This window comes from Tachypleus tridentatus, chromosome 1, assembly GCF_004210375.1.
Source record: "Tachypleus tridentatus isolate NWPU-2018 chromosome 1, ASM421037v1, whole genome shotgun sequence".
Classification (NCBI taxonomy): domain Eukaryota; kingdom Metazoa; phylum Arthropoda; class Merostomata; order Xiphosura; family Limulidae; genus Tachypleus; species Tachypleus tridentatus.
Genome location: NC_134825.1, coordinates 64,993,050 through 65,065,138, shown reverse-complemented (window position 1 = coordinate 65,065,138; position 72,089 = coordinate 64,993,050). Strand labels below are relative to the sequence as shown.

The 72,089-nt window shown below is 32.5% G+C and overlaps 2 protein-coding genes across 8 annotated transcripts; both read left to right on the top strand.

The window, feature by feature from the left end:
- Positions 1-36,407: 36,407 nt before the first annotated feature.
- On the top strand, positions 36,408-41,516 carry LOC143250612 (uncharacterized). Its single transcript, XM_076501436.1, has one exon. It carries the CDS (start codon positions 36,623-36,625, stop codon positions 40,373-40,375), a length of 3,753 nt encoding a protein of 1,250 aa, XP_076357551.1. The 5' UTR covers positions 36,408-36,622; the 3' UTR covers positions 40,376-41,516.
- A 7,661-nt stretch (positions 41,517-49,177) lies between these two features.
- On the top strand, positions 49,178-66,377 carry LOC143250582 (protein YIPF4-like). Of its 7 annotated transcripts, none has more exons than XM_076501370.1 (7): positions 49,178-49,407; positions 54,935-55,258; positions 56,135-56,297; positions 58,983-59,154; positions 59,859-59,936; positions 61,275-61,388; positions 61,808-66,377. In XM_076501370.1, exons 2-7 carry the CDS (start codon positions 55,006-55,008, stop codon positions 61,943-61,945), a joined length of 918 nt encoding a protein of 305 aa, XP_076357485.1. In that variant the 5' UTR covers positions 49,178-49,407; positions 54,935-55,005; the 3' UTR covers positions 61,946-66,377. The 7 variants fall into 7 exon arrangements, with proteins under 7 accessions (XP_076357485.1, XP_076357502.1, XP_076357511.1 ...); XM_076501387.1 differs by having other exon boundaries at positions 49,208-49,473; XM_076501396.1 differs by lacking the exon at positions 49,178-49,407 and adding an exon at positions 49,511-49,574.
- The last annotated feature ends 5,712 nt before the right edge of the window (positions 66,378-72,089 follow it).

Genomic DNA, 72,089 nt, shown 5'->3' with positions numbered 1-72,089 from the left:
CATTTTACTTGTAACGTTTTACTAAATTTGGTTTTGTTCTCTTATATTTGTTATGCAATGCAATCATTTTAACGCACATTTTGATAGATTTAAGACGTCTGCTGATCTCTTCTTGAGATGAACCTTCATTATCAGTATTACAATAAAACCAACAACGCCGCTTAAGATAATATTTATCAAGCCGCGTACACTGATGCAAGAAGATATACAGATTCAAAATTACACTAATGAATTTTGCAGACATCAAGTGATAAAATTTCGCGGCTTGATATCCATGCCGAGCGCTTCAGACGCAAAGAAACAGGGCCAGATTAGTGTTTACCACGAAAACTGAACGAGATAATGTTACAATAATTAGCGATCGTAATTGTGCATAGAGTCATATATACGTATAAGTTCCATACTAACCACAAGTAATAAAAACTTTACCTTTAAAAGGAGTACTTTCTCGGATAACAATGATTATACAAATCTATTAAGTTAGTGCTTCAAAACAAATTTGTAATATCTGCTTTCTACCTATTTCCACATCTTATTAAAATTATTCCGTCCAGAGGTAATACTGTAGCTCAGCTATTCAAGTATTTTATTTTATTTGTTAAAAACACATTTTTTATTTTAAATATACTAGTTTATTACGTTTTCTTGTGAATGAACAGCTTTTGATGACATATACACAAAAAACTAAATTGAAATTCATCGAACTGTTTGTTTTGAATTTCGCGCAAAGCTACACGAGGGCTACCTGCGCTAGCCTTCCCTAATTTAGCAGTGTAAGACTAGAGGGAAGGCAGCTAGTCATCACCACCCACCGCCAACTCTTGAGTTACTCTTTTACCAACGAATAGTGGGATTGAGCGTCACATTATAACGCGCTCACGGCTGAAAGGGCGAGGATGTTTGGTGCGACGGGGATTCGAACCCGTGACCCTTGGGTTACGATTAGAGTATCTTAACCACTTGGCCATGCCGGACACAAAACTCATCGAACTGTTTGTTTTGATTTTCGTTATTCGAAGACTACCTGTGCTAGCCGTTCCTATTTTTCAAACAATAAACTAGGGGGAATGTAGTTAATTCACACCACTCACCGCCAAATCTTGGACTATTCTATATGAACAAATAGAAGGATTGACCATTTCATTATAACGACCTCACGGCTGAAACGACATATTTGGTGATAAGGTTCGAACCCGTGATTCGAAGATTGCGAAACCAGTACCCTACCCACTAGACAAGAGCGAGGAAGTTTCTAGAGCTCAAACATCAAGGATCGTAAAAAGGTCCAGTGAATATCTAGGTTATATATTTATCAAAACGTTAATGTTCATACTTGGTCGTAATAAACACATAAGGCATTGGTAGAGTAAGAAAACGACAATAACTATGTCGTAAATTGTAGACTGTTTCGAAACGATATTCTAGATTTAAAAACGCCATGGATATGTATGTATACATATGTCCAATAGCTTTTTATCTTTGGTCATTTCGTTGACGCGCATCCAGCGTTTATATTCACCAAACTGATTACTTGGAAAACCGCTAATCGTAAATATGTGATACTTTCCACAGTATTAGGTTATATAAGAATAATGACGTCTATAATGCCTGCTTGTTGTTCGATTCAAGCGCAAAGATGCATAATATGATATTTGTAGTGTGCCTACCGCAAGGTTGAAATCTCGAATTTTCGCGTTACATTCTTAGTGAAATCACTGAATATGGATTGTGTTTTAATAAAATAACGATTTGTATTTATCTGTACACTGTATTCCATTTACGAAGAAATGCTCTCCCCATTTGTTTAGACTATTTTTTGTTACATCCCAAAATACTTTAGGTACACTGCTGTTTGTTTAATTTTGAGGTTTCCTGATGTAACAGCTATCTTCCTACGCAATCTCATCATGTCTGGAGCTTGGCGACATCATGTCCACAATAAAGGACTGTTTTGATAGAGCTATTGAACAGAATGTTATGGAATATTATCTTTATCAGTGTACAGTAAATATAATTGCCCCAGTGTGGCGTCATTTAGTCTACTGGTGACGACACTTTGAAATATCTTCGGTAAGTTTCCCCAAGTCCAGCTCTTAATTATAATTAACTAAATTACTGTCATCTGGAAGCTGGGATGGGTCGGTGACCACCCAAGGATAGTCCTATATCACAAAGCGAAAGGTTTAAGACGCTCACCAAGGCAAGAGAGCAGACTTAAATTTCGTTTGTCTCGTTAAGCATATATAAAGCGCCACCTGCTCTTGTTACAGTAACTAAGGGTAATTTATGCTGAAATATGGTGGTATCCATCTTGTTTCACTGAAGTGCCGGATGTTTTGACCACTGATCAGACAACTAGTTTACTGATCTTACTGAGGAAATAACGAACTGTGTTTATTATTTAATATCAAAGTACTGACAGTAGAAGTGTTATTTTTATCTTAAACTTCAATACGATTTAATATTTTCTCAACTCTTGAAAAACTAGTTACACATAGTAAAACCTCTGTAAAATACATTTTAATATTTCCCTGATACGTTAAGTAATTTTGTAAAAAGTCAAAATAGCAACAATAATAAAACTGCACTGCATAAAACAAACAAATTAAAGTTGGAAAACTATTTGAAACATTGCTTAATGACATAAGCGAATTAAAGTTGGAAAACTATTTGATACATTACTTAATGAAATACATTATAGAAGAAAAACTATTTGAAACTTTGGTTAATGATAAAAATGTGTTTTTAATAAAATTAATTTTTCCTTAACTTGATATTATTTCATTCTATTCTGTTCTTAAAGCGTGATTCTAATTAAGGGATGAAACTTTTTATTTGAAGTGTACGTATAATTCAGTAGTTTTTCCTTGTAGTATCAAAGTAATTAGATAGCAATAAGTTTGTTTTGTTTAAGCACAAAAATATGTAATACGTTATCTGCGTTTTGTTCACAATAATTTTTTTTTTTTTGCAAAGCTACACGACAGCTATCTGCTCTAGGCGTCCCTAATTTAGCAGTATGAGACTATAGGGAAGGCAGCTAGTTATCACCACCCACCACCAACTCTTGGTCTACTCTTTTACCAACGAATTGTGGTAAAACTTTTCAAAAGGGAGACAAGCGCTCGGAGAGATACCATGGTTCGTTTTGTATATAACAGAGTAAATACTTCATAACTCCATTATATATACTTAGTAGATATACATATATATCGAATACTAAGTGGTTTTATACTTAATGTAGCAGCGTAAGACTACAGGAGAAGCAGCTAGTCATCACCACCCACCGCCAACTCTTTCTCCGGCTACTCTTTTACCAACGAATAGTTGGATTGACCGTCACATTATAACGCCCCCACGGCTGAAAGGGCGATCATGCTTGGTGTAACGGGGATTCAAATCCACGACCTTCAAATTATGAGTCGAATGCCCTACCCACCTGGTCATACCGGACCCAGCAGGGAATGAAGCAAGTTCTGAGAGATTGGGTGAAAGCCGAACCAAGGTAAAATTTGCTTTTCAGGTCATAAAACAGATTCGGTCTATTTAAAAATGACATCAAACTATTACTCTCTATCCAAATCTTAAGAGGTAACAAAAATAATCATTGTATTGAAATTATTTCTTTTATAAGCAAGAATGTTTCCGGACCAACACGAAAGTGCCCGAACAGAGCGTTAAAAAAGGTCTGGTCGTTTATAAAACAATTTGAGTTGATTAAGTGACTCATTAGGGCACTTTCGTGCTGATCCAGATTTTAACAAGTTCCAGCCCAGGTAGGTTGCACAATATAATAACTTTTCTTTTTTTAAATAGATAAATAGTAGGGACGGCTAGCACAGATAGCCCTCGAGTAGCTTTGTGCGAAATTTAAAAAACAAACAAACAAGATAAATATTATAATGCATAACTACACCTAAAACATCTAAAAATATAGATATTTGTATAAATAAAATGTTTATGGTATTAAATAGCAAAGTGTCTAAGTACTGCACCATCATAGTATCAAGAACCCTAACTTTTCAAACTTGTACTTAAAGAAGTCAGGAAACCTTGTTTTTATTTACAGATATAAATAGTTTAGTGGTCTGCCCATGGTGAAAACAACAAATATCTAAATGTTCTTTGCTATGAAAGAAACTAACTTACTTTTAAATTATTCATTCAATCCGAGCATTATAAGGAAATACAGTATGTTATCTGAACCTTATAATTATATTAATAATAAATTATCTGTCTTCGACATCTGTGGTGGGCAGATAGCCCTTTTTATAGTTTTTTGTTTAGCAACAACTCACGGATGTTACGTTGCAGGTAGAATGATCTTTTAATTTTTATATTTTTTTATAAAGAACAATCCACACTTGTGTCAGATATAAAGACTGAGACTGTTTTGAGTTTGTAATTCATTAATGCCGAGGATATGGAAATTTATAGAAAGCCTAAGTGATAGACGTATAGATAGTTGCTATCAGACAACCACGGAAACAGAGTAAAAGCAAAGTCATGTGCAAGAGAAGTTCGATTAGAGAAAAGTTAGAAAACGTAATTAAACGTCTTTGGAGTGAATTGCCTAACGATTCAATGTTAGAGTGAAATCAACAGTTTGAAAGAAACAAGGGGATTAATTTATCTTGTCAAAGGGTGTTCTAAGCTTAATGAACTGTGTGGACTTTGACAACAGGCAGACGATTATTGGAAGTTCAGGATACAACTGCGGTAACTCACGGTGGGGGAATTATATACTATTGTGATAGTTCCCCGCCAGGATAACAGTAAGTCTATAGCTTTACAACGCTAAAATCGGGGGTTCGATGCCCGATGTAGCCTTACTATAAAAGAAAACACACACACACTATTGGAATAAAAACAGTTCGGCCTCTCACTTGAATTTTAAAGTATTTCAATAGACCTAAGCGGATTTTCGACAATAAGAAAAGAACTGTATAGTGTTGATGACCTACATAAACACAGTGTCAGACAGTTAGCCTATCTTCATAAAGCTTTTAACTGTAATATCTTTGTTAAAAATCTTAAAACTGACATTACATATTAATACATGGTATGTTTTATTTCTACACCAAAGAAAATTTCATTCTTCAAATACAAATTGTTTTTTTTTCGCCACTGTTTGTACTCTTGTTCCTTATTATGGTAGTGTTGGATAACATGCAAGTTCACTTTTGGATATAAATAAACAGTGGGAGCAAAGTGTGCATGGTTTCTGAGCTTTGTAGAAATTCGCGATAAGCTATTCAGAGCTATCTGCGCTAGTCGCCCTTAATTACGAAGCGGTAGACAACAGGGAAGGCAGTTAGTCAACGCGACCCATAGCCAAGTTGTGGACTAAGTTTTACCAAAGAACAGTAGGACTGACCGTCAAACTGTTATGCCTCTACGACTGAAAGAACGAGAATGTTAAAGGACAGATTTTTTTTTTTATTCCACGACTCACAGATTGGCAGTCGAGCGCCATAACTTCTAGGCTATGCCAGGTCAAAAGCTGTTTCGAAACGAAGTACAGCCACATGGTTTAACGCTAGATGCTAAGTGCAACCCTGAAGTTTGAAATGCCCAGACAATATATTTATTCTCTATATTTTATATTTTCGGATGAATGTTTTAATTAATGTATTTTCTTCCAATCATAGTGTCACATCTACAAAATTAAAAACTAGATTAAAAAGCAACAAATTTCTAGAAATAGTTGGCAAAACAGTGTAAAAACTATAACCTGAATTATTTATATACAAATAAAAAACATGGTTTAAAATAACAACAGAAACATTCCAATAAATAAACTCAAAATTTTGTTTGTGAAAACCTCCCATAAAAATCTTGATTTTATACATATAGGTAATATGTATAAATATATACACACATACATATTTATTGTGCCTATATGTGTGTGAAAATGAACGTACCAATTAGTATACACTAACCGCACAATTACTAATGTACTACGTACTAAGAAGTAATCAATGGTTCAGTGGTTAGAGTACAAAGCTAATAAAACTAGGCACTTCCATTGCTGGCAGGATGTAGCAAAGTCATTTACAGGCAGCTTGCTAATCATTCATCATTAATACTGTTATATTAGAGTGCCGCGTGCTGTGGGAGGCTTTTCAGTTAATACCTAGTGTATTTACTTTAATCTTTTGTTGCACAGTAAGCTGGTTCATGTCAGTTTCCTGTAATGAATAAACATTAAATAGGTTTACCAACTACTGTGTTACGTTATGGCAGAAGCTATCACGTGTCAACGGTTGTTTGTGGGTTGGCACTGGACAAACTCCTGCTTGAAATACATGGGCTGTTTGCACGTGTCTGTTAATACTGACTTAATTCACCATGTGTTTGTTATGAATGGCTTAGTCGTAATGACCAGCTTGATAAAGCCTTGTTATAACAAACTCCCCAAACCTGCTAAGAAGAGCACATACAATGATAAAATAGTGAAATAACTCACACTGAAACCCGCAATAACAAACTGCTGAAATATCTTGGTAAAAACACGCTGAAAGTCCACACACTGAGAAACGACTGACACCCTACACTAACAAATTACTAAACCCCTGTAGTGGAAACTATTGAAATCAAAACAACAAGAAACGAATGAAATCCCATTATCTAATACACTACTGCATCCCAAACACACTACTAAACTAAAGAAACTCTACACTCCAGTACACTGCTGATGTCCACACACTAATAAGCTACTGAAAATCTTCAGTAACAAATTACTCAATCCTATAGTGGAAAGTATTGAAACCAAATGAGCAATAAACTACTGAAACCCCACACAATAACAAACTTCTGAGATTCCAGTCTGAGACTAGCTACTAAAATCCAATCAGTAATAAGCTACTAAAATTGCTGAAAATTCATAATAGCAAACTACAGAAACTTATCACAAAGCAAACTACTGAAACTCTAACACTGTACTAAATTAATAACACACAAAACAATAAGAAATTAACGAATTCCTGCGTTCCTGTGTTAATTATTGTTGTGTGTTTGTGAATGTATTTGTCCGTTAACTACTCCCACAGCTTTGGAGTTAGGACCAGAAAATGGACACGGAGTAAACCGGGGATATCCTTATGTATACGATGTATCCCTCTGCCTTTATTTATTTGGGGGTATCAAGATAGTGCTAAAATGCGCTTGGAAGGTCATCTAGACGTTAAAGGGATCTAGGAGTAGATTTGAAAGGTCGCTAAACCAGAATCTGCCAAAGGATTTTGTGTTTCTGTTATCCTTTTGGATCTCAGGAGCATCATGTCATCATTCACACACACACACACACACACATATATATATATCTATACTCAGGTACAGTGGCAGTTATTCTTGTAAAGTATTTTCTGGTAGAAATCCGATAGGGGTACCTATAGAAATAAAGTACGGATAATAAAGGAGTTTTATCACTACATCAGGGTCTTCGTGAATCACAAGGAGGTCTTTAAACCCTTTAGCGAATAATGTTTTATTTTAGCAAAAACAAACTATTGAAAACAAAAGTCCTGTCATAAGCTTACACTCCATCACTAAAATACTAATAGTTCATAACAGTGGTCCACTAATTAAACTCACCACAAAGCAAATTTCTGAAACCTTAAATAAAATATATTTGTGAAACCCAAAATAAAAACATTTATTCGTTTTAAAGTTGTTAGTCGCAAGTAAAGAAATATATATGAAAATCCTGTATCTGAAATCACACACACTACAAAACTGGACGTTAAGAATATGTTCAAACCCTTCGTATTAAAATACCACTGAAACTAGACAATAAACATATGTATAAACCTTTCATGCTAAAAACTACCGAAACTACATAATAATAATACACTGAATCTCTACAATGTTACAAGTTATTGAAATTAAAACAATAGAAAATCAAAGTAACTCCAGATTAGCAAACTAGTGAAACCTAACAGTACGACGCTTCTTCACTTCACAGAGTAACATAGACTGACACCCAAGACAAATATCATCGAGATAGTGATACTGACACTAAGAACATCCCCCAGTTCACCCAGAGAATAAATAATATTTGTAGATCTTTATATAAAACCTTTCATTCAATACTGAAGAACTTTAAGTGTTTTGATAACATATGACTGTATTGTCACAGTTATCTAGTCATTATATTCAGTGGATAACCTGGTAATTCATCTCTGATTCCTTTTCTTCAGTGAAATACTTTGTTTGTAATTATGCACAAAGGTATAGAATGGGCCATCTATGACCTGCACACCACGGACATCGAAAGCTGGATTCTAGCATTGTAAGTCCGTAGACATGTCATTGTTCCACTAGGGGGGGCGGTAATGAAATAATCCGTGAACGACAATGAGACTTTATCTATTCACGGATTATTTCTTATTTTCACTGAACGTTTGCGTTTCGGTGAAGATAAAAATCCACAAATGAATAAATAAATAGCATTATTATTGCATTATTGATTACAGATATATGTGCGTCTTCTTTTATGGTATATCAAAGCGATCCTATAGTTTTATTATTCATGTGTGGTGTTCTAAAAGAGAATTTATTAGACCTTGAGAGATTAAATGACCGATAACAGATCAAATATTATTGTATTCAGGTCTTATTTCATGTGATGTTAAGAAAGTGACAAAGTGGAAGGTTAAATATTTATTCAGTTATAATGTTTTGTTATCAACTAATTTTATGACTTATAGTGGAATTCTAAAGTGTAAAAGTGTCATTGTGATTAATAAATAATAATATCACTATTAGTTACCTGATTGAAATTATGTTCTTAAGGATATATTATCCATCAGAGTGTTGACACAAAGACTCACGCATTTAGTACAACAATGCTTGCTATAAAGGTTTCAAAAATACCACAAATTATAAAAAAGTGTCAGAGTGTGTGAAAGTGCCATTAATCTCAAGTTAATTACATGTATTTGGCTGCTTACTGCCTCTGTTAAGTAGTTTCTTAGCTCGCTAATTAATATTCCTGTAGTATATTTTTACATTAAAAGTAATTATCTACATTATGAGCCTTATATATTTCATTAATGGTCTTAAATAATATCACATATGGCACGGTGTAGAATATTTAATATTACATCTATTCTTATAACACCCCTTGCCTCACCTTGAAACTAGTTTTGATAACTTTTTAAATGTTTGCTTTTATTAGTATAAATCACAATTACCTTTGGTATATTATAGGACTACAGCAAGAAGTGTATTGCACTGGCCTTCTTATGGACGTGTTTTTCTTTTAAAATACATATTGTATTTTTAAAAAGGTTTTTTTTATAAACTGATGTATGATAGAGTTAACTATTTATTGTCGAGGTAAATTGAGTTGGTGCCCTGTGACAAAACACTGAACCACCTGAAGAATTAACGTACACCCAATGGGCCACAACAACAAAAAACTTAAATTTTTAAACTTTGACAACAGTGTGTCTTCGTAGCAAAATTAGCAGAAAGTGCCAAAATATAAAGTATCACCTGTGCTAATACTGGTCTTGTATATGTTGCGAACGATAATTTGAAATATCACACTGAAAAAAGCAAAAACAAGTCACAAATAAATGTTCATTTTTAAATACTGCACTACATTTGCCCGCCACCAAACAAAATAACTCAACTCTACTTGTAAGTAGCCATGTTTTTTTTTTTTTTTTTTACAAACAAATCGCTTCGCTTCTTTATCTGCTTGATAATTTAAGTAGCTTAGAATAGTATACGTAGAGAATATATATTTTTGCACGTAATTTTAAACAGCTTGGTTTATCCCCTCACAACTCACAATGAGCTCGCTCACAATTTGGTTAGTCAAGGTCGCAAGCTTGACAACAATTCAAGGTGAAGAAGTGTTCCCGGGAGCCACAGTCTGGATCTGCTAGTACTTTCATTATCAATTACTGGTGAGAAAAGAAAACGTGTTACAAGAAGATAATTAAAAAAAACACTATTCTTATAACCACTTGATATTTCAACTAAAACTAGACCTTTTAAATTAATATATATTAATCGTGATAAATTAAATCATAATAACATTGAAAGGTATTAAAATTAATTATTTTGCAATAACAAATTGTTTATTGCAGTACATTCCAAATCTTATTTTAATGAGCTATTAGATAATAGCTTGAGGAATATTTCAGATTTTAACCTTAAACTTGAATATTTAACAACTTAGTCAGTAGTAAAAATAAATAATTTTTCATAAGAACATTTCGTGCCATTTCACCCTAGTTTTTCCCAATATTTTAAGATATTATTCATTATTCGAGAACCTGAATTAACAATGATTTAAAAAGAGTTTAAGTCGTCTTTTGTTGAATGAATATGATTTTCATGTACAATAAATAAGCTTATCAAATTATGTCAAAGGGCCTATAAAAATTCTAACATTAATTAAAATTATCCTTTCAAATTTAGACTTCATTACTCAAATTATAGTAAATATTTTATTAAAATTTATGCAAAACAAACAAACAAAGCAATGAAAATCGTAAAAAGCGAAAGATCACTACAGCAGAAATAAATTCATATTTCTGCAAGAGACGCGGTATACACTGTTGTCATCACATCTCATTCATTTTGTATGAGATTGTTTACTGATAATTTTGTGGGAACGGAAGACGGAGAGATTAAAAGTTACTGGTCACTTAGGTGTCCAGGAAGAGCGTGTTATACATGGCTGAATTTTGCTTGATCCTTGGATGAAAGTCTCTTTTTGTCTGATTTTGCAAAGAAAAAAAAATCCAGTGTCTTTCTTTAATCCCGAGGTTTTTATCTCAAACTTATTTTACGCAGTCGTTTCATTTCACTTCGTAGTGGGCCCGGCATGGCCTAGCGCGTAAGGCGTGCGACTCGTAATCTGAGGGTCGCGGGTTTGCGCCCGCGTCGCGCTAAACATGCTCGCCCTCCCAGCCGTGGGGGTGTATAATGTGACGGTCAATCCCACTATTCGTTGGTAAAGAGTAGCCCAAGAGTTGGCGGTGGGTGGTGATGACTAGCTGCCTTCCCTCTAGTCTTACACTGCTAAATTAGGGACGGCTAGCACGGAGAGCCCTCGAGTAGCTTTGTGCGAAATTTCCAAACAAACAAACAAACAAACTTCGTAGTGTCTAACATGCTTGTAAGAAACATACATAACATTGTGTCAATGATAACAAAAAGACGGACAGTGTTTTACAATGAGGTTTTGACAAATTTTTACTGATATTTTAATAAAAAGGTTTAGAGACGAAGGAGTATTGTTTGTTTTCGTAGAAAGGAAATTAGTTTGTTTTTTAACTTAAGCAAAAGCTACACAATATGCTCTGCCCACCACAGGTATCCGAACCCAGTTTCAAACATTATAAGTTCACAGACTTCCGCTGTGCCACTGGCGGAAAAATAAAATAACTTATAATTTTATTTTTATTGCAATACAGTCTCAACAGTTTGTTGATGAATGACTTCGAAATAATTTACTTTAATAATGTTTTTGTTAAGTTTGTTTTGAATTTCGCTCAAAGCTACGCGAGGGCTATCTACGCTAGCCGCCCTTAATTTAGCGGTGTAAGACTAGAAAGAAGGCAACTAGTGATTACCACCCATTGCCAGCTCTTGGATTACTCTTTTCACCAACGTATGGTGGGATTGATAGTCACATTATAATGCTCCTACGGCTGAAGGGGCGAGCTTGTTTAGTGTGAGAGAGGATTCGAATTCGCTAATATCGGATTACGAATCGATCGCCCTAACCACCTGGTTATATCAGGCCTCTTTTTTTGTTAAATTTCTTGGAGTGATTTGGTTGTTCACTTCTACATTTGAACTAGTCGTGACATAGTGATTAGCTTTGCCGGACTGTGAATTCGAGGGTTTATGGTTCTTAACCCTTTGCCTAAGATTGAGCTTCACATCTTGGGACCGTAGGTGCGTTTAAGAGAGTAGTCTAAATTCCACTATTCATTTAGAGTAACCCAAGAGTTCTAGATGGGTGGTGTTAGTAGCGCGGTGCCTTACCTCTTGTTTATTAGTTCAAAATTAAAGACGGCAACTTCAGAGAGCCCTTTTGTAGCTTTGCACAAATAATCGATACAAATAAATAAAATTCTACGCTTATAGAGAGCATTAATTTTACCGAAGACTTGTGTCTTTTTACCATAAAAGCCTGTATTGAACTTCAGATTTATTACTGTAACTAGTTATATTTGGTATGTCATAAAATAATGGCATTACTTCACTCCCTAATTTATTTAAGTTTCTCTATTTTTTCTCACGTATATTTTTAGAATTTTTCACACTGCACCAACCAAAATACTTTCATGACGAACAACCAATTTAATCATTCTAAGAATGAGTTTTTTTTGTTAGTTTTCATCTGAAAAGTAGCAATGAAAATAAAAAATGGAAAATCTACCTCCTGTGAATACCAGAATGCAGGAAAATGATCATATTTTCATGTTACGTTAATACAAAAATAAAATACATTTTTTCCCCGACAGATAATGATAAATCTCTGTATTCACAACAGCTTAACTTATATTTATAAAGAGTTGGCCAACAAAACTTTGAATATACCTTCGACTATATTCGCTGATTAGAGCACTCGACTTGCAATCTGAGGGTCGCGGGTTCGAATCCCGTCCCACCATATATGCGCACCCTTTCAACCGTGAGACCTTCAAAACATGATGTTCAATCCCACTATTTGTTGTTAAAAGAGCAGCCTAAAGGTTGGCGGTGGGTGATGATGACTAGTTGTCTTCCCTCTAGTTTTTCGCTGCAATATTAAGGACGGCTAACACAGGCAGTCCTCGTGTAGATTTACAACTAATTTGTTTTTTGGTTATGATGTTAACCGTAAAGCTACAAAATACATTGTTAGTCTGCAGACACACCACTGTGTCACTGGTGACAACCAAACCAAATCAGTTATCCTTTTCATAAAACTATCAACAGTGAGAGCTTCAGTGTAAGAATTTTTCTCTTCCTGCTTATTAACTTTTCAGTAGAAGAGTGTATCTGAAGAATCGACTTATCATCACTCGACGTAGCTCCTGTTGTACATGTGTTGCTTATGTGAGAATTGTGAAGTATTTGAATAACCGACATACCACTCCACATATTTCCTGTTGTATGTTTTTGTTTCTGTTTTTGAATTTCGCACAAAGCTACACGAGAGCTATCTGCGCTAGCCGTCCCTAATTTAGCAGTTTAAGACCCACCGCCAACTCTTTGGCTACTCTTTTACTAACGAATAGTAAGATTGACCGTCACATTATAACGCCCCCACGGTTGAAAGTGCGAGCATGTTTGGTGCGACGGGGGTTCGAAACCGGGACCCTCGGATTACGATTCGAACTCTTTAACCCACCTGGCCATGCCAATGTGAGAATTGTGGAGTATCTGGAAAAATCGACTTATCACTCCACATACTTCCTGTTGCATGTATGTAACTTATGTGAGAATTGTCATTTGTTACATTTATGTAACGTGTGTAAACAGTGTTTGGTATGTGAAGAATCCACTTATCGTAGGACATGTCATCTGTTACTTAATGTGTGTAACGTGTGTAAACAGTGTTTGGTATGTGAATAATCCACTTATCGATAGACATGTCATCTGTTACGTAATGTATGTAACGTGTGTAAACAGTGTTGGGTATGTGAATAACCCTAGACGTCTCTTGTGCTCAGGTTAATGCTACTCTCATATAATAGGGAATTTCTTTAAGATATCTGACGTTTTACTACAAATATCGTCTTCTGTTTTTATGTGTCACTTTTAACGGGTATAACTTTTTGTAAAGGGTCTTTAGTTTTGGAATATCACTTTTACTTAAAAAAAAAAGAAACAAAATTACGAAAATTCATGTTTTTCATGAAACATCGTGACTTTTTAAAAGACAGGCCTGTAAGACATGTTATATGAATAAAGAACAAAGTTTTGTCATATTAAACTTTCACAGTTGCAACACTAATGTTCAAATACATAAATTCATAAAACTGTGACATTTCTAGTCTGTACCGCATAAGCTGCAAAGCCTTGAGCACGATATTTACGTTAGACAACAAAAAACTTCGTGAGTACATAATTTGTTTTTACCACGCGATTTCGTGAATTTCTTTATCACCGTGGAATTACATTTAACGTATATAAGCATTACTGTACGATTAAACAACGAACAGATAAAAAGATTTGATTTCGACAAATGCAAATAGCTATCAAAAGTAAACATTTCTGTTTCTGTTGAAATGTAAATCCCAAAACACAATCCTTATCTTAAAGAAGATTCATGCGTGGCTTAGTGGATAGCATGCTCAAACTGTCAATCCCAGAGTTCGTGATATATGGTCCATACGTTGGAGCCGTCTATGTGCTATAGGAGTAACAGTCAAATCCTACTTTTCAGTCGGACATTCCCAAGAGTTGACGGTAGATGCTATCAGTTCAAAATTATGGACTGCTATGCGCAAATTGTCCTTTGTGTAGTTTTGGGTGAAAATATTGTGGAAAAAAGAACACACCCTCAACTAACACAAACTCTTCTTTATGTCGCAATAGCTTAAATATCAAGTTTCTTCGTTCCACTTATCACACTAATTACATCGCTAGCAAGAGCTTTGTGTTATGAATCTGACGGTATGTTTATTACATTTTATATTTGTAGCCGGGAATATATTGTTTGGAAATCATAATTTTAAATACTTGTATAACAAAACCAAAATTCCCACTAAAAATATCGTTCATTTAATATATCCAACAGTCTTTATTGTAACATTATTTTTGCTGTATATTCAACGGCAGTGTTGTAATGCAGTCTATTTTCCAATTATGTCGCAAGTTTTTAATATATTCAAAAGCATCACAGTAATTTTTTAAAACTTGTCCAACAGTTTTATTGTTTCCAACAGTCTTGCTGTAACATTGTACATCTGTTGTAGCATGTTATTATTGGATTGAACGGTAATGTCATTACATTTTTACTTTACCCATTAGTCTTACCATGACATTATATTTTTTATTTTATTGAACAACAACATTTAATATTGTTTTACTGTATTCAACAGTTTTGCCATGACACTTGTTATTTTGTACATCAGCCGTGCCATGCCATGACACTGTTTTTATTATATCCCACGGTATTTTTTAATTATATTCAAAAGTAATGTCGTGACACCATTTTTATTATATCCAACAGTAGTGACGTGGCATTCTTTTCACTATATTTAACACTAGTGTCGTAGCATTATTTTTATTATATTCAATAGTAGTGTCATGGAACCGTTTTATTGTATCTAACAGTGTTGTCGTGGCATTGCTTTTATTATATCCAACAACTGTGCTGTTATATTTTTACTACATCTAACAGTTGTGTTGTGAGATTTGTCACACCTAACAGTCATTTCGTGTCAGAGTTTTTTAATTACATTCAATAGTATCCTAAAGTGAAATTTTCTCTCTCTTATTCAACATTCATGTTGAGAAAGCTTTTTTTACGTATATTTAAAAGTCAAACTCTCACTTTTTCGAGTCGTGATATCACAGTACCTTTACATAATTACAATAGTGGCGTTGTAACACGATGTCTGTACCGAAATTTATTTGTCTTTATTTGTATGCAACGATCATGCTATCCATACAAGAACCGTTGCAGTAATATATACAAGGAAGGAAAAGTTGATAAGAAATATAATAAGCGTACAGGACAAGGGTCATTTTCTTCCTGACGTTCTCACGGACTGGGGTTTACTGGTGCAGGTGAATGATTTCCCACGACATCTGATCTTGTCACGCTCTAGTGTTGCTGTTTTGCTCCACAACATTTAACAAAACCAGATTCCAGCAAGATAGATAAATCCACAGTAGAACCGAAACGTTATAGTAGAATGTTGGCCAGGTGTCACTTATCAGAACATACTGCTAGAATGCTTGACTTGATGAAAGTGGTGTTGTTTGTGATACACGATGTGGCTTAAAGGTGAAAGTTTTGGTTTGGATGAACTTTAATATCGCGCACGTTTATTCTGCTAGAGAGCAGATCATAAATTATATTCACTACAAAGTAATATAATAAAAATTATTAACTAAAAGAAGAACAATTGTAAAATATATGCATTTTAAGTCAATACATTGATCTAACTTATTATCACTTTCTTCCAAAGTGCCCATTTGTTTGCTTGTTTTCAATTTCGCGCTAAGCTACACGAGGGCTATCTGCGCTAGCCGTCCTTAATTTAGCAGTGTAAGACAAAAGGGAAAACAGCTACTCCTCACCACCCACCGCCAACTCTTGGGCTACTCTTTTACCAACGAAATATGGGATTGATAGTAACATTATAACGACCCCACCACTGAAGGGCGAGCATGTTTGGTGTAACGGGGTTTCGAACACACAATCCTCGAACGCACTAACCACATGGTCATACTAGACCCCTAAAGTGTCTAAAGTTTTATGTAAGACAAACAATGCCATCAGAACTGAATTAAAAATAATTTGTTAAAAATTAAACTTATACAGGGTGGTCCAAAGTCATCATTCATGTTTATAAATTAAATTACCAGGTAAATACAATCACGCATTTTCAATATCTTGAAACCCAACTCAAACAGTTTATATTTTCATGTTTTTTTTTTGTTTTTTTCACTCCAGTAAGTAGTGTTATACCAAAAAATGGCAACCATGCGAGAAAGGACTCAATGCATCGTTTGGCTTGCAGAAACCAAGTCAATGACTGTGGTACAGCGTAATTATAGACGCCACTGCAGGAAAGATGTATGGAGGTATGTTAAGGATATCGTGTATCGCACACACATATAGCAAATTTTAGGGAACTATAGATCAGGATAACGGAAATCATCGCCACTGTAACTGCGGACATGTTGCAGTGAACGTGAACTGAAATCGATAACATGTCAATAAAAATTATTTGAGTTTAGCTACAAAATGTTGACAACTGCATGGATGTATTTCTTTAGTTAGTTGAATATTAAATGTTAAAATCAGAAAACGTTTGGACCGAGCAATATATTCAATAAGAACTTTTAACTTTCTTAAAAAATAAACTGTCTTAGAAAAACTTAAACGTAGTAACAGCTAAGAAAAATATACAGAATATAAATTAATTCAAAGGTAAAGATTGTTTTATTTTTTGAAATTTCGCGCAAAGCTACACGAAAGCTATCTGCGCTTGCCGTCCCTTATTTAGCATTGTAAGGACTAGAATGAAGGCAGCATGTCATTACCGCCCACCGCCAGCTCTTGGGCTACTCTTTTAACAACGAATAGTGGGATTGACCGTTACGTTATAACGTCCACACGACTAAAAGTGCGAGTATGTTTGGTGCAAAGATAAAGAACTAACCTTATAGAGAATTAATTCTGATGAATTAAGTTGTTGTTGTCATCGTACGAGTTAAGTATAACAACAATTACGATAACAACTAGTATATATTAACAGTGGTAACATATTTCTTGATACTAACAGAATACTAAGCTAAAAGTAAATACCTCAAAAATATAAACCCAAACATCAATGTACACTTACAACAAGTTTACAATAAATAATTCATCATATTGTACCACATACTCTTTTTATGATTTTTACTGGATGTTTGGCGCAGATAGCCTAGCTGCTTTGTGCCATAAAACACTAAAACAACCAACCAACCATTTATGATACGTTATTAATAGCTTCTTTGGAAATTTATAGCATTTCTCAACCGTAATAATACGATAATAAACTTCATAAGTAAGTTATTGAAGAAACTAAAAATAAATATAGAAGCATAAATTGGTGAAAAATATATTACTGATTGGTAGGAACGATTCGAATGAATCCGAAGTTTGTAACACTTAATGTGCAAGGAAAGAGAAAACCACTAATCTGAAATGTTGATTAAAGAATATAAAGATAGCTTTGAAGAGAAATAAGAAATATGAAAACTTCCAGCTTGTTTGAGTACAAACCTATTTCGTGGGCTGGTTTTATAGCACTAACTACAGAGAGGGTTGGTTTGTTTTGCATAGCCGCACGAGGGTTATCTGAGCTAGCCATCCTTAATTTAGCAGTGTAAGACTAGAGGGAAGGCAGCTAGTCATAACCACCCACCGCCAACTCTTGGGCTACTCTTTTACCAACGAATAGTGTGATTGACCGTCATATTATAACGCTACCACGGCTGAAAGGGCGAGCATGTTTGGTGTGACGGGTATTCGAACTCACGACCCTCGGATTACAAGTCGAGTACCTTAACCACCTGGTCATGCAGGGCCAACTACAGGGAGGTGGAAGGGGCGAATAAATTCCAGAGTTCTTAAAGAAAGGCTCGGCATGGCCAAGCGTGTTAAGGCGTGCGACTGGTAATCTGAGGGTCGCGGGTTCGCATCCTCGTCGCGCCAAACATGCTCGCCCTCTCAGTCGTGGGGGCGATATAATGTCACGGTCAATCCCACTATTCGTTGGTAAAAGAGTAGCTCAAGAGTTGGCGGTGGGTGGTGATGACTAGCTGCCTTCCCTCTAGTCTTACATTACTAACTTAGGGACGGCTGTTACAGATAGCCCTCGAGTAGCTTTGTGCGAAATTCAAAAACCAAAAACAAACAAACAATTTTAAAGAAAAGTAAAGTATCTATGTATGAGTGCAAAAGCACAATTCATTCTAAACTTTCAGTATTTGAGGCCATGCCATTCATATTACATACTTATATGTCATCAAAAAACTAGATCCGTTAGTTATTTGAAAAATAAATAGAAAAGCGATGGCTATACTTACGTCAAGAAGTACGGTAGTTGTAATCCTTTAAATAAAAACAAAAACGACAAATTTGTCCAACGCCATTCAGACCAAAACCAAAAACAAAATTCCTTGGCATTTCAAACTACTGGCTAGAAAGAAAAGACACTTTCATTTTCAAAGCTAACAAATCTCCTTCAATAAAAATGAGGTAAAATAAATTAATAGAATTATTAATAAGTACAGTTAAAAACCGTCACATCAAACATGCTCGCCCTTTCATCCATTGGGGTGTTATAATGTGATGGTTAATCCCACTATTCGTTGGTAAAAGAGTAGCACAGGAGTTGGTGGTGGGTGGTGATGACTATTTGACTTCCCTCTAGTCTTACACTGCTAAATCACGGATGGCTAGCCCTTGTGTAGCTTTGAGTGAAATTCGAAAAACAAAACTTTGGACATCTGTAAAAGGTTTTTATAACAATTAGTTATTACATGTGCTTTTAAAAGATCATTTGTATTTGAGAATATTAAGTGTTAATATAAAGATAAAACTGTAATACTTCAGTACTTCAAACGTTGTAAACTACATATTGTTTTCTCATGTTAATTTTTAATCAAAACATTATACAGTTATAAATATTTCAGATAATGAAAACTTTTTACTAGTATGTGATTTTTAACTAATTACTTTCTACAGTCTAGCTAAACCTGTATATTCTAACTAATTACTTTCTACAGTCTAGCTAAACCTGTATATTCTAACTAATTACTTTCTACAGTCTAGCTAAAGCTGTATATTCTAACTAATTACTTTCTACAGTCTAGCTAAACCTGTATATTCTCACTAGGTTGTGTACATAAAATATCATAAAAATGTCTTTTTTTATTTATATAAAACAAAATGTATAAAAGACATTACTTCAAAGTTTATCTTGGAGTTCAAAGCACACATACAAAAAAAACATTAACAACAGTACTTCTAAACTTTTATCTCCAAAACTGGAAACTGTAGGTGATCATATAATACTCAGGTAGGTTAATATAAACATGAAAACAAAATATCGGTCGTTAACAAGTAGAGAGTAGAAACTTGCACACCTCTTTCTCTGTTTCTTGCCCATACATCGGAACTCATTCATTGAATTACATTGCTAAAGTTTCACACAGAAAAACCTTATAGAATAATAGATGAAGATGATTAGTTGTGTTGAAGTGGGGGAAGAAACAGTGCAATACTAATTAAAAATATACCCCTCTTTAAGGTTATAATAACTCATTTTTGTGCATTCTTTATTTTTAACACATTTCTAAAAATTTTAACAATTATTTTACAATACAATACAAAGTACAAGTTGGTACTGTCAATGAACCAAGATGTCACATAATGTTTTGTAATTACCCATTATCTCTAGGAAATCAAGGGCAAGAATTGTTTTTTCTGTCTTGAAAAAATGCAAGAACAAATCATGAAGAATGTTTAGTATATGGTTAACTACATGTTATTAGAACCATTCGCCTCTACAATTGAAATAGCCTCTCTTTCTCCTGAACAAGCACACATGGGTCAATTCACATATGACCATAAACAAAACAGTTGAGGTCTTTCATTTACTAACATGCAAAGTTAGAATACTAACTACATTATATACCCAGTCTGTAAAGAATAAATTTGTTCAAACTATGATGACAACAGATAAAACTTAACTCATAATGTAGTTGCTGTTTAGAAATATAAATTATAGATATTCTGGTAAAAAAAAAAAATTCGAGTGCAATACATATGTGACCAAAGTCCGTCCTAGATAATATTCTGCTGCTCCGAGTTTTAACGATAGCTTTTCCAGAAACGATGCTGCCACCTGTGGGCACAAGTATAACCTATAATTTATATTGCGACCAACAGTCTTTTAAAATAGTTTTAAAAAAATCCTTCATTTATTTTCTCTACGTTTGTTTAAAGATTAATGCTAAACAACGTCTCATAAAAAAGACGAATGTAAAATATAATAGTAATACATGTTATTATTTTAATTAACATATTTTAAATGTAATACATAACAACTATTTTAATTGAAATATTTTTAAGTAAACAGCATTCTTCTCCAAGATTAAAGGATTTGATATGATTTTAATGAAGTTATGTCAAACAAAATGAATAAAAACATTACTAGAAAGCTTACACAGAAGTCAAAGCACATATATACAAAAGGCATAAACAATGTATACACGAAGCATTAATGATCTGTTGAATTATTCATATGGCAACACACATGAATGTACTATTAATAACATCTTGCTTTTATATATTTAATGTTTAATATGTTAATTACTGTGCACTATTTAACTAGAAACCTGTTTAATAACTTAGTCTCGTGTCTGCCTTTAGTGACAAACTGTGAAATGCATCGTTTCAAAGTGATACAGATGTGTAGAGGAACACAATAATAAGAAAGAAATTCAGTACAGAAGGAAACATTTTTATGATAATCTTTCCCACAATCAGGTTACATAGTAAATGTTAATTTGTTTTTTTACTTTAGTATCGTAATTTGTACGAGGTAGCACAGAAAAGAGACCTTTTGGTAGAGGTCAGTAATAAAATAGAATCTCTGTAAGGTGATTCTACACACCATTTACTCTCTGTACATGTACCATGAAAAATCCAGCATTGGTTAAACCTTACATCTTCATAAATTCAATGCATTTCTGGTACTGTTCCATATCAGCAGCATATTTCACAACATTAAGAAGATATCTGTTGGAAGAACTACCTAAAGAAGAAGCATAACGTCCTGAACTGTTTTGTTGTTATGTTTAAACTAGACCTTTCATCATAACAACATAATTAAAAGTAGTAAGTAAATAAAAGAAACACCTGAGAAAACACAGATCCTTACTTCACATGTATAATGTCTAATAAACTAAATATCATAATATAGCAACCACTTTAACAGTGAGCATCTACAAAGGAAGCATGACATAAAGGACGTTACAGTGTCTTTTGTTTTACAACTGTAATTCTATTATTAATTATATGAAAATGTTGTCTCTTTTTTTTGGTTTACCTTCAAAAACATTCCAACAGAGTTAGATGTAATTTCACTACTAATGATAAAAGTTAAAAATACAAAATAATTTAACACCTACTTAAAAACTTAAAAGGAAAAATATCATAAATAAATACCAATGAAATCCAACGTAACCAGCAGAAACACTTTATATATTGTACATCATGGCATCATATTTAATAATGAAAAGAGAGAAATATCTTCTGGCTTAAATAATATAACGAAAGTACAAATCTACCTTGGCTACTATTTTTCAAGGTTATCAAGAGAGGTCCTGCTAACTAAAGTCAAAACAACAAGTATTTGCTATGAACAATGCACAAGCCAGAGACTGGTGTTAAAATCCAGAATTCTCCAGTGAACAATGACATAAAGTACTTAGATAAAAACTAGAAATGGGACTCTTATTATTTATTCAATTAATTAAAAATAAATAGATGCCAACAATTGCATTACTTTAAATAACAAACACAATATTTTAATGCACATGGTTAGTTGCATATCAAATTTTTAAGTATATTACAAAACTACTGAAAATTAAAATGTCCTTTTAACAGTCACTTGTTAGATTATTGCCTCAGAAATGGTGAAAAATGTGAGACAGACCATAAAAGACTGATATAATGTTTCATAATTTGATCTAAATCTATTATTACTTACAGTAATATAAAGAAATATATTTTATTTCTGTATCTGTCTTTTAATAAAAGCACAGAAGTATTAAATAAAAATCTAATTAAGCCTGCTGTATAAACTTTAAATTCAAACAACTTTTAAATTAGATTACATATGCATAGCAATTACCTGAATATTTGTTGATGCTGCTCAAAATAATTAAGTTAAAAATAAGAGTTTTTTATATTTGAATTATGACAAGATACAGATAACAAAACATTTTGGAACAACATTAAACCTATTGGTCCATCTCAGCTGTTTCATCTTCTTCAAAAAAATTAAAACCAGCATTATCATTCATACACTTACCAAGCTCTCTCTTAAACTCACTTAAATTTACTGCTTCAACAACATCTGAAGGTAACCAGATCCAAGAATTCAATGTCTTTCTCAAGGTAAGGAATAAACACAATATTCCAAATGTAGCCTAACCAGTGACCTATATAAAAAAAAATTATAACCTCTTTAGACTTGTCTTCAATATTTCTGTATATATAACCTAAAATCTTATTTGACCAACCACTAACAATAGCATACTGCTTGAATGGCTTTAGAGACTGATCAACTATTACACCAAGATCCCTTACTTTCATGACACTGTTAAGATGATTTCCCAAACAAATTATATTTATAATCCAAATTATGGTAACCCACATGCATTACCTTATATTTATTATAATTAAAAATCATTCACCATTTATTTACCCAACTCACTAAATGATCTAAACCCTTTTGTAAACTAGCAGTATCCTCTTCTCGGCTAGCAACACCCAAGACCTTAATATCATCAGCATATTTAAGTAATTTTAGTAACCACTTTTTCATCTATGTCATTGGTATAAATTAACAAAACGTAATGGTTCTAAGAATGAGCCCTGAGATATCTCATTTGTGACATTATTCCACTTTGACTGGATTCCATTCGTAACAACCCTCTGCTTTCTTCCAGCCAGCCACTCTTCTGCCCAATTTGCTAACTTATCCCCTATATTTATAGAGATAATTTTTACAAGCTCTTTTTATGCCCCACCTTATCAAATGCTTTCTGAAAATCTAGATGCATCAAATTTATACTCTTATCCTCATCAATATATGCAGTAACCTTTTCAGTAAGGCAAGGTTTTCCCTTAATTAAACCATGTTGACTACTCAATAAGATGTTAAATATTGTTAAATGACTTTACAAAGCATCTTTTATCAGTGTGTGTCTATAAATGCTGATTTGGTTCTATACTATTTGCAGTCCAACAAGTATCAAATAATATTTGAGAGTGAGATGTATAATCATCAAAGGCAACACCTAATGTTTGTGTATTGTGTAAGGTATGCTCTATTATTTCTTTATTTGGATAGAATGTTTAATATATCTAATTTTAGGACTTTTGAAATTTTATTATTTTACTTCTATTAAAGAGATGATTTTGAATTTTTAGGTTATTATATAATTAAAACCTAACTTAAATCTTATATGCTGGTTGAATCTTATCAGACACTATTCGTGTTATGGCTGGAAATATTGTCAACAGCAAGGATACCTCACTGATAAAACAAATCTTTTATGGTAAGAATGCAAGAAAATCATACTAAGTTAGTTATACTTATTACAAGGTTAAATTTTTGTTTCACTCCAAACTGATATCTTGCTTGATTAGAAGTTAATATTGATTACCAATGAAAGTTGCATATTGATGCTATGTGAGATTAAAGTGGGTAAATAAACAAGTTGCTGGACTCATTGCTACAAGATGTATCTTGTTTTCTTAGCTCATCTCATACATGTTCAATCAGATTCAGGTCAAGTGACTCAACTGGCTTTCCCATTCACTTGATACCCTCATGTTCTAGGAAGTTTTAAACAATTGAACTTGATGATATTGTGTACTATCATTCATAAGAAGGAAGTTCTGATCAACTTCATCTGCACTTGGCTAATTTTAATGGTTTTAAGGCTGCATCACTATATTCTATGACATTTTAAGGACCATGTCATAGTACATAAAGTTTAATTTGTTCATAATACTGATCTCACCCCCAACGAGTTTAGTACTACTAATGTGTATGTTGTTTTTGTGTCTTCAGGCATTCTACACATGTCTTACTGCAATGTATGGTGTGATTCATCTGCAAACAAAACATTTGTACTCATGTCATTTAACTAGTCCACTTGTTCTTGACCTACTGAAAATGACTAGCTTTGTCACAGAGAGATTGAGAAACTATGTCATTGCTTGTTCTTAAAAAATCAAAACAAAAAACAATCCCTTGTTTCTCACTACTTGCTCATTTGTTGTCCAGTTATTGCTTTAAAGTATTCATTCAATTAAGGAACTGATGCTTGCAAGTTGGTTTGAGTCTGTGCCATCATAGATATCAGTCATCTCGCATGATTGGTGACAATGGACAACCTTGTTCAGGTTATCAGCCAACTGTACATAAGCTGAAGGAAATCCACATCTTGTTAACCAAACTTTCCAAGATCAGTAGCCATTATTCAACAACTTCTTACACTTGACTTTTTTCTTGCCACTTACTGCTCAACATAATGGAAATGCCAAAATGTATTTGTTGGTGTACCAGCATGTTTCTCTTATCAACTAAGAACACACTATAATTCTTTCACTTTTCTATATAATTGAAATGTTTTTGTCAGATCACACAACAGGTCATCTGGTATTTAATCTGTATTAAAATGAACTCAGGGGTGCTACTGACATTATGATACTGATATAACTAAGATGTAGAAAACTTTGATTATCACTTAATTATTTTAAGAAGTGTTATCTCTTGGATCTCATTAAAATAAACATATACAAATAAAAAAGAAATCACGCTTAGAAATTGATTAGAATATTGCTCTAACGGATCATCATACTGTGTAAACATGTATTCTTCGATATATCCAACTAAAAGGTTTTGCAAAATTAGGGACCATTTTAGTTTACATAGCTATGCTGCTAATCTCTTCATATAATTCACTGTTAAAACAAAACGCACTGCATTTTGAAACTAATTCTGCTAAAATCAAAGTATTAGTGGAGGGGTGAAGTTTTTTGTTAAAAAATGTCCTAAGGCTATTAAACCCTCACGTTGCAGTATTACAGTGTATATTTATTTGATGTCCACAGTAAATAAAAGGATTGGGTCTAGTTCGGGGCTAAAATTAATAGTGTTGAAGAGTATAAGTGCATGATAAGTGTACTTAATATAAGTGGGGAGTCTGTGGACTAGGGGAGCCTTTACAGAATCTAAATAGTTGAAGCTAAGTTCAATTGACCCTTCGGGTCTACCAAGGTTGTTGGGTTTATGAACTTTAGGCACTAAAGAGAAAACAGCAATTCTAGAGTCAGAAATAGACAGTATCATAGTTCTAACAGACGTAGGTAGTTCCTCAGCATCTGTCACTTCGTTGACAGCGTTTGAAATGATTCCATGATATTTCGGTAGTGGGTCGTCTCGAAGCGGTTTGTACGATAATAAGTCATTTAAATGACGTGATTCTTACTGAAGATAAAGGTCTTTGCGCTATACCAGGGGTAACCAAACTTTTTTCACAGAGGGCCAGATTACTTGGGGAATGAGAAGTGTGGGCCGCATGATCATTATGTTCAATACTCATAAGCTAGAACGAAAGCTCTCGGTAAAAGACTTAACACTAAGTTTAGGATGCCACATTAGCCAGTAGCATGAAATACACACATATAATAGAAAACAAACAGAAATACAACCAACATTTTTATTTTCCAAAAGGTTATCAAATTAGGTGATATTAGCAAAAACAATTTTCACATCGCACATAGTGAGTACATATCTGAATTTCACTAAGCCACAAAAAAGTTAGCGAGATTTATGAAATTGGCGTTTGGCTTTCAAAATATCTTCAATCTTCGGTTTTGAATTGTTGCGTCCAATCATTAGAATTGCTTTCAAATGTTCATCAGTCAACCTTGATCGATGTACCGACTTCACATACTTCATTTTTGAAAATGATTGTTCACAGACATAAGTTGTTCCGAACACTGATGCCATACCAGATGCAAACTGCTTCAGCTTTGGAAAATCATCTTCAGGTATGCAGCTGTAAAATTCAATAAGATGCCCTTTCTGTGTTTTGCTTTCAACAAGTCATTTCCTTGCAAATCGATGACCTTCAGCTGAAGTTCCACTGGCACGTCATCAATGACACAATCAAAAGGATTCTGAAAAAGGAGAATGTCACTTTCGATTCTGTCGAGATCCGAAAATCTATCTAAAAATGATTATTTAAATCACCAATAAACTTTTTTTGAAATTCCAGGTTGACATCTTCTGTGATTCCAGCATGAAACTCATTGAAACACTGAAAATGAGAGAGGTTTCCTCCTTCCAAATGTGCTTCAAACAATGACAGCTTTCTCCGAAATCCTTTAATGATTCTATAGAGATCACAGACAAGGTTATTCTTCCCCTGAAGTTTCAAATTCAATTCATTCATGTGGGATGTGATGTCAACCAAAAATGACAACTTTGACAACCAGGTTGGATCAGACAGAAGTGGATCGGTCCTATATTTCTCGATAAGAAATATATCTATTTCTCTTCTCAACTTATAAAAACGAGACAAGACTTTACCGCAGATGAGCCACCTCACCGCCGTGTGATAAGGCAAGTCACATAAATCCGAATCAATTTCTTCAAGAAACGCCTTGAATTGGCAATAATTAAGTGCATGACCCCAAATGAAGCTCACTGCAGAAATGTCTGGTTTCAGTACGCAAGAAATATCTAAGTCTTGCTGATGTATGATGCAGTGTATGAATTTAGCGCTTGGGAGTTAAAGATCTTTCAATTGTTTCCTGTTCAGCCCCACCAGACCCTTCTTTTCTCCAGCCATGTTTTTTCCTCCATCAACTGTTACACCTCTAAGCTGATTCCACTGAAGGTTATAGTCTTGCAAAGTTTTATGCACTTCCATGAAAATGTTTTTCCAGTTGTTCTTCCATGCATGCTCCAAACTGATGCCAACTCTTCCGTGATCTGAAAGTCCAAATTAACTCCACGAATGAATACGAGAAGTTGTGACGTACTCGAGAGATCAGTAAACTCATCCAGTGTCAGAGAATACCATAGGAAATTTCTAGCTTCTTGGCGTATCTGTAATGCGATATTCTCTCCAAGTTCTTCTGCTCTCCGTACAACTGAAGTTGCTGAAAGGCTAATACTTTCAAAGAAATTGGCTTTTTCAGGACACAGCTCATTTGCTGCTTCCATCATACGCTCTTTGATGAAGTTGCCGTCAGTAAAAGGTTTTCCTCGCTCTGCCATCCTATACACTATTTTGTAACTTGTACGAGTGACAGATTCATTTTCAGCAAACTTTCTCGTGAAGAGATTCTTTTGAGATTTAAAAACACGTTTCATGGATTCAAATTTCTCAGAACGGAACTTTCCTGAAATTTTCAAATATGTTGATATATGTTTTATTTCATAGTGACGCCGAAGATTGTACTGTTTCAAAATGGCAACACTTTCAGTGCATATCACACAAGTAGCTTTCTGGTTTTTTGTTTCCTCAATGAAGTACTTTTCTCCCCATTCTTCATTGAAAGCACGCCACTCAGAGTCCACTTTTCGTCTTTTAAAAGCAGCCATAACGATGGGCGAAGAAAAATAGGATCTGAAAATGAAAAACACAGAACGCTGTGAAAAAATTATTGTACTGGTCCAAGAACGAACAAACAAAATGTATTGAAACGTACGTTTGCCACGACACTTACCTAAGAATGAGTTATGAAAAGCACATAACCCGACTACTAAGAGAAATGAGCGTTCTGAAGCGGTAACCCTAGGCCGCTGAATTTACAAGACGAGTCGATAGGACGAGTGTTAAGTCTGTACTTGTTTTCGAAATCATAATGTTTTCATAGATACGTGCATCGATATGAATAAACGGGCAGCAAGGACGAAAGAAGAATTTTCCTATTGGTTAAAAATGCGCGTGACAGCCTTGTTTCTTTTTATCATAACGTCTTGTGTTTGCCAGCTTAAAGCGACCATCGGTGTGATTTATTTTGTTATGACAGTCGGACATTTGATGAAATGTCACTTTTTATTTCCAAGCGGTTAGTTGCTGGCGAGCCGGACAAAATTATCTCGAGGGCCATATCCGGCCCGCGAGCCGTAGTTTAGTGACTCCTGCGCTATACGACCACAGTTCCTCTTTTATCTGATGGTTTGATATGACGTGATGCTTCCTTAAGATAAAGAAAGGTCTTTGCGCTATACGACCACAGTTCCTCTTTATCTGATGGTTTGATAACAATATCATTTCTAGAATGGATATTTTGCAAGACTGTGTGCTTCGTAGGTGAGCCTAGCTACATTGTGCCATACAACACCAAATCAACTAATCAATCGTAGGTGAGGTTGGCCTCAAGACTTCCATGCTTTGAAGTTAAGTTTGTTGATCTCAGTACAACATTTGTCTATATAATAATAAAGTGAGGAAAATGGCTCACTGGAAGAGGTCTATTTAGTGAGAGTGTGTTGTAACCTGCAAAAGGTGACGTCAGTGGTACTGGTTTGTGTTGTTTCACCGTTTTTGTTGGTGCTATCATGTTCTTTAAGACATTTTTTATTGGTTTCACTTGAACTGTTGATATGCAAATAGGCTTGGATACAGCGTGGAAAAAACAGTATGCAGTCACGTTTTAAGTGAAATTTACTCACGCTTGGTTGAATGGGATCACAATGTAAGTCACTTATTCAGCACGGATCTTTCTGCATTTGTCGAGATAAGGTCAGGTGAACTAGTTACGACATTAGTTTTTAGTGGGTGTCTTTCTCTCCTTGGAATTATTTACCGTGTTTTCTTTATCAACAGTGGCTGCAAATTATTTGGATACACAATTCCCAAATTCATGAGTTTTTTTGGTTGTTTTTTGTCATTTTGTCATAAACAGCGTGGTAATAGATAGAATTGAGTTTTTTGTTTGTCTTTTTTATTTTCTTTGCTGTAATATGCACTTGTTTTGCGACACTTATATCTGTTAGTTCATACAGTCTCTGACAGTAGTAACCTAAGCATTACGAGTTTCTATTAGGTTGAACGAAAATAATTTAATTGTACCTTTCATATGAGCTGTTGATGTTTTGTATACCTTGTGGTTAACAGTCAGAAAATATTTGCGGTTTTCATAATTTTGTGCCATAAAGAATTTTAGTTTGAAGCTGTTACTAATTACACATTTCTTTAAACGATTAGAAAGAGAAAAGAAAAACATTGTAAGTGAAACTATGATGAAGTTAACTAGAGATATATGTATACATTAATTATAACGGATTTACCGTTATACGTTTGTTTTAATACTTACGCTTTTTTCAGTGTAGTTTTTATACTAGTGATTGCCAATATTGATGCCAAGTGAACTTTCGAGAACATCGCCTTAAAGTTTGAAAAAGACACGCTGAGAGACGGTTTGAAATGAAATTGTTGTTTCGCTATGGTGAACATAATATATAAACCTCGGAAGGTATAATTGTGATGAACTACATATATTTTATCCAGGACGTTTATAGATTTCGTTAATTACAAACCGTTTAATTTCAATGAATTAACTTCAGACATTAGTATTTTTACGAGAACGTTAAATATTATCGTTGGTAAAAAGTTAGCTTGTAAGCAGCGTGAAGCCAGCTAAGAACAGACAGCTGTTTAGCATTCCCATCAAGTGAAATGTATCTGTGTATCAACATAAAAGTAATTTGCACCTCGTGAACCGTCGACAAAGTATTCAGTTCCAGGCTAGATAGAGGACGTAATATATTTTGCAAAAGTTTTGCATATAAATTAGAATTAATTCGCTCTCCGTGAACTGCCGATAAAATATTCAGTTACAGACCAGATAGAAAACTTGGTATGGTTTGTAAATTTGTAAAACATTTGTATATAAATCGTTATTTGTAATAAATTTTATTATAAATTGCATTGTAGTTTCTATATTAAAATATATTTGAGTTAAAAAGGCAATTGTGTGTGTCAATTTTATTGGAAGAAAGTTTCAAAGGAAAGACAATGAAAACATTGACATGGGCTAAGAGTAAAATATGAAATTAACATTGCATAACCCAAGTCATTTGTGATGACGAAAAACCCATTTGAAGTAAAAATGTATTCCCAAGACGCTTGGTGATGGATATTACAACTTTAATTAAAATAAAGTACAGAAAAACGTTTCGACCTTCTTAGGTCATCTTCGTTAACTTAAAGATGATCTGAGAAGGTCAAAAAGTTGTTCGGTATTTTATTTTAATTAAAGCTCTAATACCCATACCAACCGTCTTAAGAACACATTTTTATATAACCCAAGTCAGCTCAACTAGTATGAGCTGAACACTTTCAGCTCCAGTTCCTTTCTGTCTATATGACATCAAGATGGTGTCAGATACTGATACTAAAGATACTGATAGGTCGAAGAGTTTAGTGTGGGTGTTCTCATTGTCCAGTAAGGAGAAAATAAAACCTAGAAAGCTAGATGATTGTGAAGTCTTCAAGTTTCTTGAACACGTCTCCTAGAAATAAGATTAGGAAAATGTATATTCATTAAGCCTGTAAGGGTGTTGTTTAACTTTCAGTATTTAAGGTCAAGTCTTTTTTATCTTTGTTTAACCTATTGCTTCTTCCTGTTTTTCAAATGATTTGTATGGTATCTGAGAGTATAGATAAATATGTCACTGAGCATTGCATCTGATATTGGACAGCTCATAACATTTGTAGTCAAGTTGGCCCTAAAATTTCCAATGGTAGTGAATTTAAGTAGCATCGAGGAGAATAAAATTCCTGCAATTAAATATTCATCAAATGCAATGTCAACCACAACTATAAGTGAGCCTAGCTTCCAAGTGGCTAACAATGTGAGCCAGTACTACCGTTTATGGCCCTGAAGAAATAAAACCCGAGGAGTTTTGAGACTCATAACAAATCAGTCCACGTTAAAGCAGATTTCAATACTCAAGCACAACTGTCAAGAGACTGCAGCAGAGTGGAAGACATTTTGGGCCATCTATAATCAAGAAGAAGAACAGCTGAGACAAAGGGTTAGTCATCCATGAAGATATGATGAGTAGAAGGTTGTGAAGGATTTGTAACATTTTGCTGCATTTTTTACGTTATTTTCAAATACTTTAAAAATGATAAACATAATCTCATAAATTTCCATAAATGATGCACATACAAGCAATATAAAAGAAAGTTGGGCATATCTAATGAATGCATACGATGAGTTACACAAAGATGCTTGGCCAAGAAAGAAAATGTATGTATCAAGTATAAACTAAGATGCATCCCAGATGGTATTGAGAATCAACTGTTTACCTTATCTATAGATCGGTGCCACACCAGCAGACAAAAAGCTATAAAACTATTTATATTGGCTTATTAAAGACTGGATACAACTTTTATAAAAGGAATTCGTATGGAAATCTGAGACTCTAGGCGAAACTTTGATCTGAAAAGGAGGAAGAGAAATACATCTAAACAGGTTGCGAAGTTAACATCTTCAATCGTAACCAATTTTTGAAGTAGTTTTGGTTTTAGTCCGAGAATTACGATGAATGAACAAAATTCATTCATCACTTATATGAATGAATCTACTGACGATCTACTGACGAGATGTATGTATTCACTATTTGGAGATTTGTAAGAATACTAAAGAAATACTCATAAAAACCTATGTTTTTGGGCTACATATCAGTCTCCTGACTCGTTACAAGAAGCCATTGGTCCTGCTGCTGGTTTGTTAGCCAAAATATTTACAAGCTCCTAGCTTGTGTGAAGAAGCCAAACAACCTGATGCTGCTAGAAGAAAACTAATGTTCCCTGATCAAACCATGTCCGAGCCAATAACAACTTTGAAGATGTCTAACCTTTCCCGCTCAAAGTCCGTGGAAGTAACTTTTTCTAAGAATCGAATAACGTAGTTAGAAATTGAATGTACAATATTCAATATTAAAGAATTAATGAAAGTTATGTCTGAACAGCTTTCAATCACTGTGTTATAACTTAATGATAGTATTAAGTAATTTAACAAATATTATAGAAAGTTTAATTGAGGTACCGTTACCTGCTGAGGTTGAAGAATTTAATAGTTTTAACAATGGAACATTTCAAAGTATCTTCAGCAATCTCGATGTAGCCGAGTACCTCAATATATTGCTTTAAAGTGTTGTTTGTGTGTTTTAATCTCCGAATAAGTTATTTATTTTAGCTTTAAACTTTCTTCAAGTTCATGACTTGTGTACTCCACTCGCGACTGAGAACCTGGATTTTAAATAAACCTGTTAATAACTGGATTTAAGTCGAACTCAAAACATCCAGCCCACACGGTGGTCCAGGTTTTTCAGGTGCGCTTATGACAGACTAGCTGAAGCTTAGCAGAATCTGGTGAAGGTCCAAGCAGATCTGAAAGTACCCACAGCAACTAACCAAAAGACAATAGTGACACTAAAAGTTCTGTCAATGAGGTTAAGATGAATTGAGAGAAGATTTCTAGGGATAATGTATATTGTTACGTATCATAATTTATTTCGGACTTGTCTATGATCAAATATGCTATTTACATTACGTAGTACGGTTTTAAGTAAACGGAAATATGAACTTAGAAGTTAATTACATGTCGATATATATTACATTTATGACATTTGCCAACAAGACTGATACACATAATTTTCTTTCTTAACACTGACATATTTAATATACAAATAATAATACAATGTTGTTTTATATGCAAGGGTTTTATCAGCTTCTTCTTTTCTGGAAAAGAACTGAATATTTTATCGACAATCCAGAGTCCCCTAGTGGCAGAGTGGAATGTCTGCAGACTCACACTGCTGAAAAGCGGTTTTTGATACCCGTGGTGGGCAGAACACACATAACCCATTGTACAGCTTTGTGCTTCGTTTAAAACAACAACAACGATCCAGATTCACAACGAGTAAATTCGTTTTGAGTTTATGTGTTACACCTCACTTAAGCTGGCTGGATTGATTGGCCTCACACCACTTATGAGCTGACTTTTTACCGTGCTCTTTGACCAAGTTGCAAAAGTAAACGTTATTGGTTTTGAAGTTAAATTTAATTGCTAGCATGAGAACAAGCCTGATTAAAAAGAAAGAAAGGAAAATGTGAAATGCAAGTTATCATATGTTTTGTTCACCCACTTTAATTTTAAAAAAGTTGTATGCAGTGTCAGCATAAACATTTAGGTCCAAAAAGTCTTTGAGGACGCTGTAGTAACATATAACACTTGAACTGAAGGAATTAATGACTATGACATTCTTTGCTTTTAATGTTGACGTTGTCTAGATATAATACCAACCAATGCTCAAAGAAAGCAAAGATCAAGTGGTGACACTGTTGAGTGGACAAAGAAATTGAGCTTATCTACTGAATTCAGAAGCTTTTTTTGGTGCAGTTATATTAAGAGGTCATCGAGTAAAAACGTAAATAAACATCTTCGTATTTAATTTCACAATGATCAATCCCAAAAGAAAGACAATTTAAAGGACTAAACACAGCCTAGAAGAAGAAGCTTTGTTTTCGTTTGCACAAATGCATACATCACTTTTTCGTTTTGTTTGTCGAATAATAAATACTTTTTTACCATACTTATACAATATATTTATTTTAAAAGTATTAGGAAGACTCAATTGAGTTATGCTGAATAAATGTTGTTTTATTAAACATTTATATGCATTAACATTATTCGTATGTCTTTGTTTGCATTTTAGCGAACTTTTCTTCCAATAAGCACCCTTATCTCTTGTTTAATTTAATCACTCCATACTACCTACTGGTTGGGAAGACAAGTCTGGTGTAATATAACTGGAATATAACCTTTATGAATCTAAGCGGATTATGATGCTGGTAGCAGTGAAACAAAAACTGATTGGTCATGTTATGTAAAAAGATATAATCTTTCTAATTTCGTGAACCTTTGAAAAAGGACCAAAAACTCTGGATGTCAAAAACGGAAGGAAAAGACAAGAAGAGATGAAAATCTGAAGAAAATTAAAGGCCAATCAGAAATTAAATATTTCTTCGTGCTTTCTGGCAATGATTATGCTGGAAAACTTCTGCTACTGGAAGCAATATAGGAGGACATGGGGAAACTGTGCTTCAAATTTAGCCTGAAAATGTTTTAATGCAGTAAAAAATATGAATAACGGATTGTTAAAGTTCACCCTTGCAATCGACAATGTGACTTTTTTAAGCTTTCTGAACTGTCCATATTTTGCGATGTCAAGCGGTTTTGAAAAAGCCAAAGCAGTTGCAAGAATCAAATCGTTACACTGGAAATTTTCAATTTCCAAATACTGTGACGACACTAAAAGGTAATTTTTCTCAGTTCGCCACTAACAGAAGGTAGACAATAGACTGATATTAAAAAATTGAGAGGTTGGTCTATTCAAAATCGTATTATTTATTATTTTGCTTTCGCTGCGAGTTATTTGAATGTACAGAAAATCAACCTTCTGTAGTTGAAAGGGACTTAGAGATTGAAAGCATATATTTGGCACTGATGGATCTTTACAGTTACACGTAATTTCTACTCATCATATCAACAGTTGCTCTAAGTGAAAGAAATTATGTGCATACTAAAGCCAAACATGATGATCGATACAATCACATACACACTGTGATAAAGAAACGAAATAAATTAGAACCAGGCAAGGAAGTGTGACATCAGGTACTGAATCTTTTGTTAGAAGTAATAACATGACTAACGGAAACTCATCTGCTTTTTTGCAGATTCTCTGACATTCTTTTACAGAGCGCAGTGGCATTTTTTCTGCAATTCTTTAAACTGACTTACTATTTTAAAGAAGTACATTACCTGAGCAGATATGTAAAATGGGTTCACCTGCCTTTTGACAGATACTGTGCTGGTTATTATAGGTTTCATTAGTGCTCTATCGTGATTTGTTAGATTGCTTCAGTAGTTCTGGATAGTCAATCTGTAACCTCTGTGGCTAGTGTTATGACTCTGGAGCTAATATGAAGGGAAAGTACACTGAAGTCCAAGTGATCATTGCTAAAAGAAAAACCTATTGTTTTCTAATGTTCCTTGCTCTCAACACATATGAAAGCTTGTAATTGTATATACCACTGAAAGCTCAACCAATGAAAGTTATTTTCTTTGGAATTTCACCGAGAACTTTTACTTTTCTTTGCCACATCTACAAAATGCTGGGAAGTTGTGAAACAACACTTAAGAAAACGTGAATTAAGAAGGTTATTTGAAACTAGCTGGAGCACTCGCCTTGATTCATTTAAAAATGTTGTGTTACAATTTCCACATCTTATTGAAACTCTTGATTAGCTTTTGTATAATGATATTCTTATTGTTGAAGCTTTTGCAGAGGCAGAGTCTCTGTTTTTTCTACTTTTAACATACAAATTCGTTGTGTGATTACTATTTAGCGCGGCATCTTGTCATAATTTCTCATAGTTAGCGTTACTTTGCAATCTGATATCGCCAGTGTGATTCCTTTACTTGAAGCTGTTATTTCAAAGTTACAAACTTACCCTCTCTGAACTTAAAATGTCTGAAACTCAAGCTGCGGAAGTTTATAAAGAAACGAAATTTTCAGCTCATTAAATGGAATATCAAGTGGACAAAATCGAGCATTTTCGACACCATCTGCTTTTCGCATTTAATTTCTGGCAATTTCGTTTAAAACAATGCATACTATATACCTAGGTATTACATGAAATAAAGTATCATAATAAATGTTTTGGGTGTAATGTGTTCATGCATTGAAGTATTGTATAGTCTTGCATGTAATGCTTGAATGAAATTATTTAAAAACGCTCACGAATTATTCCTCAACCTAATACTTTAGAAAAATTTTTGATACGTTGGTTTTGACAGTCGTCTGGTGGCGGGAAATTGAATTTTGGTGGAGTGTGCTCAATGAATGTAGTTCGACGTTCGTTAGTGGTTTCAGAATTCCACGTTCGTTTGGTGACGTATTTAAACTGTGAAGTGTAGATCTATAATGTGTTGATATTACTACTACTGTTAAGTAACTCGTGAAATACAATAGTTTTATTAAATTTTACTTGCTAATCATTTGGTGCATGTAATTTAAAGTGGTATAATTTCGAAATGGACTACAATACTGATAGTGCAGGAAACGAAAGAAACGATAAATGGGACAGAAATGTAGCCAACCAAAGCAAGAAAACTAACGTATCTGGGTCTGAGTCCAAACAAGAAGCAGAGACTAGTTTGGTAGATGGTAAGCTTAATGGTGGTATGTCTGAAGTTAATGACATGAGTTCATTTAGAGTAAAGAAGAAGCTCGTGAAATTTGATGGACGAAAAGCACTTAGAAAGTATTACTCTTTAGAAGGCCAAGTATTCTTTATCTGTATAAAGAAAATTACTGTGGTTAGTGAAGCAAATGTTGCCAAAACAGTTAAAGAATTAGGAGGTAAAGTGGCGAATTTTTTGAGCAGAGATGTAACATGTGTATTAACAGATATTGATTCAATTGAGAAAAACGGTAATTTCTCAGTAACACATTGCCAGTGTGAAAGTTCACCTATAGCTAATAATATTAATAACAGCCCCCTTGGTATAAATAGACAAATTACTCAACCGATTAGTAGAGGTCAGTCAATTTTGTTAAAGGCAAAAGGTCAAGTGAATTATAATCCTAAATGTAATAAGTGTGGAAACTATAACAGTGGTCTTCAGCATGCATTAGCACTTGGCATAAAGATATGGAACTTAAAAGATTTCTTTAGCTGGGTTGATAATGAAGTGAAAGCACAAGTAAAAAAACTGAATAATAAGAATCAGAAGGCAAGAACGGTAAGAAATTCTGAACCAAGGCTTTTAGGAAGCCCAAGTATTAAAGTAGAAAGTTGTGGCAAGAAGCATAAACCATTTTATAAAGTTTTTTCTTGTGAACCTACAATTTTTGTGGAGCCATCATACAAAGGAAGCCCTTTTGAAAGGCCCTCTGACCAGTATTTCAGAGGAAATCCCATGTTATTAAAATGTAATGGAGAAAATAAAACTGAAGTAACTTCAGCAGTGTTAAAAAAAATGACCAGTTTTTTCAAAGTTGTGAAAGAAAATAAAATAGTTCAGAAAAATAAAAGGCAGTTCTGCGAGTGTTGTGAGTCATGGTTCTACAACTTGCAACAACACTTATTCAGTAAAAAACATAAAGAGTTTATTTCAGATCAAACAAACTTCATTTCTTTGAAGGAAATTGTTGACACTTTTCCAAATATATTACATTTTTCAGAAGATAGTAATGAAAAACAGCTTCAGCCATTTGAAACCACTAGTAGTATCAGATACTCATTTTCTGACTCAGAAACATTTTATAGAAATAATGATTGTGATCCCCAGAAAAAGAAAATTATTCAAACAGATAATCCTGAAGTTGCTGAAACAATCTGTAGGGAAGACACATTGAAACAGGATATTTGTGGAGAAATATGTAAACCAGAAACTCTAAATATTGATGTGCTAAATGATAAAAATGCTTCAGATAGTGAGTTAAAGAAATGTATTTTTAATGAAGTTAATGACTCAGTATTTGAAGGTGTGAAAATTGCAAACAAAGAGAACAGTGATATTGAAGCTAATGGAATTTTAGACATAGAATCACTTCTGGAACCACTTGATATTGATTCTCAGCTTTCCATTCCACCACCTGAATTTTTTGACACTGACTTCCAGAATGATAACAAAACTACTAAGCACCTAACATTTGATGACAATAACAAAGTTATATTGAATCTTCATGAAGAATCTAACCATATATTGGAGACTGTTAACTTTTGTACAACAAAAACGGATTGCATGCAGTTTGAAGAGCAACGATATTTTAAGGATGTGACAAATACAGGTTGTGTTGATGATATTCAAAGTACAAATCATCTGTTAAAGCAACCAATTTTTGGCTCGTATCCTTTGAAAGAACATCTTGCTTTATCAGCATTAACTTATCAACCATTGAAAGTCTTCAATCATCATAACATCAGAGAAATTTGTGATGTTGATATAAACTTCAGTAGTAACAGTTCAGAAGGAGAGTTGTCATTAAACATCAGTAACCTAATTAATAGAATAAATTATGAAGTACAGGATGAAACAAAAGCATGTTCAAGTGTTTTTTGTCCTGTGAAACCAACAGGAAATAATCCAGTTATGTGTAATGAGCTTTCATCTGAGAAATTTTCAGCTAAAGAAGATTTCAGAGAATGCCCAACCAAAATTACTGATCTTGCTGTAAATAATGATATAGATAAAATATTCAAAGACACAGTGGATTTTGGAGAGAAGGATAAGGATAGCACATGTAACACCTATGTACAGATTGTACTGAGAGATAAAAATATTAACAGATGCTTAGAAATTGAAAAACCCTCCTTGGATTACCTACAAAATGATATGACAGATAACGCAACCAACTTTGTACAACTAGTCAATAAACCAAATTTTTCACCTAGCAGAACATTTGATATTAATCATGACAACCATACAGGTTTGATTTCTAAGAGATCAGTTAATAGTATTCAGCAAAACAACCAGTTAGGTTTGTTGTCAAATAAAGTAGACAGTGATCAACAAAACAGCCTGTTATGTTTACCCAACAAAGAATATGATGTTATTAAGCAAAATAATGAGTTACATTTGCCTAACAGAGAAGCTAATCATTTCGAACAAAATAGTCAGTCATGTTTGTCGTTAAATAAAACAAGTGATATTGTCAAAGAAAATAATCAGTTGTGCTTGTTTTCTAACAGAGAAACTGATGCTAATCAACAAAATACTCAGACACAGTTGTTTAACAGAGATTCAGAGACAGATGCTGTTAATCAAAGTAATCAGTCAAAGCTTTTATCATACACAGAAGTAGATAATGACTATCCAACAAAGCATATAAATTCTTTTGACAGGAAAACTGATACTATTCAGCATATTAACGAGTTTTCAAATACAAGAAATGGTAATACACAGAGAAACAATCAGCCATCTGGTAAAATACTTGATAATTCTGAACAGAACAATCAATCAGGAATTGGTATTGTGCATCAAAACAGTGATTGGTCAAATAAAGAAAATGGTAGTGTGTATCAGAACAGATATTTATTTAGCAGAGAGGAATGTGTAGAGCAAGTTAATCAGCTGTTCAGGAGAGAAGCTGTTGATGGCTGTCAAAACAGTTTGTTTAACAACAAAATTAATAATGCTCAACAAAGAAATCAACTTTTCATCAGAAATACTGATAATCCTCAGCAAACCATTCAGTCACATTTGCTGACCAGCATAAAAACTGGTTGTGCTCGACAGAACAGTCAATCGTGTATGTTACCTTCAAGTAATCCTGATATTGTTAGTCTAAACAACCAAACAGGTGAATTATCTGAAAGTTTAGTTATGGATATGCAACATAATTGCCTAAATCCTTTTATAAGCTCAACACATTTAGGACAAAGAAATTCAGAGTTTGGTATATCCCAGACTAGCACCTCATCTGACAATAAGTATTATAAAAATAAGTGGAATGTGAAGTTTAAGTCCTCTAACAGAATGCACTTGGTATTTACTACTAGTCAGAAGAGAAACATAAAAGATATAGTTTCTGAAGATGTGGTCATACCAGATTTACTTAAAAATAACACTAATAGTGATCTCACTGAGGAAAAGTGTGATCCTTATAGTGACACTAACTCCTATTTATCATCATTGTCCAGTGGTGGTGAGGATACTTCTGAATGGTGTGTTCAGCATGTAAAGGATACCAAATTAAAGCTCTGTAAAACAAAAATTTTATTAGAAGATAGGTCTTTGTCAATTCCTAAAAAACGTCGAAAGTATAGATTCTATTGTTAGTAATGTATTCACATTTATGTATGTGGTTTTTAGACTTAGCAGTGCATATGACATTTATTTTGTATTATTTATATTTGTATTTAATAGATCAAGCTCAATTAAGTTGCTAAGGCAAACCATAGATATAAGAACAAGTACCCAAAATCTTTATTTTTGTATTGTTAGTATAGTTGTGCTGTCAATGAATTATTTGGATTTAACTCAGATTTTGCATATAAATATAACATTAAAATATGCAATAAACCTACAGTATTTTGCAAATGTATTTTTCTACATGCAATTGTAATAGTATTGCAATTATTATTAATTAATTATTAATATCCTATTACGTACACTTGTAATAGGGTATTGCAATTATTGTTATTGCTCAGGAGAGATTTAAAAAGTTTCAGTGGATGCTGGTACTTCACAAACAGCAAAAACTTGAAATTCGACAAATTGAATAGTCTCTCCAGCCCTACAAGAATACCAATGATTTTCCAGACAAATGAAATAAAAATTTCAAGTTTTCTTATTTTAACATTTGTTGAAGTTGCTAATATGTCATGTTTATTAATATTGATTAATAGTCTGAAAACAGATGCCATTCTCACCTTATAAATTGAGTTTGAATCATAAACAGAAAAATACCAAATGTTTGAAATACTTTAGTTCTAAGATGTACCATTCTAAAGATTGGTTAAGCTGAGGTCTATTGTACAGGAAAACCAGAATTAAAATGCAGGAAGTAATTTAATGTCCATACAGTATTTTAATACAGTTTTCTCTATAAAATATTTACTGGTTAGTATAAATGTATATTTTTGTTTTCATGGAAAAAACATTCTTTAACATCTGTTCTCAGGAACTTGCTATTACACAACTATGTTCATGGATATGATTATAAAATTTCAAATTGTGTCTTATGTAAATTTTAAACTTTGTTTTTTATGAATTTGTACATCTGTTCTTTGTATTCAAGGGATTAACAAAACTTTATCTGTATGGTTTCCCTCTTTACATATATATGTAGATAATGGTGTGTAGTTTATTCTAATAAAATATATTTTGTTACTAAGTGCAAACTTCAACTATGTATATAGGTGTTGATCATTGATAAAGTATGTATTACTGAAATAAAGTGGTATTTTAATCTCTGTTGTATTTGTATAAAATGTGTTTTTTTAGTATTTAAATAAAAAATGTCAGTATACTAAGTTCAAATTATTTTCTTGTAAAAGTGTGAAAATTAAGTTTTAAAACATAGGTATCAAAATTATATTTAAATGATTAACACAAATATAAATTTTCACATTTTAATTGCAAATAGATATTGAAACAATGAATACAAAAATGTACACCTGGTACATATTGTAAGTAGAATATTTAAATTTTATGTGCTATTTTTCAGAAAGTTTGTTAGAATGTTTAAGTGTTACTTTATTAGGACACACAGAACATTTTAAACTAAAATAACTGACAGTTAATATGTAGACTTTGTTTTCTTTGTGTGGATTTCTGTTATAAAGTCAATATTACCTACCTTCAGGTGGCTCAGCAGTAAGATTGAGGTTGGAACTTTGTGCTAGGCTTAGCATAGACAGTGCATTATACAGCTTAATGTATAACAACAAACAAACATTAGTGTTACCTGTAGTTTAAATTTGTTTAATGAAACATCAGTTTATATTCCAGTTTCTCATGAAGATATTAATTATTCAACCACCTTACTTCCATGTTCAGGATCCAGTATCCATAGTACAACATTATAATAAGACCCCTTAAACACAGTTTTAAAAATGCATACATTAAGTTATCCATACCTTTACTTCAGTTATTACTGGGCAGTACTGAAGAACCATGATTGTAAATACCAATATACCCACACATCAAGCTATTTCATATGCTTTGTTAAACTAAACAACTGCTGTGTCCATAGTATGTATGATAAATTGTTACTTGTTGTTTTGAATGTATATGATGTAAATGAAAAGTAACAATACATAACTATTTATATGAATATACATAATCATTCTCAGCTGTTCTTACTCCCATTTTGAGGTGTAATCTCACTTCTGTTTTACAATATTTGATAACTTGTTAGATCTAGGAGAAAATGAAGATAAAATTATAAGTATGAAACATTAAAATATTATAATATTTTCAATATTGTATATAATCTCCATTCACAGAATTGCTTTTCCTGACTTGCACTGGCCTGTGTATGTGCAAATTGCCAATAGCCTTGATACTCCCACCTACACTCATATTTTTTCATGTAAAGCAGCTGCAACTCTCCTTCAATAATAGTTGGTTGGAGCTAGACCAGCCACATAATTCCTTATATGAGAGTAGCTCGAATATCTCTTCCTATCCCAGTGCCACTGGATTCTGAACTGCCACATTGCTCTTCACCTTCCACCCATTGTCTGAATGTTACTTCCCAAGGGGTACTGGTGTTGGACATACACAGATGGTGATACAGATCCCTAGACTAGAAGATATTCCTCCCTTCCAGTTTCCATCTCCAAGATGAGTGGTGGAAGACCCTCTTCCTAACATGTACTATTTACTCATATTAGAATACTGCTGTGTTGGTTGAGGTTGAATGCTTTTTTTTTTTTTATGGTCCACTGTGCTCTAGCCACTCTAACTTGGGGTTAGATTCTGCTGTTATTGCAACACATTTTCATGTACCTGAGATGAAAAAAACTATCTTAAGTGTTTGTAAACTTTTAAGAAACAGCTAAGTTGTGTGTGTGGTATTGGCTAATGTCATGATATTCAGACTTTCTGAAATCCACAGAAAAATAAAAGTATTTGCAAAATGCATGTTTTGGGAATATACAGACAGTAAAGGAAACAAGTGACCCAATAAAACAAGTAGTTGTCTTAAACAGTGTTAGTCTTGCACTAAATTGGGTGTTTTTTTCGTTTGATTTTTTTATAATTCTGCTGGAATGAAATGACAGTTCCACACAGCACAAGGACAAAGCAAAGAATAATGTAAAACTGCACTTTCAGACATTTATTGCCTATTTCAACAACTGTAGAGGGTTGAGTATGTTATATTAAAATTATTTTTTGAATCTTGTCACATTTGGTTGTGCTCTGTGTAAATGATACGTATCTGGACAAGTCTCCAGATGCAGGCCTATAAATTACTGTGCAATTGAACTGTCAAAATGGCTACTAGGAAACTGCCATCTTCGTAAGATTTACGAATTTTGGAAAACCTTCAGGGAGGAATGAGGTGCTTTGAAAATGAAAATTGTGTAACAAACCTTTTAAAATGAAATAGCATGGATATCTGTTTTATTTTCCACCTACTTAAGGTACATGAACAGGATTGTCAATTTTACAGTTTCATTTTTACTGACAGACTGAGAAACTGACATTTTCTACTACATTGTTAAAAAAACAATTTTTACTATTCACATTCATATAAACAATATTAAAATGGGATTTTTTTTTATTTTTTTTACTGACTGTCCTTAAATATATGAATTACTGGCAACCTTGCAAATGAATGGAAAATATGACTGCAGGCCTTATTTTTATGAACCTATTCCTTTCTTGCCTTATTTCAAGATAAAGTTCAAAACAAACAAATTTACCAAAATATTTGCAACTGAAACATTTAATCAGGGAAACCTTTTAATAATGAAATCAATTTAATTATAGAATATAGCACTGAATATATTTATTAAAATATCTTTAAATAATGAAGACATTTTAGGTTTGTTTTGAATTAAGCACAAAACTACACAATGGGCTATGTGTGCTCTGCCCCAATGGGTATTGAAACCTGGTTTCTAACAGTGTGAGTCAAAAGGTGTGCTACTGGGGGGGCAAAACATTTTGTACCATAAACTGCTGAAATATTATATAAATATACTAAGTTTACCTTTGGTTTAATTAGTAAAAGCTAAAATGTTGATGTTATTTTACTCCTGAAAATATTTCGATTTTGCTTTCTGTTTCATGATATGTCTAATGAATTTTCATTTCCAAAAAGTGGTTTCTCTTGGTTGTGGGTGAACCTGGGATCACTCTTAAGAGTTGTCAGAAAAGAGTCACTTGTGGAATAAGCTCTAATCTTTCATATGAGAATATAGGTGATAAGTAAGGGAATGAATTTGTGTAATCCTTTGGATGATCTGGTGAAAGGAAAGAAGCCAGGAAAATTATTAATTTGATTATATATAATAGAAAGTCAAGATAGAGAAAATTGGTCATGAATTTTTAATGGTTATTAATTCAAGCATGATTGTTGTTTTGAATTTTGTGATGGCTAAGTCACAACCAACAACCATGTTGTATCCTTAAGCACACCGATTATTGGCAAATAATTATTGTGCCTACATAACTAGAGTTTCAAACAGGAAAATATTTATATAGTTTAAAACTTGTCTTGAGTTAGTGGCAAAATCAAGGTTGCACACAATGCAAGACAAAGTGTGATTAATATTTATTCTTAACACTAAGTCAAAAGTAATTAGAAAGTGCATTAAACATCAGGAAACACTTCTCCAGAGATATCCAGAAAAAGATTCTTAAAGAAAAATATGTTTTAGAATTAGAGAATATAAAGTTATTCATACAGAAACAGTAACATCGTTTCTCTCAGAAAGCAGGTGCCACACACACACACACAATTGTTTTTTCCCACATGAAAGTAGGGAGAGTTTAACCCTCCAATATTTCTAAGGTTAAACATGATAAAATTGCTAAACAACTAAAGATTGATCGCCATCAATTCAAAATCTCTCATGAAAAACGTCCAAAAATACCTCAGTGGACCTTAAAAATATCAGGTACAGCAAACCCTCTTACAATATGGGTTTGCCCAACACGGATTCGTTTATATACATAAGTAAACACACCAATTGTCTGCAAAACACGGGTAATTTGATTATGCTCCGTTCATCCATCACGCAAATATACGAGTGTTCTATATCGCTCGAACTTTCTCAATATGGGCTTGGTTAATTTGACCGACCTTGTAACCACGAAAGTAAAACCAAAATAAACCTTACTTTCCCCTTTTTCCTTTCTGGAATGATTTCAACTTGTAACATGAAACTACATTCGTTTATCTCAAGCAGCTCTATGTTCGTAACAGTATATATATTTATAATGAATTTTATAATTAAATAATGCTATAAAGATATAACTAATACCATGCAAAATTTCCCTTAACTTTAAATTTTTTTCTGAATTGCTGACTAGGCACATAAACCGTTACAAATTCATTCAAGACAGTCGTTATATCTGAAACTGACATCTATCTGTTCCAAATACCAAGTAATATAATACGTCATTTGATAGGTGTAAACACTGACTTTCTATTGATTATAGATTATATATAATTAAACGTAACAGAGAACTACTGACAGAAGGGATGTGTTAGGTGGGTAGGGATCTGATTTTCTGTAAAGAAACAAAATTGACGGATATAAAAGTGATGGTTTGTCCAAATAATGACGGTTTTATAGTGAGCACTTTACGTTTCATTTCATCGTTATTGGGGGTGGATAAAATAGACAAGATACCTAGAGAAAATGTGTAACGTGTTCAACAGTAGGAGGAATTCGAGATTTTTTTAAAATATTGCCTTATAGAATAAAGAACTTATTTGCATTCTCAAGACTAATGGTATGAGTGTTATAACTTTAATTAAAATACAGAACAATGTCTCGACCTCCAGATGACCTAAGAAGGTCGACACGTTGTTCTGTACTTTATTTTAATTAAAGTTTCAATACCCATACCAGCCGTCTTTAGAATACATTTTTAATTTAAGTTGGTTTCTCGTCATCATAAAAGAACTTAAAACTTACCTACTATTAAATCATGGGATACTGGGTAAGATTTTTTGCTATATTAATTGGTATAATATATATAAAAAGTAGTATAATAGAAATTTTAAATATAAGACACAAAATCCTTGTGATGTGCAGTTAATACCCAGTAACTGATAGAAATAACTATTTTCCAGCTTTCCGAGCTATCCCCACCACGTTCAGGAGCATGCACTTAATTTATTTTTGCAAGTTTTACTGCTTTTCGTAGTTAACCTTAGATAGCAGTATGGAATCCAAACGTAAAGCACCTCCAATTCTTAGCGAGGGAAAGAGAAATCTTGATATTAAACTGAAGAAATTAGATCGTGATAAGTTATAAAGTGGGATGAGCTCAGCATCTATAGGACAGAAATATGGTGTGAATAAATTTTGAAGTATGAAGAGAAAATTCACGCAAGTGTTAAGGCTTCTGCCTCTGTAAGTGCTAAGGTTTTTATTTTTTTAAAATTTCGCGCAAAGCTACACGAGGCCTATCTGCGCTAGCCGTCCATAATTTAGCAGTGTAAGACTAGAGGGAAGGCAGATAGTCATCACCACCCACCGCCAACTCTTGAGCTACTCTTTTACCAACGAATAGTGGGAATGACCGTCACATTATAACGCCCCCACGGCTGAAAGGGCAAATATGTTTGGTGTTACGGAGATTCGAACCCGCGACTTTCGGATTACGAGTAGAATGCCTTAACCCACATGGCCATGCCGGGCCGCTAAGGTTTATTAAATACTTAAAAGGAATCAATTCATGGGAAAAATGAAGAAATAGTTAAATATGTGTATCAGTGAACAACAAAAAAAGGCTCTGTTATTGATAGCATGGCTATATGTGAGAAAGCACATAATTTGTAACAATACATAATTCTTTACTGCGGATGGAAGTGTTGTGGATGCCAATGAGCTTCAGGCAGGTAAAAGCGGATTTGTCAAGTTTAAGCATTGCTTCAACCTGCATAAGTTGAAGTTGTATTTGTTTATTTTTCTTATAGTAAAGCCACATTGTGCTATCTGCTGTGTCTACATAGGGGAATTGAACCCCTTTTTTCGTTGTAAGTTCGTTAGACTTAACGCTGTGCCAGCGGAGAACAAGGAGAAGCTGGGTCGGCCAGTAGTAATGCGTGGTTCAGGTTATGGTTCCTTGAATTCAACAAAGAAAAATGATATATTTCTCAACAGGTAGTTAATGCAGGAGAGACAGGACTATATTATAAAATGATGGACAACAGGACATACATCACCAAAGAGCAGAAAATATTGTTACCTATTATCATGTATTTCGGACGAGTCTCCGATTTATCATGTTACTTATGTTAACAATACTGAAATTTAAATTTATAGGTTAATTAAATATTAATATGTACCAAATTTATGGTATTTGCCAACAAAACCGATACACATAACTTTAATGTACAAAAGAAACACTACAATTTATTATAACGGTTATTATTAATAGTTACTACAAATAATGGTTTATATACAAGATTTTTACAAATTTACAAACAACTGAGTTTTCTATTCAGTCTAGAACTGAATATTTTATCGACAATCCAGTTCAAAGACGAACAAATTAATTCCGGGTTGACACACACATGTCGCTTAAGCTAGCTGGTTCGGTTGGCCTAACGCCACTTATAAGCTCACTTTTATCGATGAAAATATTTAACATTCTCGAAGAAAAAAATAATAATGTCGAAAGTAATACACTAAAGTTGAATGGTTCGAAATCTATAAATGTTCCTGGTCGAATTCTTTAGTGTTCCGTTAATCACAATTATAGTTTTCAGCTGTTGACAGGCAAACGCTTTCATATCAACTAATACAGATTTTAACCACTCTACCTATTATTGTGGACACTGTGAAACATCAGTGCTCAAGGAGGAGGACCATACATTAACTTTATAAGGTGCAAGACTTCCTGCGTGAATATGACTAATCCAAGGCGAATCTGGTCAAACAATCATCCATAATTGCAGAAAACATTAGGATTGCATCCCTATTCAGACAGATAACTGTCTAAGACAATGCTGCTTGTTTTATAGTTATTAAAAACAGTTTATTTTATGCATAGCTACTGATGCACTAAGCTTCTCTATAATAAATGATGGAACATCACTCGTGACTTGCAGTTTGTTGTTTCCGAGTCCAGTTTGTTTGGCATTGGACAACTCTTTTATAGAATCAGTTCATAAATATCATAGATAAAACTGACTGATAAGCTGTGCAGTGAGTCCATTCCAAGGATGCAGTTGCCAGAACCAAGGTCAGTGATGATTTCTTTCTTCTGTGAGTAATGCCTTCTAGATATAGTTAGAGATTCAACTCCCCGCTTATCAGAATGAAGTTTGTGGAAAATGGCCAGTACCGTGGCTTCCTTCAGAGTGTAGGATATACTAAGAGTCACTCCTGTGTCAGTCAAGAACTCAATTACTCGCCCTTTTATCAAGCACATACCAAGAACCATCCACCACTGAGATAGCTGGGCTGATTACTGAACCCATTAATGAAAGCTGTTCATTATAGTTTTTGTTAGTTGCCAGGTCCAAGTTTGGCTCATCAGTTCCCCATTGATGTTGCAGTGTACATTTGATTCCCGTGCATATGTTGAGCCATTGGTCTAAATTGATAGCTTTATCTATATTGCTTGCTTCTATTTTGCCCATAACTTCGAGATACCACCCATATTCTTTCATAACGTGCCATGTAAGACCTGTACAGAACAAATGTGACGTCAATAGAAAGAGAAATAAACAGGCGCACATTATGTGAAAACTCTACATATGCGACATGCCAGATATATATATAGAATATTATATCATAAGTGGCGGAATCTGGGGGGCATCGGTGGCAAATGTTTCAAACTTTGACCCAGTAGCAAACTGTCCCTTTGGATAGGGAATAAATAGTTTTGTATAACTATCATAGAACATCGCTATTTTACTGTTGCATTCAATATTTATGGTTAACCTAGCAAATGAGATGCCTTTCATACGTTACACTGCTTGCGAATACTAATTTAAGATGGTAGAACATACACGATATGTTTATAAAACATAGGTAGATAGATTACTCTCAAGCTACAGAATAGGTTAGCAGCGTTATGTTAACCGCAGGGAATCAAACATCGATTTTAAAGTTTTAAGTCTTGAAGTTTATCACTAACCCACTGGTTGACTCACTGTGAGTGTGACATCTGTACGTAAAAATAAGTATAATTTTTTGTCTCACACTGTATTTGTATATCGTTTATGAGTTCATATGGTATGAGTTATTTGTTTATTTTGGTTTTTTATCCTTTTTATTTTACAAAAACAGATGCAGTAAGATTGTATTTGTTAAACTTAGGAAATTTAAACTGGTTTGTAAGTTGTAGCATTTTGTGATAATGAAAAATCATTTGCGAAATTTGAAAATTAAAGCCATAATATAATTAGTAGCTCCTTATACACGTAAATTAAGGCTGAATTTAACTTTCTAATCTGTAAATCTGAAAAATAATGCCTAAAAAGGTATTTCGGAAATGTCATGAAAGGGCTCCGCTGAGTTTGATCTGAACAACTTTTAGATGTACTAAACGTAATGTTAGGCTTATCTCGTTTGTTTAAATTTACTAGTGGCACTGGCAAAATATCTTTGGTTTTGTTTTTTTTTAAAAATACATTGTTGGTGCAGATAACAGTTTTTGTTTGTTGTTTTGCGTGGTAATAGTATAACAGCCATAAATGTTTAAATTCTAAGTATATATATTTATAGATTCATGAAACAATTGTTAACTTGTTTAACTTACCCAACGCAATGAAAGTGTGGATGAAGTTGATATTATTATTAGTGTTAATTAGTTGCTATTGCTAATATGTAAAATTTTATAATGAGTATTAAAGACAATGGAAAAAATCTATTCAATAAACCAATTACTTTTAATATACCGACTTCATGGGACCAAATCTTGGAGACTGCTCCTGTACATGATACCCATCCCAAATGAAAAGTAAAAACCAAAACTCATGTTTGATTATTTTCCCAAAAAAAAATCAAACGTGGGTTTAGGTTTTTTTAGTACTTTGAACTGTTGTGGTAAATTATTCCATAAACCAGTCATTTTGTTAGAAAAATAAAATTAGATATATCAAAAAATTTGGTGACATTTAGAAGCTTTACTAATTATGCCCATATTAATATCATAAATATAGATGAAAAGGTCTTAACACTGTCCCATGAAGCACTTCAATAACAATAAAAGTCAAGTTTGATTAAAGTTTTTTTAAATTTATTTTAACCACATATCCTATCATCTAGCTAAGTTAAGTATTCCTCTGCCTCATTGATGTAATTTTCCTAGCTGTGATACCTTACCAGAAAAATGTTCAAAACCTAAGTTTACCAAGACTACACCTCTTCCATCATCCAGCTATCAGTTAACATTCTCAAAAAAGTTGTAAGCAAAGATTTTGCTTTAATGAATCCATGTTGATTATCTTATAGTAATTCATTTTTCACTAGTTCATTCTGCAAAGGTTTTTTTTCATTTTAAATCACACAAGAAGTTTTCTCTACAGAAGTAAGAATAACTTGTGTATAATTTGAAGGACAATAATTATCACACTTCTTTAAAAGTACCTGCTCTTTGTCTATTACCTTATCAAAAGTAAACTCGCATATCTGACTGTTAATTATGTCGAAAATCCTCAGAAAGACATTGTTTGGTCCTGTGCTTTATCTGCATTAACCTCTTAGGCTTTTAATTACCAAAGGATTAATATTTGCATAATTTGGGTTAATTCTAATATTTCTTGAAAAAGACTAAGAATGCTGATATTTTCTTTGACTTGACATTCAGGTTGTATGCATTTTCAAAGTTGAATGTACATTATACTTGCACTTGATGGTATACTAAATAAGGTACACTGTGTTAATAATTCATTATTGCTTTTATTAACTGTTGTTAAATTTATTTAATGTATTGAATGTCATTTCTTTTTTTATTTTTCATTATTATACTTTTATTATAGAAATTGTTTCATTTGGTTAGTTTATTATATGAATTTAGAACCAATATAAATCAACCAGCTGAACCTCATAAGATATTTCAAGACATTATGGCCAAAAGGGTACTTAGCTGGTGGAAAAATGCATTCTACTCTTTTATACATGAAAATAAGAAAAGTATATTTAATTAGTTATACTGATTACCAAGTTGATTTTTAGTTTTACATTATGTGCAAAAATTTCTTTGATTGAAATTCATATTTATTTTAAGTCTTAATTTGATTTATGCATTTTCTAAATTGATTTACCCTTGAAGGTTGAACATTTAAAACTTGATAACAGAACTCAAAAGTTTAACCAACAGTAAGTATTAACTCTTTTAAACTCATTACATTTTGAGTTCTGCCTGAATTATTTTCATGATTTCCTAATAATTACCATACCTTGTAAAACTTAAGTTTTCTTAGTGTTTTAATAATAGCATGGTTTGAATTAGTATTCAGTCAAAGAGACATAAATGTTATCAGAAACTGTCACTATGTGATATGTACATTGGGCATTTTAGCAGGACACAGGGACCATACACTTGGGTTTAAGGAGTTAAACACAAAAACATTAGTGACAGAAAGCCATTCTTTTCAGTGAATACATCAATACCAAATTAACTACATTCTTTATCATTCAGTAGCAGTTTAGATAATCCATAGTTTAAAGTATGAAAAGAAACCTGCACAGGTTATTTGACAAATTCATAGCAAATGAAACTAAGTGTATTTAAGAAAAACTTTTATCAGTAGCTACTAAATCAGAATTATCTTTCCATGTAATTATAGTTAAATTCATGTTTTATTTGTCTTCATTCTGCTACTCAAACAGACCACTTTTATGAAGATTATCCACACCATTTGTAATCTGTAATGTCTGAGTCAATATTGTAATTTGTGTACACTTAAGAAAAACAGTCCAAAACTTTAATAAATTTCTTCTCATGGTTCATATTTTACATTTGAAGGAGGTTGTTTGGCCCACCTAGCTGAGGCTATTCCATTTTCTGCTAGCACTACTAGTCTATTTAAGTTTCATTTGTAGCTCCTCTGCATTTTTCAGTATGTTAATATTAAAAATGAGGCTTCACTGAAGTGTTATAAATTGAAATTATAAAAGAGGTTATTTCTTGACTTGAAGTTTCTAGAGTATGAACCCAACCTTAAAGGATAGTGCTACAACCTACAACAGTAATATTAAAATGCCTTTTGCATTATTAAATATTATATTTGGCTGTTCATTTTTTTTTTTTCAGATCTAAATTAACACACTTTTCCTTGAGTGTAATATGCTTATATATTAATATATTTTTCATAAAAATTAAAATATTTGTTTGGTTTCAGGAATATAAAACAGTTCATGCAATGTAAATGAAACAGACATTGAACATGAGTTATACACTAGATCTATCAATACTTCTGGTGCTATAACTTAGGCATAGCAGTAACACTGTGATTAGCATCTTTCTAATTCGACAATTGAATTTAATGGGAAGCATTACATCTACGTCCATGAACTGTAATGAATGGGACAACTAGAATAGTCTAGGGGGCCCATTGTTGTCTATTAAATGTTATATGTTAAAAATATAGAAAAATTCCTTGTAGAGGGATTAGAGAAGCCATATTTTACACTTGACAGTTCTTGTACAATAATGTGTTTTTTTGAAATTCCACAAAACTAATTGAAAAGTAAGTGAATAACAGAAAAACTATTTGGCCATTTAAAGTAATCTATTTATTACCTATCCCCTTTCAAAGAAAAAGTGTATTAGTTTCTTGCAAGCAGTATAAGATATTTGTTTTTTAGGTAAACTGCTTTTACATGAAAGTTTTAAGCTTTTATGGTGGTTTAACATGTTCTGTCTTATTTTTGTTAAGTCATTTTTGAGATACACATGAATCTGAAAAGCTATATTGAGCTTATTTTTGTGATAATAGTAGCAGTCCATACAGTGACCTCAATTTGTTGACTCTCCTTCTTTTACCTTGCATGCCCTTATAATTGTATGTTATCAGAACAAAATTACTTTTTTCATTCTTAAACCAGTTGAAAACTCCTTTCTAATTTTCACACATTAAATAAATGATATAGTACATATTGATAATAAAATGTTCCCTAATCTGAGATTCTCTTTGAGTTTATCCAGTTGAAAGAATATCCCTCAGCAACATTACTGCCTGCTGTGTTAGTAACATCAATTAATTTGGACTTTATTAATGAACATTATCTTCTTATCATGACTAATCTGTTATATGTTTGTTCAAGGATATTACTTGTTATCTAGATGATGGAAATAGTGTGGACTTGATGTGTTTAGAACTTTCAAAAAATATTTTGAAAAGTACCACACAAATGATTATTTAAGACTGGTTGGGGAAAGACTAGTAAATTGAATTGTAGGATAACTGTTACAAATGAAATCCAGTCAAACTGGCCTTGTTTCTAGTTTAGTATCTCATGGGTCAGTGCTTGTGCTTTTTTCTTATTTATATTAATGACATTGATAGCTTGTGTCTAAGTAAAGTTTGTGGATGGAATTTAAAATCTTGGGTATTTCTAGCAGCATAGAGGATGTTAAGAGTTTTACAGAATGACTTGGATCATTTGTTTAGTTGGATAAGTAGTTTTCAACTAACTTTTAATTATATATATTCAAGATAATACATTTGGGTTATTATAATTTGGATTACACATTTAATATAGATGAGAACTCTACTTAATAGCACAACTGAAGAAAATGATTTTGGCGTAGTGTTAGGTAAGTCACTAAAGCCATTGTGGTTGTGCTTTGTTGCATGTAGCAAAGCAAATAGAATTTTGTGATGTGTTTATAACCATTATGATTACAGAGAAAGGAGGTAGTTGTTTGTGTACAGGTAACAAACTAGGTCTCTCATGGGGTACAATGTGTGTAGGTTTTGGTCTCTATTTAAGGAAGGATATTGACTTGTTGGAAAATATTATTAAGAGGGTTTACAAGGATGATCTAAGGATGAAAAGATTATGAAAATATTAACTTACTTTCTCTTGAGAAAAAAAGGTAAAGATGATCTTATTGAAGTTCACATGATCATCTTGGAGGGATCAGTAGGATAATAGTCTCTGATATACTCTATAAACAATATGAGGAGAGAACACAAGGTTTAGATTTGGAAAAGACAGGTTTCAGCTAAGACTGTTTTATGTTTCTAATAGGGTGATTGGTTAATGGAATGAGTTGCCATTGTCATTAGTGGAAACAGGCACTCTACATGAGTTCAAAGGGTGGGGAAGGGAATTTGTAATTTCCTGAAAAATAAAAGGAAGGTTAAAGATTTTACTTTTTCTGGAGAGCTGAATAATCCTTTGTTGTCCTTAGGCTATGTCATTAATGTTTAAGTAATAAAGGTCTAAAGACATCTTATTCTTACACTCATTCATTCAGAAAAGACAGTGTTTCCAGAAAAACAATCTGTTATTCAGTATTGAATATTTCCACTTGCATATTTACATTGAAAGCCTAACTTATGATTAGTTTTTTCAAAGTTAAATAACATCCACTCGGGGTATCCCAAATCCCAAAATGTAAAGAACTACTAAAAATGTTAGTAAATTATTTCTGAAGTAATACTGTATATTTCTGGTTAATTTATAGTGTGTGCTATTATGATATAAATACTGTATGTATGTCAAAAATTTAATTTTCCAGATGATGTCATTCTGAACAAGTGACTGGGTCAAGATCTAAATTCTAACTTGTCAGTATTTGATGTGTTGAAAATGAGTAATAACACCCCAATACTGCATAGCTTAAACCTTCATCATAGTTCAGAAAATGGAAATAGTTCTGATTCTTCAAGCTCTCAGACATCTTCAAGTTATGTTAAAATTGGAATGGAAGGCATGGAGGCTTATAACAGCAGTGAAGATGGTACAAATGGTATGACAACCCTACAAAATACAGTGATGGAACTTACCCTTTCTAGAAATTTAGATGATTTCAACTTTGTTTCTCCAAGTTCCAGTGCAACAGGTATGTTGCTGACTTGTATGATTCTAGGTACTAAATACTTTTTATTATAATATACCGAAGAATAACATTACAGTCTAACAAACCATTTTTTCTTCACTTATCAAAGTATCAATATATTTAATGTACCTTTCAAATTAATATATATAAAAGTACTCATCAAAAGTTTAGAATAACTCAGAGTCAGTACACATCACCAAGCGACTATCTCATGCTCTTATAATTAACAGGAAAGTAATTATGTTAGAAAACAATTTTATATATCTGCTTCCATAGTTTGTTTTTCTTGTCATCAACCCAGCATATCCAAAACTCGAATCCTTTTGTCTCATCTTAAACTTCTTAAGCCAGACAACTATCTTGTTGTAGGACTGGATGATTAATGGAATTTGCTAATGAATTAGTTATCAGATTGATTAATAATTTACATTCAAGAAATAATTATTCTCATATAAGACTTGAATTATTGTAATACTTTGAAATAGTAATAACTGGAAACACTAATTTTGATTAGTTATTTTCATGAATTGTGAGATTAGTCAATTAAGCTGAACAGCTTCCAAGGTACGTAACGATAAAACATAAGGAATTTTAACCCTGTGAGGTAAAAATACAGTTGGTGTGATTCTGGGTTGTGATAGATTTGTCAAGATTATTAAATGTTATTGTACTCTGCAGTGTCTTTGAATGCTTAACAATGGATTTTGAAACATTAGCTAAATTTTTCAAAAATATAAACTTGAGACAAACTGAACAAAATAATGCATGACTTGATTTTGAAATTAGTGGAGTAGCACATTCTACCTTGATCATACATTGATCATATGGTTTTCTACAGAAGCACTTTCGTCACTCATAAGTTCTCTGTATTTACTATAGATTTGATGAATATATCAGGTTCAATTGATAGCAGCGGTCTCAAGAGTTCTACTACAACACGTAAACGAACAAAAAATATGCCAGGAGCTTCATTTCTTGAGCAGAGAGGACTTAGCTGGTTGCTGGAAGAAGAAATTAGTGATGATGATGACAAGCCCTTGTTGTAAGTTTCTTACCACATCATAACAATATTTATTTCAGATTGCTAACTAAGTCTCTTTTCTACCAAATTAATACTATTAAATCATCTATTTTATATTTCATTGTTTTAATTTTAATGTTAAATTCATGTTTTATTGTTGTTGTGCTAAGTATGAGATTACTTCTATATATATATATATATATATGTGTGTGTGTGAAGCTAGTTTATAGACTGTACCTTAGTCACTTATGCTAGTATAGAAAAAAATTATATCACCAGAAGTATCTTTACTTAAATCACATTTTAACTATTATAATGTTTATTGTTTTCTAAAATTGTTGTATGCATACATATATCTTCTTATCTCTTCTAATTTTGTGTGTGTGTAATGGTATTAGTTTGATATGAACCAAATTTTTCTATACAGGAAACCAAATTCCATAATAAAGATCAGTTGAGAAATGTAGCTTGAAATTTTCTTAGCTATCATTCACCCAGCTAGATTGATGTTGTACGTTTTTGTCTAGTGAGTAGCAAGGTGTCAAATATGTGTGATAAGTCTTATCAGATTGTTTCCAATATTGAAAAGAAATGCAAAGCTTCTTTTTATAACAATCTCTGTCATTGCTATACTGTACCTGAGTGATGAGAGCTGATACAACTTGAGAATTCCAATCATGACCATTAGTAGAGGACTTGTCATTCAATGTCAGCAAACAGTTCTCATATTAAAATACTGTGAATTGTAATAAAGTGTATGTACAGCATTATAGAATTTCACTGTTGAAATTTAGTTAGACAGTAATTGTACCCAGTTACTCCAGTTCATAATATTAACTATGCAATGCTTCTACATGTTCATGAAAGAAGATCTTTGTCAGAAACAGTAAGTGTCTGTGACTTGTTGGCAACAAATTTGACAATAAACAAACAGCATGCATTCTGCTTTTCCAAAAAAATAATATACATATTCAAAACAAGTTAAAAATACATACCAAAATCTTTTCATTATAGAGATCACAGTTGTATCTTAAACACTATACAGTTTTCTTTTTCTCAGCAGAAGTCCACTTAGGCAAACTCAGTTGCTTTAGAATTCAGTTGATAAGGCAAATTATGTATTTTTTATCGCAGTAGTATTTGTGTACAATTCACTTATGATGTTGCATGAGTTGCAGTTTTTTCCCGAACTTCCAATAATTGTCAGCTTTTCATATTTCCAATAACCATATGCTTCTCATACTTCCATTAGTTGTTTGCCTTTTGTTCAAGTCGTCACAGGCAGGTTGACTTAGCTTAGAACACCCTTTGATGAGAGAAATTATTCTCCTTATCTCTTTCAAACTAGTAATCTCACTCTGATATATCAACCTTTGGCCATTAACTCCCACAATAGTTAACTTTATGTTTTTTAACTTTTCTCTGACTGTACTTCTATTTCACATTACTTTACATTTACTCTGTTTCCACTAATCTGGTTGCACCTGTTTGTACATCTATTACTTAGGCTATCTAGAAATCTCTATAGCCTTGGCATCAGTGGATTGCAAGCATAATGTTTGACAGCCTTTTCATCGGTGAATTATAAACACAAACTAAATTAATTAGTAATACTACCTACAAATAACAGTCTTTTATATCTGACAGTCTTATAATATATTAAATCAATTATAATCCAAGTGCATGAAAAATAATAAACTTATAGAGGGTATTTGAACAATTTTTTAATAATAATAAATATATTATTTTGTGATCAGTTTGCTGTAAAAATAAGCCTTTAAGGGTTTTAAGAATTAGGCATAAAATGCCTTAAGTTTGGTCAGTTGGTAGAGAGAAATCATGTGAATGTTAAATGAAAACTTATGTACTATGATTGATAATTGTAAGGGCATCAGGCTGAAAGAGGATATAATTTAGACTTACACTAAATTAATTATTAAAAGTATCTATACAGTCAATTAGAAAGAATTTTAAAATAATTTATCTTAACATAAGATGAGCTATTATATAAGTTAAGGTAACTTCATCTAATATACTTTTTCTTTTTTAAATGAGAAATTTTCAGCTCTGTGTGGCTCATAACTAAAACTTCAAAATTGAGATTTTATACCCAGTACTTTGACTCTGTGCTTTGTGTGTGGATAGAAGAGGTGCAGGGTGATGTATAAAATGAAAAACCGTAAATAAAACAAATGCATTTTTTAAACAGGATCTGTAGTTATATGTCATTTTGTAATTTTATAAATTGCCAATCTGAAACAAAATAGGTTTATTTTCTTATAGAAATTGAAGAGTCAAGTTAATTAAGCTAGAACCTTTTGAAAATAAATAATTACAAACAGTACAAAAACTTGCCAAATCTCATGGTCAGTTTGCTTAGCATTTGAGATAATTTGGTATATGTGTGATATGTATGGAGTGAAAAATATATCTTTATAGAAATCACCTAGGAAACTTTCTGTGATAAAATTTGTTTAAATAACTATTATCATTGGGCCTTAGGATTTCCTGTGATTACTAGCTGAAAGTAACATTCTGTTTTCCTTCAAAAAGAAAGGAACAATGATGAAGTTTCTTGAGCATCATGTATTTTTTTTACAACAACTAGGCCATATATACGTATAATGAAGTTTTATTTTTACATGTATGAGATTAGAAACACAAGTTACTGATGAAGAAATATTGCAATCTTTCTTTTATGGGAAGGGAAGAACTAGAGATTGATCCAAGAGAGATCTTTTACAAAGTACGATGTGTAGTATTTCCATTTTCTTTTCTTGGCTACAAACGACACTTAGTGCGAGACAGTCCTGACTTCTGGGGACCATTGCTTGTTGTTTTCTTATTTGCTCTTGTTTCCTTGTATGGACAAGCAAGCGTAAGTAAAATCAAACTTTCCAAAATACTAAATAGTATATACATGGTGTTTGAAAAGTAATGCTTATTGTATATTGAACAGTGAAAATTTTGGCACAATTTTACAAATTATCAAATTTCATGTCTTGAAAACTTTCATGCTTTGATCAGCAGAATACTTATAATATATATGTACATATATATATTATGAACTGTAATTTCAAGATTGGTTTAATCAAGCACCTGGGATTTATATAAGGTTAGCCATTTCTGTATAACAATTTGTTAGAGGGAAGCGTATTTCAGAAACAAGTTGCAACCATTTAAAGATTGGTATTTAGGTCACAGTTTAACATAATTTAGACAAATACATTTTATTTATTGTGTTGACTTTTAAAATATTAACTTAGAATATTATATTAAAAACCTGATGCTAACTATTTCAATTAAATATTTTTTCACTAAAATTATAAAAATTAGAATGTAATAAACATTCACCATTCTTCCATTTATATGATGAATTATCATCACTGTCTCTATTTGAATATTATAAGTTATGAGAACAGAGTCTCTAGTAAATGTACCACTTACCAATGCTTAGAATAAATCCAAAATAACTTTCTTCATTGGAAAACTTTGTAATTGATGAATACATATAATATTGATTTACATTTAGTCTTTCTAACGTTGTGATAATCTACAAGTTTCACAATATATCTGTAACAGGTAGCTTCATGGATCATGACATTGTGGTTGTGTGGGTCACTTGTTGTTTTCCTTCTGGCTCGAGTTTTGGGTGGTGAGGTAGGACAAATTTTATGTTGATTTAAAAAAAATAAGTTGTTGTGTGACCTGGAGGTTTATTGAATAGCATCATAAGAAAAAGCATATTTGTACAACATACTAAAGCTTGTGATAAATTTATAATAATGTAGACATAATATAAAGTTTATATAATTTAAGTATGTAACATCCAGTTTAATTTTTATGCTCATCTTGAAAATAAATATTCTATTAATAGGATGTTTATCTATGATATGAATTAAAAGAAGGTATTTGACTGAAGCTTTGCATATCCAATATGCCTTGGATAACATGCTTGAAATCCAATGGAAAAATCTTAAGAGTTTTTGGAGTTTAATTGAACTAAAGTTTTCTTTGGTATTACAAGTGAGCTTAAAGGTTACTGAATTAGGCATAGCTTTAAGAATTTGGAAATTATCTTAAACTCTGGTATTGGGTAAAAGATTGCCTTATCACATATTTTTCTTTGCTTTCACTTGTGAGTTTTTAGAATTAATTAGGAATGATTTTCTAAGCTAAGTACATGGTTAGAATTGTATGGGAATCTTGCTGGAGTGTATTTATTACAGATCACCAGCAAGTAAGAAGCTAAGGTTTATTTAGTGCTAAATAATGTATGTGGTATAATGCTTGTGATCTTAGTGTTTTTAATTCAGTATTTATTTTGTTAGAAACAGTATTTTTCATAATATTATTTTTCAGGATAAGTATTTATTGTATAACTTAATATTAGCAATAGGTGTACCAAAAATGTACAGTGTATTTAGCAATTATGCAAAATAAGGGTGATTGTATTAGACTGTGCTAGTTTAGAAGCAGTCAACAGAAGTTACCCATTCACACACACATTCAAAATTTAGATCTAAAATACTTATACCATTCTAATAGTTTGAATGCATGTTTCGTTGCTTGACTTTTATTAATGTCAAAGATATTTTTATTACCACATACATTTTTGTAGATGTATTTATTATTATGTTTCAGAATTTGTATACAAATAGGCTATTTGATGTAGTTAGTAATTCATAAACAATGTTTCCAACTCTTATGTCCCTCCTCAGTATTTAGTTTTATAGATAAACAAAGAAGAAAAGAGAATGCATTTAAATATGCATTAAAATTGTAAATTGAAAAAGTGTACAAACATTTATATTCTTGTATTTTCTGAATTCACATCTTCTGCTAACTCACATGTTGATGATAAATACACTTAGAGCCAGATTATTTTTTTGATTGCTTGTGTTTAAAAACTCAATGTGGTTCTTTCTTTGAAATCATAGTCCAAGTCTTTGTATGGAATATAAATCAGGTACATTTTTCCTTTCCCTCATTTTTTAGGTGAATTATTCTCAGTGCCTTGGAGTCATTGGTTATTCAGTATTGCCTTTAATCATTACAGCTACTACTCTTCCACTGTTAAATCCATTTCCTTACATTAGTCTTTGGGTAAAGGTAAGTCAAATAAATGTAGTCAAAATATATGTCTTAGTTTTACTTTATTCATAAGAAAAGTTTCATAATTCTACAGAACAGTTGTAGTCCATAAAATATCTCAAAATAAACCAGTATTGCATAGAAGGAGTAAAATTAAAAAGAATCCATGAAAATATAAAATATCTCTGTTATCTCAATAATGACTTTTTATAATATATACCTTAAAATGAATTCAACTGAAGCGTGCCCGAATTTTTGAGTAACAATTCTGTTAATTTGTATTTTTTGTGAATTACAAATAAAGATTCTTAATTTATAAAAAATGTTTTTTTTAATTGTTGTTAAGTTTAAACACTGAGCACTAAGTTTGTATTGTTAGGTAGTAATTCTTTGTATTACACCAAACATAATTATGTATATATGTGTTTTTTTTTCAGTTTATGGGAGTAGTGTGGGCCACCTATAGTGCAGGTTCTCTTTTATGTGTGCATGAACTACAGAACAAAAGACCACTTTTATTGTATCCAATATTTCTTCTCTACGTGTATTTCTTTTCTGTCTACTCTGGAGTGTGATGCTTGTTTCTGAATCCTGATATGCAGAAAAATGTTTGAAGTGTGGCATTAAAGTCAGAAACTCCTAAGTTAAACTGCAAGTCAATCTTCAAACTAGAAGTTTTTATTTAAAGACTTACTAACAAGTTGCATAAGGAATTTTTAATTTATGTATGCTTTTCATTTTCAAGACAGTGAAATTTATATTCTGATATATTTTGTTGAACAAAGTTGGGTACCAGTTGTCTGTTGTTAACCAATAATGAAATTTACCCATAAAACATCAGTATTTTGTAGTTGCACCTTTTTTTTTAATTTGCTTACTAATATCTAACATTTACTGAAGAATCTGTGTTTGCACATAGCCTTTTGTGTCACTTTATCATGCTATGTAAAGTCTGTTTTATTGTTTCAGCTTCATGCTCTGTAAAAAAAGTGGTAGAGTTGATGATGTCTTTCATTTCATACATGTGTTTTTATGCATACTGTAATGAGATCAGATATTGTTGATTTCAAACTAGAATAATGAATTAAGACTGTGAACATTTCTTATAATTTTGATATAGGTACAATTAATATAATTTTAGTTTGTTTTTTATTTGAACCATGTATGAACTAATCCCATATCCAAAAGCAAATAGCTATAACTTTATAGACATCTATGTTGAAGCTTATAAAAAAGGACTACTGAAGTTCTTGAAAAACGTTTGTAATTAAAGAGGTAGAAATTTCATTTTTACAATGTAAAATCAGTAGTATAAACTAATTTATTCATTCACTTATAAAATGAGATTTGTTCAGAGTAGTTATTTATATTATTTGATTTTACAATTGTAATTTGATGAATCTGCTCAAACATATAGGATTCTCAATACATTAACATAAGAATCTGTTTCCAAATATAAATCGAAAACATCATATGAAGAGATAATTACAAGTTACACGTGTATAATTTGTTAAACATTCACTGATGGAAGTTGTCCTTCATATGATAGTTCAAATGCAAATATATTATTGGAATCTCTGTTTTTTTATAGATGCTTTGAAACTTAAAGTTTCTTAATTAAGTGATTGTGTGTTTTTGAAATAAAAGAATAATAAAGAGAAATGTTTTTAAATTTTGAAAGATTTTAATGTGAGGTGTTTTTAAGCAAGTATAGAGTACTTTTGGACCCTCTTGTAGGGTCTAGCAGGTTCATGTACAGTTTGGTCTTAGACTGATCACAAAAGGAAAAAAACTAAGAGTTAGGCAGAGCCAATCAGCAGGTTAGGTCTGATATGTGTGAGAATATCACTTGTACCTAAATTAATAAAGAAAATTTGTTGAATTGTTGAAAAGAGAATTTTATTATGTAGTGAAAGTCTGATTAAATACAAGAAAATACAATGAAATATCTGTATCATTACTGTCACATACCCACTAAAAATGATTACAACTGAGTTTTGCACAGTTACTAATATTGTTCTTGTAGAAAATTATAAATTATTATATTATTCTGACTATAACAGTGTGTCAGTAAAGTTTAGTGCTTTATTATTACAGTAGGAGGGATGACTTAACATGTTACTGAATATTTATAGTTGATGTCCAAAATTTAATTAGTGAAAAAAGGTTTACAAGTTTGGGTACACTTTGCTAAGTAAGTAAAAGGTACATCCAATATGGTACTTCCCTCCTGTCATAAGATTAGCTGTTTTTGTTCATTGTTGTCCCCAATATGTAAACGTTTTCTTTACATATGCCACAAGTCTTCTGCTAGCCCTCATTGGAATCAAGTGATTTCTTTGGAGATATATCTTCTTCTACCTTTGCTAGTTTGGTTTATTTCTTGATATAGTTGGCTTATTCCTCCTTGTTCCTTTCCCACTGGAATTTCTTCACAGAGTAACTTTTTGTCAAATCCAGCACTTTACCTTTTCCCTTGCTTCTTAACAGAATCTTCTCCCATTATTTACATCATATCACAGTTTAAGTTTCCTTGGTTTTTGCTATCCACCTGTGGCTGTTCTTCAAACTTTGGTGTTACTCTGAGACTGGGTAAGTCTATCTCACTTCTTTATTTTATTTCAAGGCCTCATCCTTCATACAGTTCTTACAGGGATCTTGCTCTGTGGTGAGTGGTGCCTGAACAGGTATTCTTTAACTCTAAATTGCAATATACAGTGATGTTGACTTGCACTTTATCTTCCATGGCTTCACAGTGCTCACCATTGAGATGAAGTGTTTCACAAGATTGTAAAATCATTTATAAGTGAATAACCACTCATCTTTTGTTTTATAAATTTACCTGTTTTGGACCATACCATCCATGGACTTCATGGGTGAAGCAGAAGGAGATAGATATCTATCCCTGCCATGTCTTGATTGAATAAATCAGTATGGTCTGCATTTCAAAATACTTTCATGATCACTATTACACTGTTTGAGGTGATGACATTTCTCTGGCCTCTCCAATGCATTCTCACCCTCCTTTTGTCCAGTGGAATATGGGAATCCTTATCATTTTCAAGCTGTTTGGGATGGTTGGTTATGGAAACACTTTTCTGAATGGGTTACATTTACCTTTAGTGCAGAGTAGGGCTGTGGTGTTCTGCAGATGTAGATAACATCAGAATGTTTTAAACCTTCTTGGTTGGGAATCCACATCCTACCCTCACATGGATATTGGTAACCCACAGGCAGTTTTGGATTGGGAATGAACCAATTCATTACCTCTGTCTGTTGTGGATCATGGAGATGGTATGGAGATTGTTCTAGTTGTGTCCTTTGCAGTTTTTTGCTCTTTCCTCTTATGGGGATGTTACTGCCAATTGAATGGCACTGGACTGTTTCATGGTTGTGAGGGTTGATTTGTTTCATACTGGTTGCCAAGTTTTTGGATCAAAAGGTCAGAGCTAATCCTTGTATTGTACCCAGAAATCAGAATGGTTCTCAATTCCTCGGTTCTCAGTTTTGAGGTGAAGATGGTATGATCTTCATCTTAGCCTCGTGCAGATGTTGGGAGACCACGAGGAGATTTTAGATGCAACTGAATTATCAAGTACAGTCTGCTGCACCCTAACCACTCTACACCCAGGGGCATATTTTTGTTTACTCCCTTTAACACTGTGGGATTGAGTTACAATATTAATCTGTGGTTAGGATCACTTTCCTACCACATTCTCTCCCACTCAGATATCCTTCTCTAATTTTCCATCCACATATATCTTGCACATTTTGCTCATGGGCAAAGAGTATACCTGGCTCATTAGTGGTGCAGTTTTCTCTTCAGATCTTCTAATCTGATTTTCTCATTTGAACACTTTTTGGGGGTATGTCTGTTCTTCCCTTTCACTGGTCCATCGTGTAGTGAAGTACCATATTAGAAGTTATAATTTTCTTATACATTTTCTGTCTTTCTTTCCCACATGCATCTAGTGCTTCTGTTTTTTACCAAGTTTTGAAAGGATAGTTTGGTAGAGGTGCATAGAGAGAGCTGTGCATCACATGAATGTACTATGCTTCTAATAGTGGAAGGGTGATGCATCAATAGGAGGGAGGGAGTAGAAAGCTTGTGATATGTATAAATATAAAATTTACATATACGAGCAGCAAGGAACAAGAAAAACTAATATTATCCATGGAGGGAAGTACCTATGTAAAATACATTTTCAGTGTAGGAAAATTATAACTTTCTTAAAAACATTTTTATAATTTAATTATTTATGTGTATAAGTATTGGCTATGATTGACATAGATTTATTTTTCAGGAATTTTAATATAATGTCACAGATTGTGAACAAATTGCAATGTATATTTATGTTGTTGTTTTTTCAATTTGAAGTATATTTAAATTTATATCTCAGTTTTGAGTATTGAATGAAAATTTTAATTTGTATCCAGGGTTATAGTTCTTGATTAAGAAGTATGTAAAATGAACATAACAATTACATTAGTACTTGCTTACTTAAACCATATTAAAACTAGTCTTGCATAATAGAAATTGCTCAATCAATTCAATTGTTTTAAGACTAGTGATAAATACAGATTTAAAAAATGTACAAGTATGATATTATAAGAATATTTAATTATTTCTAGGTAGTTAATGAAACTTCAAGAATTTGATTTAAAAGTAATTTCCAGGGTGAACTAAATATTTTTTTTATTTATTGATACATAATCAGGTCTATAATTTTGAATATAACAAATTTAGACAAATCACAATTGGTCTTTTATCATGGCAGCTGAATAGAGTTTAAAAATGTGAAATACTAGGCTTGATAACATGTATTTGATTGTTTTCATAAATAATAAACTAAAATAAATGAAAGTGAAAGACGATTATATAAATTGTAAACAGATATTAAAATGTGAGAATATCCTAGTGTAAATTGAGTTAGTAGATAAACATGATCATCCAAGTGTATGTAGTTTGAATATATAAAAAAAGATTAAAGATCAAATCTGAAACCACTTAGGTTGCTAATCCATTACTTATTCCTTTGTACTTTACATTATCAAGATATTTTAATGCATATGCATAATATTTTTTACTGTTGTACAAAAAGATAAAAGATTCCATGAAAGTTTTCATGAAATGTACATCAATGCTCACACAGTTTTTAATTGACTTGTGAGGAATTATTAGTTAACCTATTTGAGTATGTAACACAGCATATAAATTAAATCAAATTAACCTTATGTTTAATTGAAGAAACACTTTGTATATTCTTTACAAATTTTGTTCAGGATATAAAAAATGATCAACACATGCCAAACCAGGATTTTTCAAGGAGGAACTACATTTTCATTTCAAAGAAAGAAAGACAACTACAAACATATGAGTAACATTTAGTAGTTTCACTTAAATCAAGCAAATGAAATGCATTTATCAATAATAATTTTTTGCCATTCTATTAATGTGAAAAGAGAACAATAACAAATGGAATGCTACAAGTAATTTTATGAATGCAATTTGCACGAATCTTACAAATTTTGTACAGACATGTCAAGGCAAGAATTTATCTGGTCCACAAAGACTGTGTGTTTTAGATGCACTGATAATAATACCAAACTCACAGTTAAAAGATTGAAATAAAGCTGTACATGTCTTTCATTTATATTGTTATAACTGAGTGAATAACAAGAAAAAAAAATATTATTATTGTTTTAAGGTAGTTCACGTTAAAGATAAATATTCAGTTTTTCCTAATACCTGTTTATTTGGAACAAGTTCTGAAAATGTATTTCAAGAAGGTATTGCATACATATTACTATTGATAAAACAATATTTTGGAAATAGCTTTAATTTGGCTTCATATTAATTGTAACACTACAAAAAATTGATATACCTTTAGCATGTTAGAAAATTTAATTTATAACAAAATTTGCATTTTTTTGTGTACATAACTTTTAACATTTTGATAAATCACATGCTTTGATAGAGAATTGTTTAGAGTATGTTAAACCATTATAAAGTCAGTTTTATGTGAAACCTGTTGTGATATGTTTCAGGGTGAGTTTGAGACTTTTGACCATGTCCTTCACATTTGGACTTTAATATATTCCCAAAGACCCACTTACAACTTTGAATTGTACCATTGTTATGTTTAACCACTAATTTGTTGTCAAGCATATTATTAAATAATTTAGCAAACCTTTTATAAAATTTTTTATTTACATATATTAAGTTTGCCATTTCCAATGTTGAAAACCCCCAAAATGATTAGAAAATACTTTCAGTCTTGTCATTAACCCACTCGTAAAATTGTAATATTTCACATGTTCACAGTAAGTCCACTGTTAGTCATTTTCAGATCCACTGAAACTGTCAAGCAGCATCTTAACCTTTTCAGGTATGAAGCTGTTCTTTGAATCTGTGTTCCTTTTTCTGAACCTCATTACTTGTGCTAGATGTATACAGTGCCCACTTATTTTGTGAAATGGGCAGTAATAGGATAGTATAGAGTTCTTCTGAGTGTCACATTGAACCAGAGAAATTACACCTTGGTTGAACTATGGCAGGTTTAAATTTTTGAATGGAGAAGTCTGTATCTTTCACCACTAACCTACACATCATTCAATTTGTTCTTGGATAGATGTTATTGTATGTTTAATACTGTCTGCATAATTTAGAATACACTCAATGTCACTAAATAAAGAGAGAAGTAAAACATTAGAACCTGCAATACCTATTTCATTTTTTTCTACATCAACTCCAAATTTTGAAATCTGTTGGGTTGACCTTAAGAGTAAACTTCATTTATGATCTACATTAAAACCAAGAAGACTTTGACTTGTTACAATCAACATAAATCAACTAGCACTTGGAAACACAATAATTGTATGTAATTTGATCAAAATTGGATGAAAACTTTCATTTATGTAATTGATCTTTAACCCTGACCTGCATTAAACCAAACATTATCATTTGGTTCTTTAAGAAAAAAAAACATTTTTGATTTAAGTGGTTGACGTTCAGAGTGAACTTGAACTTTTATACCTGTACTCAAACTATATTAAAAATTGTTGGAGTCATAGGGTTTACTTTTGGCTTCACTTTGAAGTTTGAAACCAAATAAAAACATTTTACAGAAATGTCTTTAGTCAAAGAAATGAGACTGGACCTTTGGTCTCCATTTACTAAAAGTAAGTTAGTTGGTCCTTAAGGTACATTCAACAATTGAACAAAATTTGATCAAAATCAAATAAAAGCTTTGCAAGTTGCTTGGTCGACCCACAGTCTGATCTTATTGTCTTACATCCACCAAAAGTTGAGCAACTGCTCCTTGGGGGATACTCAACTTTAAAATCAAAGTTGATAAAAAATTTTGAGTTCAGTAATTAACTTACAATGTGAGATGCAAATAACCTCAAGTAAAACTTTTGCTATTTGTGGTTAACTTTCAATATGACAATAAATTCTGACTTACCTTCAAAAAGCATTTCAGAATAAGTGTTTAATTTTCGGTTTGACCTTAAATTTTGATATACATTCAAACTTTGTTGAATATTTTTAACATTTCATTGTGAACTTCAAATTTGACATACATTCATGAAAAGTTAATCGATTAGTTCTTTGAAAGCACTCAACAAATGAATGAAATATAATTAATAGGAAAAATATTTGACTTATAAATGTTTTAAGTTCGTGGTTGACAACATGACTGACTCAGATCTTTGAGCTACATTCACTAAAAGTAAATTATTTTTTCTTGAGGCACACCAAATTTCACAAAATTTGATCTAAACCAGATGAAAACTTTTGAGTTATTTGATTAACTTAGAGTGTCACTTTGAACTTTGAATCACTTTCCTACTGCAATAAAAATTTGAGTTTTATGTTTGACGTTCTGTGTGAGCGTTAATTCTGACTTACCTTCAAACTCATGAGTACTTTTATAGTTTTGTTGAGGATCTATATTATTCATATTAATCAATTGGTCCTTTAAGGAGACTCAACAATGTTACAAATTTGATCAAAATTACATGAAAACATTTTTATTTAATTGGTTGACCTTGAGAACCAATTTTAAATTTGATTGACATTCAAACCTGGGGCAAACTTTTTGAATTATGTTGTTAAATTTAATGTGGCCTTAGACTTCAACCTACTTTAAAATTTAGAAAAAAAACTTTTCAACTTGAGTGTTTGGCATTCAGTGTGACCTTGAAATTTAAGCTACGTTCAGTGAAAGGTAAGGCCCCACATGGCCAGGTGGTTAAGGCACTCGATTGTAATCTGAAGGACGCGGGTTCGAATCCCTGTCACACCAAATATGCTCGCCCCTTTCAGCCATGGGGGCGTTATGATGTGACGGTCAATCCCACTATGCGTTGGTAGCCCAAGAGTTGGCAGTGGGTGGAGATGACTAGGTGACTTCCCTCTAGCCTTAAACTGCTAAATTAGGAACGGCTAGCGCAGATAGCCCTCGAGTAGCTTTGCGCGAAATTCAAAACAAACCAAACTAAAAGATAAACAAATCCTCTGGGCTATATTCATCTTTCGTACAAAATCTGATTAAACTGAGATGACATCTTTTTGAGTAAATTGGTTAGTTTTAAATATAAGCTTCGTTTAAACGTAAATAAAAAACTTTTTAGGATATGTGGTTAACTTTAGAATTTGACCTACACTAACCCAAGTTATTAGTTAGTCCTTTATAGACACTTAACAATAATTATTCAAATATGATTAAAATCAGATGAATTCTTTTTTTCGTGCAAGTGGTTGGCCTTCAGAGTCGACTTGATTTTGATCTAAATTCAAACTTGGAGTTATGTGACTGGCCTTGAATTATGACCAATATATTTATGAAAAGTTAAGCAATTAATTATCGGGAATGTGCAGCTTTAGCGCAAAATTTGATTGAACTAAAACGAAAACTTCTTGTGTTATGTGGTTTACCTTCAGTATGACCTTGAACTTTGACCTATATTTACTAAAACTCTAAATATGGTACCGTATTTGATAAAATTAAGAATGTATACTATTTGATATATAAACCAATTGAGTTATGCGATTGACATTATATGACCTTGAATATTGAATTACATTCAGATTCAGATGATAGCCTATCAGGATACGTGGATAGCCTACATCGTGATGTTGAAATTTAACCTGAAATTACCTAAAGTTAACCAATTGTTCCTTGGAGAAAACTCAGCCTATGAACCAAACTTGATCTACCTCAGATTAAAACTATTCGAGTTATGTTGCTAATCTTCAGTGTGGCTTTCACTTTTGACATACTTTCATCTAACCTTAATCGATTAATTATCCTTTGGAAACAATATTTGTACCAATTTATGTATCAGTAATGATAATATTATATGAAAAAAAAAGTCCAAAACAACATAGTATGTAGGAAGTGACCTATTAGTCCATCTAGGCTGTCTCACCCTCTAAACTAAACTAAAACTATTTAAAAACTTCAAAGCCAACCTTTATCATTCATGCATTTAACAAGCTTTTTCTTTAACTCACTTAGATTTACTGCTTCCACAGCATTCGAAGGCAACCCATTCCAGAGACCAACCACCCTGTTAGTAAGATAAAACTGTCTCAGCTGAAGATGACTCCTACCCTGCCAAACTTTATATATTCGTGCCTTCTGGTTGTGCAATTCTCACTTCTTTAATATGACAGTACGGGAAAAGATGATGCATTAACACTGTCAATTTCCTTAACAATCACAGACACCTCAATAATATCTCATCTAACTCTTCTTTTTTTCAAGACCTACATCATATTGTTGAGATGGCTTAAAAGATTGACCAACTGTCACATCAGGATAATTTTTTCATGATGCTTTTAAGAGTATTACCAACCAAAGTATACTTATATTTCAAATTATGAAAACACACATGAATTATTTTGCATTTAATATAACCAAATTCCATTTGCCTTTATTTGCGCAACTCATATGATTTAAATCATTTTTCAACTCAACAGTATTCTCTTCACAGCTAGCAACGCCAGTCTTTAATAACATCCGTAAATTTCAGTAACTTACTGACCATTCCTTCATCCATGTCACTGATGTAAATATAAAAGAGCACAGGTCTTAAGAGTGAACTCTGAGGAACACCACTTGTGACATTAATACACTTTGATTAAACTTCTTTTATAACAGTCCTTTGCTTTCTTACAACCAGCCACTTTTTCATCTAGTTTGTTAACTTAATCCCCATAGCTTTAGAAAAAAAAAACTATTAGAAAAACCTTTATTGCTAAATAAAAAAGAAATATTGGCTACTGACTTTGAAACAAGAAACGAAACAAAATATGGATGGAGGTAGACATATCACTTAACCTGACTAATGATCACGTAGTAGAATAAACCATTTTGACTTTACATGGAGAATAAAATTTCCATATTACTGGATTCTCCACTTTACTGTTGAAAGTTTGGCATTTGAATATAATGTCGGCTTTCATCGTTACATCTTTTCTTTAGCTAACTTTAGAATACTATTTTATGACTAATTTGAAATATATTAACATATTACGATTCTAATTTCTAGTTCTATTTGTTTTGACAGTGAGAAAGTCAGTAGTGTAGGGATTTTATTCCCCATATAAGTCGAAATTGCTATGTGTTAAGACTATTAACTTAGTGTAGCCAGAGAAAATGAAAGTTCTTGACGAACATTTTTGTTATGACAGAAGATAGGTTTTGTTTT

Coding starts and splice junctions, on each gene's coding strand:
- LOC143250612 (XM_076501436.1), top strand. CDS start 36,623: ATGGACTACAATACTGATAGTGCAGGAAACGAAAGAAACGATAAATGG.
- LOC143250582 (XM_076501370.1), top strand. CDS start 55,006: ATGAGTAATAACACCCCAATACTGCATAGCTTAAACCTTCATCATAGT. Junction 55,259..56,134: donor TCCAAGTTCCAGTGCAACAG/GTATGTTGCTGA, acceptor TATTTACTATAG/ATTTGATGAATATATCAGGT. Junction 61,389..61,807: donor ACATTAGTCTTTGGGTAAAG/GTAAGTCAAATA, acceptor TTTTTTTTTCAG/TTTATGGGAGTAGTGTGGGC.